The 72,089-nt window shown below is 41.2% G+C and overlaps 2 protein-coding genes and 1 long non-coding RNA gene across 3 annotated transcripts; all 3 read right to left on the minus strand.

Moving 5' to 3' along the window:
• Positions 1-2,078: 2,078 nt before the first annotated feature.
• On the minus strand, positions 2,079-8,176 carry LOC143416948 (uncharacterized). The gene is made up of 5 exons (XR_013097184.1): positions 8,120-8,176; positions 6,463-6,701; positions 5,772-5,823; positions 3,319-3,365; positions 2,079-3,152 (listed from the first exon to the last, which is right to left on the minus strand). It is a non-coding gene; the product is annotated as an uncharacterized LOC143416948 (long non-coding RNA).
• A 16,170-nt stretch (positions 8,177-24,346) lies between these two features.
• LOC143416648 (protein NLRC3-like) lies at positions 24,347-48,666 on the minus strand. The gene is made up of 9 exons (XM_076882096.1): positions 48,647-48,666; positions 48,304-48,382; positions 47,955-48,141; positions 40,809-42,627; positions 33,848-34,021; positions 32,358-32,531; positions 29,937-30,110; positions 25,049-25,095; positions 24,347-24,873 (listed from the first exon to the last, which is right to left on the minus strand). The coding sequence occupies exons 1-9, from the start codon at positions 48,664-48,666 to the stop codon at positions 24,347-24,349; spliced, it is 3,201 nt and encodes a 1,066-aa protein (XP_076738211.1).
• A 2,438-nt stretch (positions 48,667-51,104) lies between these two features.
• LOC143416649 (uncharacterized) lies at positions 51,105-59,856 on the minus strand. Its single transcript, XM_076882097.1, has 4 exons — positions 59,830-59,856; positions 53,391-53,506; positions 51,685-51,786; positions 51,105-51,297 (listed from the first exon to the last, which is right to left on the minus strand). The coding sequence occupies exons 2-4, from the start codon at positions 53,477-53,479 to the stop codon at positions 51,105-51,107; spliced, it is 384 nt and encodes a 127-aa protein (XP_076738212.1). The 5' UTR covers positions 53,480-53,506; positions 59,830-59,856.
• Positions 59,857-72,089: the final 12,233 nt, after the last annotated feature.

The following is a 72,089-nucleotide window of genomic DNA, read 5'->3' on the forward strand; positions in this document are numbered from 1 at the left end:
TCCGTCTGGATCTGGAAGTCCCACAGGATCTTAGCTCGGTCATTCTCCATCACCCTTGGGGGCATCTCCCATTTTGACCTCGGGACTTCCAGGTTATACTCGGCACAGATGTTCGTGTACACTATGCCGGCCACTTGGTTATGGCGTTCCATGTATGCCTTGCCTGCTAGCATCTTGCACCCTGCTGTTATGTGCTGGATTGTCTCAGGGGCATCTTTACACAGCCTGCACCTGGGGTCTTGCCTGGTGTGATAGACCCCAGCCTCTATGGATCTTGTACTCAGAGCTTGTTCTTGTGCTGCCATTATTAGTGCCTCTGTGCTGTCTTTCAGTCCAGCTTTGTCCACCCACTGGTAGGATTTCTGGATGTCAGCCACCTCCTCTATCTGCAGGTGGTACATACCATGCAGGGGTCTGTCCTTCCATGATGGTTCCTCGCCTTACTCCACTTTCTTGGGTTTCTGCTGCCTGAGGTATTCACTGAGCATGCTGTCAGTTGGGGCCATCTTTGTGATGTATTCATGGATGTATGTTGTCTCATCCTGGACTGTGGTGCTGACACTCACCAGTCCCCGGCCCCCTTCCTTCCGCTTAGCATACAGCCTCAGGGTGCTGGACTTGGGGTGAAACCCTCCATGCATGGTAAGGAGCTTTCTTGTCTTGATGTCAGTGGCTTTTATCTCCTCCATTGGCCAGCCTATTACCCCAGCAGGGTACCTGATCACGGGCAGGGCGTAGGTGTTGATACCCCGGATCTTGTTCTTACCGTTCAGCTGACTTCTCAGGACTTGCCTGACCCTCTGCAGGTATATAGTTCTAGGCATTCCAGTATCCAGCTGTGGGGCATTGAGTCATAGGCCTTCTTGTAATCAATCCAGGCAGTGCGCAGGTTGGTCAGTCTGGTCCTGCAGTCTCGGCTGACTGCTTGGTCTGTCAGTAGTTGGTGTTTTGTGCCTCTGGTATTCTTGCCCATCCCTTTCTGTGCCCCACTCATGTATTGACCCATGTGCCTTTTCATATTAGCTGCTATATGATGCTATATGATGCCTGACAGGAGCTTCCACGTGGTGCTGAGGCAGGTTATTGGTCAGTAGTTGGAGAGGACTGGTCCCTTCTTGGGGTCCTTGAGGATCAGGACCGTCCGGCCTTCGGTTAGCCATTCTGGGTGTCTCTCGTCAACTAGCAGCTGGTTCATTTGTGCTGCCAGGCGCTCGTGCAGTGCAGTCAGCTTCTTCAGCTAGTAGGCGTGAACCATGTCAGGGCCTGGTGCTGTCCAACTCTTCATACTGGAGACCCTTTCTTGGATATCTGCCACTGTGATGGTTACTGGACCCTGTTCAGGGAGGTCGCTATCGTCTGCCCTCAGATCCACTAGCCACTGAGCATTGCCGTTATGAGTTGCGTCCTTCTCCCATATGCTCTTCCAGTATTGCTCCGTCTCCAGACTGGGCCCGTTCAGCAGTCTGTCTCAGCTGGGTGGTCCGAGGGGCCACTAGAGCCTTCTATCTCCACTGGAGAGTCCGAGGGACTGCTCCACCTTCTGTCTCCGCTGGATGGTACGAGGGACTGCTTCAGCCTTCGTTTGCCTACGCTGCAGCCTGCTTCCACTGGAGGTCAGATGAGCCCATCCAGCACCATCCTTGCCTGGTCCAGCCTCGTCTGGTCCTGCCTTGTCTTGTCCGGCAGTTGCTACACCGCCGTTAGGTCCCGCTCGGCCTGTACCACCTCACCTTTGCCGGCCGCTCTCTAGGCCCCTAGCTGGACATTGTTACTGTGAAAGGCGGCCTCCTGAACGAGTTCGTTGCTGCGGTTGGCTTCGTGGTTGGCTTCGCGGTCGGCCTCCGGATCTGCTCTGTCACCACCACTGCTTTCCGTGTGGTTTGTTCCCGTACCTGGTTGGTCTTTTTTTCTCCGCCGCTGCATTCCGCGGTGGAGTTTATATATCTATATATATATATATAGATATATAGATATATATAGATATATATATATATATCTAAAGACATTGTGTCTTTTTGTCAAAAGACATTCAGAAAGAAGACACAAGACTAGTTTCAATTGGTAAATTCAGTCTTTCTTATTTATTAGTTGATGATGATACTCCCAGACAATCATTTTATCGTTATAACTGCATTAAAATCCATTGAGCCAATATTTGCAGCTTCTATGGCAAAAGTGTTTATAAATGATGAGCTTCCAACAATAAGTTAAACATATGATGAGTTTGGAAAAATCCCATTAAAAAAGTCCCATTAATCAAACATTTGGATTAATTTTCATGAGCTCAGACTTGTTGAAAATCCAGAGGAGCTGGAACTGTGTGAACTGAGCTTCAGAGAAACACAACATACTGATATTCACTGTGAAGCTTTGAGTGGAAAAAATATAGAAAAACAACATGTGGGCCTGGAACAATAGCAGCTTGCATCTTTAAAAGACTGAAGAGGAAGAAGTTTACAAGAAATCATTTAGAACAGTTTCAAACATCAACTGATTGAATCTATGAATCTGAAAACATGTTTCTGAGTGAAAGAGACAGACATGTACAGACTGAACTATCTTTTCAACAACTGTTACAGTGTTTCTCTAACAGGAGGGCACTCTTTACACTCAACTCAACAGAAGCACTGATGAACCATATTCAACTGCAAACCCAGGATAAAGAGTTTCAGTGAATGTGGTGTTGAAGGTGTAGATGTGGATCAGAGTGTCAGAGAAGACTCTGTAGAAGGACAGAGTGCCAGCAGGACAGTCCACATACACTGCCACTCTGTTAGAGGAAGAGGAAGAGGAGGAGGAGGAGGAAACAGAGGTTAATCTGTTATTGTGAACTACACCTTGAGTGTCATCATTAGAGCAGATCAGACACCAGGAAAGCTCATTCCCTCCAAACGTAGAGTCCATACTGATTCCTTTCCTTTTGATTCTTCCGTAACTAACTGATACATGCACCTCTCCTTTCCATTCAACCTCCCAGTAACAGCGACCAGTCAGACCATTTCTACACAGCAGTTGAGGATCACCATCAAATCTGTCTGGATGATCAGGATATGACTGAACCTCATCAAATGTACATGTCACCCTTCTGTTGTTGTCAGACAGTTTGAGGTATTTTTGTGCTGTCATTGTGTCGATTGTGAGTTGACAGGAATCTGATGAGAGAACAAACACAATCCAGCTGTAGTTATTGATCCATCATCACTTGACACTTTGATGATGACTCCTGACATCAGAGATGTGAATGAGTGATGTGACAGTTTGAAGATGGTTGAATGTGTGCTGCTTTGTTTTCACGACTCCCATTAAAAACACACTTACACTTCCTTAGACTTTGTCTGAGTGATAGGACTCCAGCAGGCTCCACCCTGAAAGGAGGAGGGGGGTCAAACCAGCACAGTCTCTTTCAGCATGCACACATGGACATTACATGGCTTTCATACACATACTGTTAGACACCGATAAAGGAACAGTCCGAGATTTTCACAAATACACTTCAATCCATATGTGGCTCAAACTGCTAATGATCTGCACTCAGTACAACACTGTATTGAATGAAATATAACTGATTCAAACTGTCACCTTCATTATTTTTATATTCCTCTTCTGTTTAGCTGGAAAGGATACCTCCCTGCCTTTGATTTTATTAATGACCTTTCATAGTTTCCTGTAGCATCCAGCGATCTGAAATGTGTTTCATGCTTTCTAACATACACTATAAACTCAAAACGTAAACTCAAAAGTTTTAGAACACCCTTTTCTACATATTTATTGCAGTTTAAGTCCTGTTAAGCACCCACACCCCAAAAATTAGGGGAAAAGGGAGGAGATCGCATTTAATCCATCATAACACGGGTTTAGAAGTATAAGTCCAAACATGTGTGGTATCCAAAGAAACAACGAAAACAAGTGATGATTAAAAGAGCAGTTATGTAAAAGTCCACTAAACAAACAACTGAACCAGAAATTCTCATGTAACCAGCTAAAGAAAGGCTAGCTAGCCTTCAGAGCTATCACAGATTCCAAATACCAATGTTCATCATGCTCAGACCATAATTCACTGAAAGAGCTGCAAAGGAAGACCACAAAATCACATAGCGGTTCAAATGCACTAAGACAGAAGTTGGCTTACCATCCTGACTTTTCTTTTTTCCATTATTTCTGCGGTAGCCAGTAGCCCTGTGATATCAGCAGCTACCATGGCTAACTGGGCACATCAGAGCCACCTCTGTCCAAAACCATCATTTTCGACCCTACTACAGACACGTCACTGGACAGACGGCGCATGCTGTAAATCTGGGCCCATGTGGGGTTTGGCTGCAACTTCTGATTGGTTGGAGTTAAGTGAACATGGCATTGTTACAGTGATTCTATTTGCTCAAACGATTAAAAACAGGTGTTAACAATGCCAAAAAGTTTCAGCCTCTCAAAGTTTAAAAGGCCAGACGCCATTTAAACTACATGTGTGTGGCAGAAAGGGCCAGTAGCCTGTGAATATGTGGTTAATTCTTCAGAAGAGTTCTCTCAGGAGATTAGAAAGAAAATTGTAGACAAGCATGTTAAAGGTAAAGGCTATAAGACCATCTCCAAGCACCTAGATATTCCTGTGACTACAGTTACACATGTCATTCAGAAATTTAAGATCCATGGGATTATAGCCAATGTCCCTGGACGTGGCCGCATGAGGAAAATTGATGACAGATCAAAGAGACTGATAATCTGAATGGTAACAAAAGAGCCCAGAAAGACTTCTAAAGAGATCCAAGCTGAACTTCAAGCTCAAGGAACATTAGTGTCAGACCATCCGTCGTAGTTTGAGCTAAAGAGGGCTACATGGGAGATGACCAAGGAGGACACCATTGTTGAAAACAAATCATACAAAGCCAGACTGGAATATGCCAAACTACATGTTGACAAGCAGCAAAGCTTCTGGGAGAATGTCCTATGGACAGATGAGACCAAAATTTAACTTTTTGCCAAGGTACATCAGCTCTATGTTCACAGACGAAAAAATGAAGCATATCAAGAAAAGAACGCTGTCCCAACTGTGAAACACGGGGGAGGCTCGGTTATGTTCTGGGGCTTCGTTGCTGCATCTGGTACAGGTTGTCTTGAATCTGTGCGGGGTACAATGAAATCTCAAGATTATCAAGGGATTCTAGAGAGAAATGTGCTGGCCAGTGTTAGAAAGCTTGGTCTCAGTCACAGGTCATGGGTCTTACAACAGGACAATGACCCAAAACACAGCTTAAAACACTCAAAAATGGCTAAAAGGAAAACACTGGACTATTTTAAAGTGGCCTTCTATGAGCCCTGACCTCCATCCTATTGAGCATCTTTGGAAACAGCTGAAACATGCAGTCTGGAAAAGGCATCCTTCAAACCGGAAACAACTGGAGCAGTTTGCTCATGAGTCGGCCAAAATACCTGCTGAGAGGTGCAGAAGTCTCCGTTACAGGAATCGTTTGAATGCAGTGATTGCCTCAAAAGGTTGTACAACAAAGTATTAAGTTGTAGGTAATATCATTTTTGTCCAGGCCTGTTTCATGCATTTATCTTTTTTTAAATAATTCAGTTGAAGCATGGTTGAAAAGTTTCATTGGTTAACATTCATAGAACTTTTATTTATTATTACTTTTGTCAGATTAAAGTTATTTCTGTGACCATTGTGAGTTTTTCTTTCATTGAATGAAGGGTACCAACAATTTTGTCCACGTCTGTATCTGAAAGGTTTATTGAGTGACAGACAAAATGGATTTTTGAACTTTACTTACAGTTTCTGGGTTACTTCACTGCCCTGAGCGAGACCACTATTCGGCACTCTTCCTTAATTTTTCAATTTAAAAAGAAAATAGAGAGGAAAACATTGAGTCAGTGGGAAACAACTCCAAAATGTACTTCAATTGAATTGCTATCTATGTACAGCACAGAGACCTGCAGTAGTAACTACCTGTTTTATAACTTTATTTAAGCTCAATAATAAAAGTAGACAAAGTAAAAACATAACATTGGGTGTAGCGTGTTTTCCACGAAAGTCAGTTCATGAAAATGAAATGAAAAGATGAAAGCAAGATGAATTGCTTAAATATCAATAAATCAAAGGTGTTAATTTCTTCATGCAATTTTTGGAGAGGTAAAGGTAAAACAGGCATAACAGGATAATCTTTTTAGAAATGTTATTATTTAATGTATTAATAGTTTGGCTGGACAATTAACAAATTAATGGCATGCTATTTATTAAGGGAGTAACTGGGAAGAAAAATAAATAAATAAAAATATTAACTAACCTGAATCGCTAAAAACAAAAAACTAACAAAAAAATATCTTTAGGATATTTCCTCTAAGTAATTTGAGGAGAAACGTGAGAAATTTAAAAACAAAGTGACACAACCTGACTCTCAACATGCTTAATAAAATAAACCTTTGTATTTATTTTGTTGTTTTCATGTCTTTTTTTTCACTTACTATTATTCATCATCATAATAATCAACGTTGCCACCTCCACTGCATGGTCTGAATAGCTCTGTATCATCACATCTACCGTTTTCAGCCTGTCTGCATTCTCCAGACGACTCTTTTTGATAGTCTGGAAATCACCTACAGGTTCATTCTGCAGGTAAAAGTGGAAACGTTTCAGCTGTTCCTCTCCCAGATCATCCAGCATTTCCAGGAGTTGCAATGGAACAGACTTCGCCATCATTGATCTGTAAAATACGAGAGGGCATTTTCATCTGAAAGAACAAGAGATTATCCATTAACTGTGGATACAGGAGGAAAGACTGAGTTTTTGTCCCAGTCACTGGACCAGCTCTTTATTCTCTCAAGGATAATTGGGTGCATGTGAGTTTCACCAACCATGAGGTCATGTGTTTTGTGGACTTTTTGCCAGCAATGTTCCCAGTGGGTGATGGACTCCATCAGTGTTGCCCTATGTCACTGATTCTCTTATTAATAGACAGAATTTCTAGGTGTAGCCAAGTGGCAGAAGGTTTCCACTGGGGTGGTCTTAGAATCAGAATCAGAATCAGAATACTTTATTGATCCCTGGGGGAAATTATTTTTTGTTACAGTGCTCCATTTTAAACCAACATTAAGACAAGACAGACAATACGCTAACTAAGAATAGTACAATATATACATATATATACATACATACATACATACATAAGTCACTTAGAATCTCATCTCTGCTTTTCACAGTTAGTGTGGTTCTGTTGGCTTCTTCAGGTGGTGGCCTTCACCTCTCATTTGCAATGGAAATGAGATTCAGCACCCGAAATGGTGAAATACCCACTTTGGGGTGAGTTACTACCCCAAGTGGAGGAATTTAAGTGTCTCAAGTCTTGTTTACGAGTGAGGCGAGGACACGGGAGATCGGCAGATGGATTGGTGCTGAGTATCTGAGTGACCCAGCCATCTGAGAGAAGAGGGAGTGAGAGGATTTTTCCACACCGTGTTGGTATTCTCAAAAAGCCTGAGAATCCTCTCAGAGAGCTCTGAGCTTAGCCTCCAAATATCAGGAAGGATAGGAAGGAAGCTTAGGAGGTTCAGGAACATGATAAGAGCTGAGTTTTTTTGACATGTTTTTAACTGTCTGACTGTCTGACTCACACCTGAAAAATGAGGCTGTGTCTCATCTGGGCCTATGAGTGTGGAGCAACTTTGTCTTTCTTTTCAGATTTTCAGAGGCTATTACTGCAGTTTGTTGTCTGATTCTTTGATGCGATTCAAACAGGAGTACAAATGGATTCTATGATCAATCAAGGAAATATGAAGTTTACAACCCGACTGCAATCAAACACATTACAACTAACATTCATGTAATTTTAATTTTAAAGGACTGACAGGAAACATTTGGACACTGATGTATGTGATTTAATGGTGAGACAATGTTTTCATTCCAAGAAATAAAAAGGCACAGTTTGTTTATGAAGTTATCAATCAAACATGAACTGTTTATAAAGCTGTTTGTTTCAACTCAATCAGTAATTTAGAATCATGTGGATTTGTCTTCAAACACAACAGTGATCAAAGTTTATCCTGAACTAAGAGCTGAACATCAGGTCCAAACATCACAGAAACAAAGAGTCAAACTGTTAAAGGAGGAAAAAAGCAAACTTACAGTTTCTTCACACATACCAACAACAAGATCCACTCCACACCTAGGCACTAAACACAGACACACAGGTGAGCTGCTTCCTGGAAGGAGGCGGGACTCCACCTGAAGAGTGTGAGAGGGCGACACCTTCATGTGCTGATTTACAAATATGTTGTCTGACTGCTCAGACTGGCTCAGAGTGAACAAACTCATCACAGCTCGTCTCTGACACTTCAAACTATAAAAGTATGGAGGGCCACAAGAGCCACGCTAAAAAAAACATATGCATACAGCTTGTGTCACTAAAGAATGCAAGCTTGATCGATGACCTTTTGACCTGGGTGGGCCATTTATATGGATACAGCGTAATAACATGGGAATGGTTGGTGATATTAAAGTCCTGTTTGTGGCACATTAGTATATGTGAGGGGCAAACTCCTCAAGATGGGCGGTGACCATGGTGGCCATTTAGAAGTCGGCCATCTTGGATACAACTTTTGTTTTTTCAATAGGAAGAGGGCCATGTGACACATCAAACTTATTGGTAATGTCACAAGAACAACAATGGTGTGCTTGGTTTCAACGACCCAACTGTGGCCTGTCATTAAAATGTAAAAACTGGTGTATACTCTCATTGAAATATGTCAATAAAAGCTCATCTCTGCTCTCAGGGAGAATATATAACAGCAAGAGGTTTCAGCTCTGACTCGGTCTGGGCTCTACTTTCTTCTACTTTTAACAGAAAATGTCAACTACTGTATTAAGTGACGTCATCCTCATTCTAACCTGCTACTCACACACTGCACCACCGTAAGGAAAATATTTATACTGTAAAAATCAAAAATCAAAAACATGCCATTAATTAATTCAAGGTGATCTCTTTCTTTTTTTTTATTCCCACTGAAGCTTCTGTTGTGAATATCTGATAAGCAACAGGAGTCCTGCAGGTTCACTGTGACCCAAACTCCAGACTCAGTGAACATCACCTCACTGTTACAGGATACAACATCCACAGCAGCAGGAAGTTTCTCCAGGGTTCAGAGGTCGCTCATCAGAGGAAGGTTCACAGGTGTGTGTGAAATGGACTATTGCGATTGGTCTAACCTGTGAAAATGTGATAAATGTTCACTTCTTATAGTGAAGGAAATCACATTTTTCAGCCTTTTTTAAAAAATATATTTTGAGTTAGTTAAAACCTTCTAGCTTTGCTGAACACTGTGTGGAACAAACCTGATGACAGGAAGTCAAAGACAACTTAAACATCAACCAAACTAAGCTGACTGAGTCCATGGAAATCTGTAACCCTGTGTGCTTATTACAGTAAACGCAGCGGTTTTTCCTCTCTGTGTTTGACTTATAAACTGATTTATTGTGATCAACACAAATGTTAACAGAGGAAGGATTTTACTGACTGATCATTACAGTCGCAGCTTTCTGTGTGTGTGAGGATTTCTTCAGAGCACCTGATGATCACAGTTATTACCAGTCTGGTTTAACTAGTCTGTCCCCTCACTGTTTCACAGAACAGCATCATCAAATGCTTCAGATGTTTCACAGTTTCACGAAGCTTCGCTCTAGGATTGAGCTAGTGTGTGTCTCGTGGTGGAACAATTCAAAAGCCTAACTGACCACAAAGCACGTTTCCACGTAACCTATGACAACAGACTGTATGTACAGTGGGGCAAAAAAGTATTTAGTCAGCCACCGATTGTGCAAGTTCCCCCACTTAAAATGATGACAGAGGTCAGTAATTTGCACCAGAGGTACACTTCAACTGTGAGAGACAGAATGTGAAAAAAAAATCCATGAAATCACATGGTAGGATTTGTAAAGAATTTATTCGTAAATCAGGGTGGAAAATAAGTATTTGGTCACCTCAAACATGGAAAATCTCTGGCTCTCACAGACCTGTAACGTCTTCTGTAAGAAGCTTTTCTGTCCCCCACTCGTTACCTGTATGAATGGCACCTGTTTGAACTCATCATCTGTATAAAAGACACCTGTCCACAGCCTCAAACAGTCAGACTCCAAACTCCGCCATGGCCAAGACCAAAGAGCTTTCGAAGGACACCAGGAAAAGTACTGTAGACCTGCACCTGACTGGGAAGAGTGAATCTACAATAGGCAAGCAGCTTGGTGTGAAAAAATCAACTGTGGGAGCAATCATCAGAAAATGGAAGACATACAAGACCACTGATAATCTCCCACGATCTGGGGCTCCACGCAAGATCTCATCCCGTGAGGTCAAAATGATCATGAGAACGGTGAGCAAAGATCCCAGAACCACATGGGGGGACCTGGTGAATGACCTGCAGAGAGCTGGGACCAAAGTAACAAAGGTCACCATCAGTAACACACTACAACGGCAGGGAATCAAATCCCGCAGTGCCAGACGTGTTCCGCTGCTGAAGCCAGTGCATGTCCAGGCCCGTCTGAAGTTTGCCAGAGAGCACATGGATGATACAGCAGAGGATTGGGAGAATGTCATGTGGTCAGATGAAACCAAAGTAGAACTTTTTGGTATAAACTCAACTCGTCGTGTTTGGAGGACGAAGAATACCGAGTTGCATCCCAAGAACACCATACCTACTGTGAAGCATGGGGGTGGAAACATCATGCTATGGGGCTGTTTTTCTGCCAAGGGGACAGGACGACTGATCCGTGTTAAGGACAGAATGAATGGGGCCATGTATCGTGAGATTTTGAGCCAAAACCTCCTTCCATCAGTGAGAACTTTGAAGATGAAACGAGGCTGGGTCTTCCAACATGACAATGATCCAAAACACACCGCCTGGGCAACAAAGGAGTGGCTCCGTAAGAAGCATTTGAAAGTCCTGGAGTGGCCTAGCCAGTCTCCAGACCTCAACCCCATAGAAAATCTGTGGCGGGAGTTGAAAGTCCGTGTTGCTCGGCGACAGCCCCAAAACATCACTGCTCTCGAGAAGATCTGCATGGAGGAATGGGCCAAAATACCAGCTACTGTGTGTGCAAACCTGGTAAAGACCTATAGTAAACGTTTGACCTCTGTTATTGCCAACAAAGGTTATGTTACAAAGTATTGAGTTGTATTTTTGTTATTGACCAAATACTTATTTTCCACCCTGATTTACGAATAAATTCTTTACAAATCCTACCATGTGAATTCATGGATTTTTTTTTCACATTCTGTCTCTCACAGTTGAAGTGTACCTCTGGTGCAAATTACTGACCTCTGTCATCATTTTAGGTGGGGGAACTTGCACAATCGGTGGCTGACTAAATACTTTTTTGCCCGACTGTATATTGTCTGCTTTAGAAAAGTGGAAGAAAATGGATGGATGGGCTATGACGTAGTCACACAAAGAACAAAGGAAAGCATGTAAGCAAACCCAACAGAATAAAAGTCATACTTTGCTGGTTTTGCTGTAGAGCAGGACCGACCACGGTCACCTCGTTCAGTTTGCTGAGCATGTGTGGAAAACTTCGACTAATGGAAGGACACAGAGTTTGTGTTCTGGTATTCTGAGCCACAGAATCGCTGGACTCCAAAACTAAATCATCATCAGTTACTCTGACCTGCCGTCAGCAATGAGACAAACACATTCAAGTGAAACACCAGCTCCTGCTTTTACTGGCTGAGCTGATGATGTTTTCTTCTCATACTGTGGTGATGAAGACTTTGAAGAGATCATTGCTCCCTCGGTCAGAGTTACACGTAAGATCTGGATCTGTCAGAGGAAGCAGGTGAGTGTCTGAGCTCTAAGAGAAAAAACTCGTGAAGGAGATTTTCTGTTTATGAGCATCATGAGGAGGATATTGTTCCATCCTTTAACATGGATGATGACACTTTCTGTTGGACGTCTTTGGGTTGCAGTGAGTATTGAGTGCAGGCTTAATACTGACAGCTCAAATTGCTCAAATGATCCATGTGTGGAAAAAAATGCATCTGCATTTTGTGAAAATATTGTTTGTGACTGAATATTTTTATTGGAAATTTGGGTTTAAATGAATTCGGTTCCTCTGCAGAGAAGCAGAAGTGTCATTTATGGATTTAGGTGGTGATACTGAAGAGCAGAGGTAATCATGAGCTTATAAGAAACACAATATGCAGTGTTCTTAACAGGTATCTGCCACCACCTCGTCAAAGATAACCTGAGTAATACAAATGTTGTTTTTAAAAGATGATAATTTTATTTAGGGAAAATGTTATCCAAACCTACCTGTGTGCAAAAGTCTGTACCTTGTGTCAACCTTGGCATCGAGAACTGCAATCAAGCATGTGTGGATTTTCGTCTTATCTTCTTTGAAGGATGGTTTGAATTCAGACACATTGGAGGTTTTTTTCAGCACGAATGGCGGTTTAAGGTCAGCGAGTTGCCCTCGTCCAACCGGAGAGCGCAAAGTTGAAGTCTGAGTCACCCACGAGGAACACAGATGTGTTTAAACAGTCAGTCTGGTGGACTTAAAGGTTTGGTTTGTAGTTATGGGAGTTGTGGAGCTAACCTGCTGACAGATGAACAAAGATTGTCTCCACACAGTGATCATAAAGGAGCTGTTATCATTATTCATGATGGACTCATGCCTTCGCAGGTTTCTGTCAAAATTCTGTTTGGGTTGAGTGCTCCGTTTATTTTTCTGCAACAAGGTCAAACACAGAAGAGTGTCAAAGGGCACACTCTGAAACTGTGTTCAGGCAGGAGAGAGTGGGTGGGAGTGGGCAGATTGTAGTGACTAAACTCTTTTAGGTACTGCAGCTGATTATCTGACAGGAAGAAGGCAACGAGGCCTGAGCTCTGCAACCCCAATAATAGATGACAACCTGGTGATGAGTGATGGTGAAGGGCGGGCTTGCTGCTGCATCACTACACAGAAAAACTCTTTGACATGTTTATTAAGATTACCTCAGAGTTTTTTAAAATTATGTTTTTATAATTGGGCATAATATCATAGCCATTTCTTATGGGAGTGGCTACATGCTTATCTAAACTCTCATTCCCACCTTGACTCTTGGTCTTCTTCACCTTCTTCTCTTTGGAGCTTAGATGTCTGTGACCAAAAAAAATTACAAACAGAGATTAAGAAGAAGCCAATTATTTATAATACAATAAGGATGAGGGAAATGTGTAAAGGTTGGGTAGAGAAGACTGCACTTCATTCGTGACTCCTTTATTGAGAAAAAAAGACTTCGTTCCAGGAATGTCTCGCAGTATGCTCGATAAGTGGCATAAAAACGGATTAAGGGTAATTGGTGACTTGTTTTACAACAACACACTGATGAACTTTGAGCACCTGCAGTCAAATTTTAATAGAGACCATTTTTTTGACTTTCTCTAGGTTTATAATTTTGTTCATTCCAAAACTCCATAGTCTCCAGAAATAGTTTTATATGATGATATGGAGACATTTCGTTTTAAGTGAAAAGCCAGAACTCATTGTATTTCTGTGTTTTATACTCTTCTGTAGACTCTCAGTAGCAGCAAACTGAGCGCTATTCATAAATGGGAGAGAGATCTTAATATTCAATATACTGAAGAGGCATGGAAAGGAGCCATTAACATAGCTAGAACCACTTTTACTTGCAAACGCTTGCAAGAAACTGTCAGTGTTTGAGACGGACTCAGGCGCAGACCAGAAATCCTTGGCAAAAGAGTGTGCGTTTATTTACAGTGAAACACCAGGTGGGAATATATATACAGTGTGGCCAAAGGAGGAGATAGAAGCCACAGACATAAAGACAAGAAAGCTCCTTACCATGCATGGAGGGTTTCACCCCAAGTCCAGCACCCTGAGGCTGTACGCTAAGCGGAAGGAAGGGGGCCGGGGACTGGTGAGTGTCAGCACCACAGTCCAGGATGAGACAACAAACATCCAAGAATACATTGGGAAGATGGCCCCAACTGACCGAGTGCTCAGTGAATACCTCAGGCAGCAGATACATATCCCACAACTTAGACATTCACATTACTCATACTCTCATAACACATACATATAAGACCTTGGGGTGGGCATGCTACACGGTGTCCAGAAGACCATCAGGGTGTACACCTCACCCCTGGCGTCGTTGCCCACCTCTCAATTTTAAATATACGTAGACATTGAGGGCTAACAGGAGGGACTATGCGCTTACCTGCTGCTCTCTGGCAGGTAGCTCCATGCCCTCCTGGGTTTTAAATGCACCTTAGAACACACATGCATCAACACTACAATGAGCGGGTGGAGGGAGGTTTGGAGTCTTCTCTCACTCCCGTTCTCTGCAGCCTGTTGGACCGGGGGGGCTAGGAGGAGGAGTTGGCCGTCCGATTGGGGTCTGGAGTGTGGGGCCTCCCTGCTGCTGCGGAATCGGGGCGGTCTGCATCTCCCCACCGCAGGGAAAAGGGTAACACCACCTGAGTCTGGGTGCAGTTTCCCCCTCCAGGGGCAAGGGTACCTAGACCCGGTTCGTAGAGTACGCTTGGGGAGTGTGATTGTGTGTACAGCGTCTCTTTATGTCTGTCTCCACGTTGGTTGAGTGTGGAGTAAGTGCATATGAGAGCATGAGGGTGGGAATGGATGTTTGTATCTGTGTGTGCCTGTATGTCTGTGTCTATATGTCAGGTTGGGTATCAGACGCCACCTCTCTGGGGACATCTCAGGCCCTCCAAGGTTTGGAGGCCTATGAGGACGCCCTCAGACATCGGTGCATTGGTAGTCCTTTGTGTCCGGGGATGGACGTCCAGGTACGCACCGACTGCTAGTCGGGGCCTGGAGCCTGGGGCTCGCTCGGGCCACTTCGGGGGTGGGGTGCCCTCGGCCTCTCGGCCTGGGGCTCGGTCACTCTGGCACAGCTGGCTGCCGGCGGAGCTCACAGACACGTCACTGCTGTAGCTCAGGTGGCAGAGCAGGTCAGCCACTAATCAGAAGGTCGGTGGTTCGATCCCAGGCTGCCTCCTGGCTGCATGCCAAATATCCTTGGGCAAGATACTAACCCCATGTTTGCCTAGTGGTGGTGGTGAGAGGGCCCGGTGGCGCCAGTGTTCGGCAGCCTCACCTGTCAGTGCGCCCCAGGGCAGCTGTGGCTATAACGTAGCTTTCCATTGCCAGTGTGTGAATGTGTGTGTGAATGGGTGAATGACTGAATGTAGTGTAAAACGCTTTGGGGTCCTTAGGGACTGAGTAAAGCGCTATACAAATGCAGGCCATTTACCATTTTATTTACCCCCTGGCTTCGGCTGCTGAGTGAGCCCTCATCTGGGACTCTCCTCAGCTCTTTCTGGGACAGTGGTGCGGCTGCCCCTCTGTGGGTCTTCCTTGGTCTCTTGTGTTCTGGGGACCTCTGGATGTCTGGAGTTTTGATCTCCTCCATACCTGCTTCATGCCCTGGAGGACGGGGCTGTGGCCCCCCCACACCCTCTAGCAGATCATTACATGAAGGAACCTTTTAAAAACAAGCGCGTCCATGCTCACAGGTGTACACACGGGTGATCACACACACAAACTACACCCTTTTTGGCTCCTACCTCAAAGCACACTGTGTTCTGTTGATCTTATGTGCTGCACAATAATGTTTAATATTTAGTATTTACTGTCATATTCCCATATATCATTGTGATGTTGTTTATTCTATTGCTCTTTTTTCGTCTTCTGCTCGTTTTCTCTTTTTTCTTTCTCAACAGGTGATCCAGGTGATTGATATATGTATTTTTTTGTCTGCTTATTTTGTTGTTTTTTGTTGTTTGCCCTTTATCACCTTTCCTCTTCCCCACTGTTTTTCTTTCCCTCTTTCTTTCTCCCCTTTCTTTGCCCCAGTCAAGTCTGTCCTGTCTTTAGCAAGTGAAAATAAAATAAAATAAACAATAAAAGGAGAATCAAATAGACCATTATGGCAAGGCTGGGATGGTCCATTTGATAAAGTAAAATCCGTTGGGCATCTTTCTTCGCCTTTAGACAATAATTCTGATGGCAAAAGAGCCAAGCGGGACAGGCGGAAAGAAAAAAAAGAAGACCCAAATGCCATGTTGCAATACTATACTGCTATGGTAGCCAACGTTTCAAATGCAGGTTTGACAGGTTTGTGAGTGTACACTTTATCCAATACCTAGTGAGGGTTATTGACATTTACCACTGGGTGGCTGTAGCTCAGGAGGTAGAGCAGGTCATCTACTGATCGGAAGGTTAGTGTTTTGATCCCTGGCTCCTCCAGTCTGCATTTCAAGAGTGTGAATGTATATGAATTGGGGTAAGTAGCACTCAGTTTAGAGAAAGTGTGTCATTTGGTGAATGTGGCTTGTTATATAGAGCACTTTGACTAATCCGTGAGAGTAGAAAAGCACTGTATAAGGATCACTCCATTCAATGTCTGAACAGAGATTTGTCATGTTACTTTTGCACTATTATGTTCGACACATTAGGCTGACATCTGCTGGCCTGCTCTGGCCCCAGGAAGACAATTGACTATGGTTGCTGGTAGTGGTGCAACAGATCACGGTTGATCCGTAATCCGAACTGATCCCACTCCACGGTTCAGCACGCACGTGATCCGAAGATTCGATAAAGAAGGAAAAAAAGTATGTGTATGGTGCGCGTGGTCAGTCTGTCAAGCGATAGTTATGGCCAGTGCTAGCGGTCCAAGTGGTGGAGCAGAGGAGTTTGCGGCATTTAAGCAGCCCTTTTCTCCCCAATACGACCGGGCTAAAGCTATTGTTAGATTTGTATTGTTGATTGTCATTTATGCAATAGAAATATCTAGTCATATATGCTTAGAGTTGTATAATCAATGTCATGTTGGTAGAGGTTTGATCCTTATAGTCTGCAAAGACTTTGTGTTCATTCCAGAGTGTTCTGGCATTCACACCTACATCCTGGGAGCATGGGAGAGGTCGTACCTTCTCTTATTGTTTTATGGTAGGATAAACGTATCTATGTCTGTTTTAGGCTAAGTGCCTTTTGTTTAGATGAACTGCTGGACTTCCAGACCAGCAGGTTTAGGGAAGTCTTTATGGGGTCACACTCTGACCACACACACACTTACACAACGCACAAGCAAGGTACTCTTTGTGTGTATGTAGACATCATATGTTAATGAACCTATGTATATTCAAAGAGAGTCAAAGTGTTATACAAAGCAATATTACTGGAGTCAAGATCATGGGTCGAGAGCACAAGATTTCCTTGTTTGCTGATGATATTTTGATTTACTTGACAAATCCAAATATTACTTTTCCCAAGCTGTTATCACTTCTGGAGACCTTTAGCTCACTATCAGGTTATAAACGAAATATATCGAAGACTCAGATATTAACTTTTAATTATAAGCCAAATCAGGAAATTAAGTCTAAAGTCAATTTGAACCGAGAGTCGGAGCAGATGAAGTATCTTGGAGTAAATATCACTAAAGATCTCTCTAAAATATATAATGCAAATTTTAATCCTTTGTGTTATAAAATAAATGAGGATATTAAAAGATGGAACTTTGCACCATTTTTAAATTTTGAATCATGTATTGATACAGTTAAAATGAATATCTTGCCCTGGATCCTTTATCTGCAAACACTCCCAGTTGAAATAACTGATAAACAATTTCTTTTTTTTATTTTACTATTATCTATTTTATTGGGACAGCTGTTGAACATAACAGTTTGCCTTTTTACATTTTCTTTGCTGTCACATTTTAACTTATAATTAAAAAATAAAGAAAACAACAAAAACAAAACAAAACAATTTCAGGAGTGGGACAAAAAAATCTCGAGGTTCATATGGCAGGGAAAAGACCACGGATTAAGTACCAAACTATCCAGTTGGCTAAAGACAAAGGGGGTTTGGGTTCCCATGTTTGAAAGATTATTATACTTCAGCTCAATTGAGGATATTAGTGTGTTGGTGTAATGTAGACTACCAAGCGAGATGGAAAGAAATAGAAACAGAAACAGTGGCCTTAAGAGATTTTCCAATTCAGACAAGTTTAGGGGATATAACACTTATTAAAAAAATTTATCAAGGAAATCAATGGATTAACTTGCCTATAAATTTTTGGTTACAATTTCTTAATAAGAATGATTGGAATGAAGAGGCCAGGATTTTAAGATTGATTTAGATTTTTTACCCAATAAGTTAGATGTAAGATATAAAAAATGGGCAGGACAAGGCTTAATGGCATATTGTATGTTTTATGATAAGGGAATTCTTAGGGACTTCCAGTCAGTAAAAGATCAATACCAGTTAAGTAAAATGTATTTTTTTAGGTTTCTTCAAATTAGGCATCACCTACATAACTTTATACCTAAGAGAACAGATCTTTTCTCTCTTCCTGTTTTGAATATATTTGTCAAGGCTTACCAGGCAGACCCTGGCCTCAAGGTGATTTCTAGATTGTTTAAGGGTATACAAGAGGTTAAGAAGCGGAATACTACCTACATTAAAAAAAATGGGAAAGGGAAACAAATACAGCAATTTCAAATGACATTTGGTATCAGCAGTGTGCTTTTCAGTGGAGAATTTCTAGTTCTAATGTTTTGGTTGGAACAGTCTCTGTAGGTTTTTTTATTACTCCTGCACAAAGTAAACATTATTCTAATAATTCTAGCTGCTGGAGAAACTGTGGGGCCCAAGGAATAAAACACTTCCGCTTGTTTTGGTCTTGCCCATTAATCAACACTTTTGGGGAATCGATTCATTCTGAGTTACAGATCATTTTTAGTATGCAACTCCCCTTTAATTGGGATGAACTTTTGTTTGGATATTTATACTCAGTAAATGTGGATAAAATGTCCAAGCTGTTGTATGGTATTCTGAGTCTGGCTGCCCGTAAGACTATTACTAAGAAATGGCTAAGTGTGAAAATCCCATCACTAAATGACTGGTATGAGATTGTTTATGGGTTGTTTAAAATGGAAAGAATTACCTTCATTAATAGACTCCAATATGACATATTTAGTGATATTTGGGATAAATGGAAACATTAAATTTTGTCAAGGAGACCCGATTTAGTTTGAATCTCTGTAATTATGTATGCCATATTTCTGAATTGTTATGTGTATATATGTATATGTCAGTATGTATGAGTGTATAGGCGAATACATATGTATGTAGGTATGTGTATGTATGTATGTGTATGTATATGGGTGTATATGTGCATATGTATGTGTGTGTGGTTATATATATATGTGTATATATATGTGTGTGTGTGTGTGTGTGTGTGTGTGTGTGTGTGTGTGTGTGTGTGTGTGTGTTTAATATATGTATATACACACTAGATGGTGTGGGATAAAAGGGGGTGTTTTATTGTTATTTTAGCATCAGCATTATTATTACATCAGAATCATATAACAAGCATTGCATTAAACATTTATTGAAGCTTTTGACATTACATTAACATTTGTATTACAGTGATTGTTATAACCTCAGGTTGATCTTCTATTTACAGGTGTCAGGATAGTCATATGATCTTTCATTGCAGGTGTAACCATGATCATTTTTAGACATATTGCAGTTTGTTGCTCATTATAGAGTTGTGCTCAAGTTAATAAGGGTTAAAAGCTACAGTCAGCGCGATGTGTGGCTGATCTATGGAGTGGAGTGACCCATAGAGGGCCGCACGCGCTTACATAACACTGATATCATGTTATTCTTTGTGATCTTTTAATCAGTTATATCTTTTGTTAAGTTTTAAGTAGTGGCAGTTGATTAAACAACATTAATTTAATATTACATACTTGATTCAGAGCATTACACACAGATCAACTTAACAATCTGCAGAACCTTGTAGCTGCAATGTTGTGTCTCCATAAGCGACAGTTGGCTACAGGAGATAAGTGGGAGTCAGTGCCTGTCCTCGAGAAGGAGAGAATGTTCCTTTGCTGTGTCAAAAGTAGTCAACATTGATTGTATTGTACCTGCCTTAGGCATGAGGGGGCGTTCTAATACCCTGATTTCATAAAACAATTGTGTGGTTTTTGAGGTGAGATCTGATGCTGTCTGCGTACGGTGTCCATCTCCCATGCGTGTATTCATTAAATCATCGTTTGACTCAACCCGGCCGGACCAGTGTTGTTATTTTGGTTTTTCCTCTTGTATCCACCCCAATATTTGAATCCGTAACAATGGTACACCCGTTTGTTTATTTTTGATTATTTGTTTATTTTGGTTTATTTGTGTTCTTATAGGTTGTTTATTAAAAAATATCAACAAAAAAAAGGAAAAAGAAAAAGCACTGCATATTCATGTAACCACAATAAAAGGAGTGCTATGGGGAACCTGGCTGAGAGTCTGACGGAGGTCAAGTGGGTGGAACGACACTTGGCTCTAGGCAAGTCTCCCTCATGCATGAGTACCATAAGGAACTTTGCCTACTTGGTGTTCAATGCTTTTGCTGTGTAGTTAAATTGTCTCGTTCCAGAGGTGGGCCTGTGCTAGACAGACCCAACAGCTATTACAAAAGCTACTGGGATGTTTAGCTGCAGACGGGAGGCTGTATTCCCTTGTGCAAAACAAAGAGTTTAAACTATAATGAATGTGCTTGAGCCACGCTATGATATCCCGTTGCACGTCCACTTCAGTGACAAGATCGTACCCAGGCATGTATGAGCAGGAAAAGTTTAAAGTTATGGGTGAACTGTCCCTGGCATCTTCTGTTGCCCAACTACAAATGGGTGGACCTCCAGGTCAACGGAAAGCTACGTGACCATGACCGCTCATTACAGCAGAGTGTTAGATACAAAGCCCTATACTGCCCTATATCGCGCCTTTATTTGTTTTTATATAATTGTGTGGAAAATGTCTTGAGTTGAATGTTTTTAATAGGCAAAAAATACTTAAATAAGTTAATAAGTAAATGTTAAATTTTTTTATTTTTTTATTTTTTGCTGATCCGAAAATTGATCTGATCCATGACTTAAAACCATGATCCGATCCGAACCGTGAGATTTTTGATCTGTTGCACCACTAGTTGCCAGTGTCTCTAGCTTCACATGTCTGAGAACAGAATCACCAATTACCAGAGTTTGACCCCCGGCGGGTGTGTCGCCGAGTGGGGAAGAAAAACGTTTAGACACATGAACAGGTTGGTGGTGTACCTGGGGTTTCTGTTTAGGACTATGCTTCCTCCTCACCGTCACCCAGCCGCCCTCTTTTCCCAGCTGCTTCTGGTCTGCCGGGGAACAGCTGCTAGTCATCCTGCTAGTGAGTTGGCTATGAGCTAAGCTAAGCTAACGAAACAGTAAAGACACAGTGAGTGAATACTTTGGCTATAAATTAGGTACCGATTACACAGAGAGTGTTCTTCGGGTGAAGCACCTTGAAGATTAGACTATGAAAAAAGGTATCTAAAAGTTTTTAATAAAATTGCTAAGCAGATAAGGTCTCAATACAGTCCTTTGACTTTTGAGCTGATTTTAAGCATGGTTCTGGCAGTTGTCCTTCCAACACAGTGTGTTTGTTTTGATTCGTGGCCTTCTAAGATGGTGCCGCAATCCCACAATGCACTGCAGCGTTACGTCAACTCCAAAGCCCTATAGTCTTATTAATTCCCAAATCGATTATTGCAACTCCCTGTTTTTTGGTCTCCCCAACAAGTCCCTCCATGAACTTAAACTTCAACTCTTAAGAATTCTGCAGCTCGGGTCATAACTCGTACTCCCTTAAGAGACCATATAACCCCAATTCTTCTTCTAGTTGCCCATAGAAGAAATTAAACTTTAAAATCTTAGTTCTCATGTTTAAGTGCATCCATAACTTTGCCCCTCCCTATCTCTGTGATGTGCTTCATATCACCAGTTTCCTGCTCTCTCAGATCTTCATCTGCCACTCATCTTGTTGTTTCTTCTGATTGTCTTGTCACTAAAGGGAACAGAGCTTTCAGTTGCTCTGCTCCTCGGCTCTGGAACTCACTTCATTCAGTCTTAAGAAATATACATTTCCTTCTCTTACTTATGTCACAGCTCAAAACCTACTTGTTTAAATTGGCTTACTCGCTTTAATACAGATCTTACTTGTTGTCAAATCTTGTGTATTTGTATTTTGTTGTCATTTGTTGTTTTTTGTATTTTAACTTTTTTTACTGATATCTTTTCTCTCTGTAAGGTGACCCTCAAATAAAATGTATTATTATTTTATATAAGTATGTTATTAAAAATATATGTAAGAGATGATTATGTAAAGATGAAAGCATAATATTACTTTTGCCCAGCCACGTCAACAAAAAACAAAATTAAGAGAATGTCAAAAACGTCAAAGAGAAATGGTCACACTGTGAATTCTTTAAAAAATGTTTGCATATTGTCATCTTCATGTAAAGTTCAATTTGACATTACTTTCTTATTGTTTTTGATGCAGTGTTTTATAAAATTCAGAGCAGAAATCATAACAATGAAACAGCATCTTAAAGTTTTACATCAAAGCAAATTGAATGTCTGTCACCAAATTCCAGCAGATTATTCACCAGGACACTTTTTGATAGTTTTCATATTTCATACAAACTAAAGTGATACACAACAAAAGCAGTGCTATACACATGTTTTTACATGTTTCTGAGTCTGATAACCAAGCTGTTACCAACAACCTGCACCATGTTCTTGTTCAAGATGGGAAAAAACACAACACAAGTTTCAAATGAGGATTGAAGCCTTTGCTGTTTACTAGATAAGCCGCATGCACTATGATCACTCAATACAATCAGATTCTGCTTAGAACTGCATTCAAAACTATTGAGCCAATATATTCAACTTATTTGGCTGAAACATTTTCAGATGATGAGCTTCCAACAATGAGTGAAACAGTAAGAGCATGGGGAGCTTGGAAACATCCCATTAAGAAAAAGAAATCAAACATTTGGATTCATTTTAATGAGCTCAGACTTGTTGAAAATGCCGAGGAGCTGGTTGTGAACTGAGCTTCAGAAAAACACAAGATACTGTGAAGCTTTGAGTGTAAAAAGACAGAAAAACAACATGTGGTCCTGGAATAATGGTAGCTTCCATCTTTAAAGGACTGAAGAGGAAGAAGTTTACAAGGAATCGTCTTGATGCTTCCTTCATCCAGGTAAATAAAACCCCAAAATTGGATTCTGTTCATCTGCCATGGGCTCCCCAGATTCACCCATTGTGGCCAATTTGTACATTGAGGAAGTGGAACAGAGGGCTTTGTTATCCAACCCTGGAACACCACCAAGTCATTGGTTCAGGTATGTTTAACACCTGGGTGAAAATCAAATCTCAGGATGTCCCACAATTCACGGATCACATAAACTCCGTAGACGACACATCAAATTCACCAGGGAGGATTTGAAAAGTGACAGGTTAGCCTTCTTAGACTGTGAGATTTCCATGAGTAATGGGGTAAAAAGCTGATGTGTCGGTATTTAATGTTTCCTCTTAAACTCTGGCTAAGAGGATGGCACAATATAGAATGATCTCACCCGAACCCTTGGCTGATTGTGACCTACACCCATTTTCACACCTTGGCTTATGTGATTAGGTAGAGGATCATTAGGGGGTCCATTGTCCCTCTCTGGGGGGAACACTCCCACAGGGCTTATATCTGGGACTCTCCACCATTTGACCCTAGAACTGAAGAAGCTTCTCAGATGAGAGGTAAAATGTCTTCAAGCAACTTAAAGAATTCCAGACGCTTTTCTTTCCAAGCTCCTTAGACCACAATACAAAAGAGCCACCTCGTCAGGTCAAGACTCCACAGTCTATTTACACCTACAGGCCAGTGGACACTCTTTCAATAATGAGGATGTACACATCCTGGACATGGAGGAACGCTGGTTTGAGTGGGGAGTTAAGAAGGCCATTTACGTTAAAAGGGAGAGACCATCTCTGAATCGAGAACGGGGCCTAAAGGTACATGTTTCGCCACCTTACAGTGCTGTGATTGTAGCCATTCCCCAACTCTCTGTGAATGGTACTCATGGTCATTGATCAGTGGTTGTTGATCAATGAGCTTTGATCAGTGGTTATTATGTGCATATTAAAGATCAAGGAACTGACATCACAGCACATTGTTCGTTCAGTGGTGCTAGTTTCAGTTAATATGCAAATGTACTGTTTATAAGATTGGGGAAACCTGTAGTCAGATGAGACTGAAGAAGTCACTTGGATGAGTGACGAAACGTTTTTCACACTAAAAACGCTACGTCCAGATGAACAAAATCAACTTTTGGGGATTTACAAAGAATCATTTAGAACAGTTTAAACATCAACTGTTTGAATCCATTAATCTGGAAATGTGTTTCTGAGTAAACTATCTGTTCAACAGTCAGATTATTTCTCTAACAGAAAGATGCTCTTTACACTCAACTCAGCACAGAGTCACTGACGAACCAGATTCCACCAAAAATCCAGGATAAAGAGTTTCATTGAAAGTGGTATTGAAGGTGTGGAGGTGGATCAGAGTGTCAGAGGAGACTCTGTAGAAGGACAGAGTGCCAGCAGGACAGTCCACATACACTGCTACTCTGTTAGAGACAGACGAAGAGGAGGAGGAGATGGGTGTTTCTCTGTCATTGTGATAGACAGAATGAGGACCGTCATCAGTGCATATCAGACTCCAGGACTGATCATTTCCTCCAAACACACAATTATCACTTCCTCCTTTCCTTCCGATATTTCTGTAACTCACTGATATACAAACGTCTCCTCTCCACTCGACCTCCCAGTAACAGCGACCAGTCAGACCATTTCTAAACAGCAGTTGACAAACATCAAATCTGTCTGGATGATCAGGATATGACTGAACCTCCTTCACATGTGTCACCTTCCTGTTGTTGTCAGACAGTTGGAGGTTTGTGTGAACTGTGTTTTTGTCGATTGTGAGTTGACAGGAATCTGATGGAGAGAACAAACACAATCCAGCTGCAGTTATTGATCCATCATCTGTTCATTGATTGACACTTTGATGATGACTCCTGACATCAGAGATGTGAATGAGTGATGTGACAGTTTGAAGATGGTTGAATGTGTGCTGCTTCATTTTTATGAATCCCATTAAAAACACACTTACACTTCCTCAGACCTGGTCTCAACCATCGGACTCCAGCAGGCTCCACCCTGAAAGGAGGAGGGGGGTCAGAGCAGCACAGTCTCTTTCAGCATGCACACATGGACATTACATGGCTCTCATTCACACAATGTTAGACACTGATAAAGGAACAGTCCAACATTTTCACAAATATACTTCAATCTATACATGGATCAAACTGCTGATGATTTGGACTGATCCTGGATCTGTCAGCACACCACTGTATTAAATGAAATATGACTGATTAAAACTTTAAAAGTTATTTTCCAATGGCTTTAGAAGACTTTAAACTTTGAGTCTTAAAATGTTTTTAACTTGAAGATAATGTTTTTTATATTTTAGTAGCGATATTCTTTTTCATTTTAAAGGTATTCAGTTTTTCTATGTATATGTAGGATTTGAAGGATTTATCAGGTGAAAGACCCCTATGAGGAAGTGCTTTGGCAACAGTGGGAAGGAAAAACTCCCTTCTAACAAGAGGAAACCCCCTGCATCACCAGATGGCCGCCCCTCCCTGAGCCTGGCTCTGCTGGAGGTTTCTTCCTGTTAAAAGGGAGTTTTTCCTTCCCACTGTCACCAAAGTGCTTGCTCATAGGGGGTCAAATGATTGTTGGATTTTTCTCTGGATCTATTATTGTACAATCTACCGTACAATATAAAGCGCCTTGAGGCGACTGTTGTTGTGATTTGGTGCTGTATAAATAAAATTGAATTGAAAAAAATTAAGATAAGATGGGTCTTGATTATTCAACACGTTGAAGCAGTATTTCAAAATGGAGAATTGATTAAGGGAAGCAAAAGGCTTTTCAGTGAGTTTATAGGACACCCTGACAATAACGAATTACAGTAGTCCTGCCTAGAAGTAATACATGCATGAACTAGTTTTTCAGCATCACTCTAAGACATAAGGTTTCTAATTTTAGAGATATTGCACAAATAGAAGCACAAATCGAAGGAAGCAGTATTACATTTTTTTTAATATGTGCTTTAAAGGACATGTTCCCACTCAAAAGTGACCAACATAGGAATTGAATGTATCCAGACTATCCATCAGACAGAAAACATCCCCTTACACACCACCCCAACTTACTCACTCACTCATTCACTCACTCGAGAATGAACAATGTCTTTTGCTTTTACACATCTCTTTTCTGTGCTTATGTGCCAATCTGCCCATGTAAACAAACTTCTTGTTACTAAAGGACAAGATCAGAGAGGCTAAGGACAATTACAGGAGGAAGCTGGAGTGGAAACTCCAGCAGAACAGCATGAGAGAGGTGTGGAGGGGCATGAAGACCATCACTGGATTCAGGCCAACCAACACCAGGGGAGCTGAGGGAGGTGAGAATAGAGCTAACAAGTTGAATCTGTTTTTCAAAAGATTCAACACTGCAGTGTCTGCTCACACCCCCACAACCTCACCTGTAGTCAGCCTGGAATCCAGAGCCACATCGCTGTGCCAGCCTCTCTCTTCAAATAGGGCTTTGGAGCGTGATGTCACAGGAGTTGGCGTGGAAAGGATTTTGGCCCGATGCGCCATTTTCCAGGTCCAAACAAAGCGCAAGCAAAAAAGGCATTGTTCGTCCTTGCTGTGTGGTCGGCTGCAACGTTTGATCGCACGACCGACACGGGAATAAGCTTAAAAAGGGTTTGTCTTTTTATTCTTTCCCAACCTTAAAGCAACATGAGGGAGCTTATATGGCGGACCTTACAAAACGAAGGCGTCTTGCCTGGATAGCAGCCGTGAGACGAGCTGATATCCAGTTCGCTTCCATCTCCTGATATCTGTTGGTGTTCTCCAGACATTTTCACTCTGGTAAGTTCTATATATGTTCATATCACTCTTTATAGCTTAATAATATTATCGTTGGGGCTCTCGGAGGTTGTAGAAATTGCCAACAAACATATAATTGAGTGACTGTGCAGACATACGTGCTATGTAACAATTCGCTAATTCTTTCGCACAACTGTAGGGAAGTCTGCCTATGAAATGGATCAAACAAATCCAGACTGGGTACCAACGTTTCACATGGGGCACTCAGAAATCCGAACGTGAGGGTTAGGGTTAACAAGATACGTGAAGATATCGGGGTAGGACAGTGGCAGTAAGTCGTCTGGGTCTTTACTCCACTGAAGTATTTCATATGGGTCCATATTTGTGATGCACTCTATTTTTTTCAAGTACTGCTGCTTTGCCTCTGGACGCAATCGGTCTCTATACCGTCCGTTTTCTTTTGAGCTGCTTTTAAGCATGTTTCTTGTCATCATCGTTCCAACACAGTGTGTTTGTTTTGATTTGTGGACCCAGAAAATGACGCCGCGCTCCCACAATACATTGCGGCGTGACATCAACTTCAAAGCCCTATAGCACTGTTGCCTCCTGTGACAGTCCTGACACCCCTCCCCCACCCATCACCTTCACTCAATACCAGGTTCGGATGCAAATGAGGAGACTCCACTTAGGCAAGTCTGCTGGACCAGATGGAGTAAATGGTAAATGGCCTGCATTTGTATAGCGCTTTTCTAGTCCATAGGACCCCAAAGCGCTTTACACTACATTCAGTCATTCACCCATTCACACACACATTCACACACTGGCGATAGCAAGCTACATTGTAGCCACAGCCACCCTGGGGCGCACTGACAGAGGCGAGGCTGCCGGAAACAGGCGCCACCGGGCCCTCTGACCACCACCAGTAGGCAAACATGGGGTTAGTATCTTGCCCAAGGATATTTGGCATGCAGCCAGGATGCAGCCTGGGATCGAACCACCGACCTTCTGATTAGTGGCTGACCTGCTCTGCCACCTGAGCTACAGCCACCCCGTGACTCCCCGCGTCCTTAAGGCCTGTGCCCCCCAGCTGTGTGGAGACTTTCATAAGCTGTTCATGCTGAGTCTGAGTCTGCAGAGGGTCCCAGTGCTGTGGAAGACATCATGCCTCGTCCCTGTACCAAAGACGCCACGTCCCAGTGGCCCCCAGGATTACAGGCCCGTGGCACTGACCTTCCACATCATGAAGACCCTGGAAAGACTCATCCTGGACCAGCTGCGACCCATAGTAAGACCACATCTGGATCCCCTTCAGTTCGCTTATCAGCCTCGTCTCGGAACTGAGGACGCCATCATCTACCTGCTCAATCGTGTCTACACCCATCTGGACCAGCTGGCGAGCACTGTGAGGGTCATGTTTTTTGACTCTTCCAGTGCTTTCAACACCATCAGGCCGACCCTCCTGGGTGATAAGTTAGCAGCGATGCAGGTGGATGCTTCTCTGGTGTCCTGGATTGTTGATTACCTGACAGGAAGACCACAATATGTACGTCTCCCACAGTGTGTGTCTGACAAGGTGATCAGCAACACAGGGGCACCACAGGGGACTGTCCTCTCCCCCTTCCTCTTCACCCTCTACACCACAGACTTCAGCCACTGCACAGAGACCTGCCATCTTCAGAAGTTTTCTGATGACTCTGCGGTGGTTGGATGCATCAGCAGGGATGATGAGACAGAGTACCGGGCTGTGGTCGACTCCTTTGTCACGTGGTGTGAGCAGAATCATCTGCAGCTCAACGTGGCAAAGACCAAGGAACTGATCGTGGACTTCAGGAAGACCAGGAAACACTTGACCCCTGTTTCAATCCAGGGGGTCAGTGTTGACATTGTGGAGGACTATAAATACCTTGGAGTACACATTGACAATAAACTGGACTGGGCTAAAAACACCACAGCACTTTACAGGAAGGGCCAGAGTCATCTCTATTTTTTGAGGTGAGGTCCTTCAACATCTGCCAGAAAATGCTCAGGATTTTCTATGATTCTGTTGTGGCCGATAACACCTCCCACCCACTCCATGACATGCTGGTCAGTCACAGGAGCTCGTTCAGTGAGAGACTGAGATTACCGAAAAGCACCACTGAACGGCACAGGAAATCTTTCCTGCCTGTGGCCATCTCCCTGTACAACTCATCCACTTAACACACTGTTTACTGCAATAGCTACACCCTTTTTGCACATGTTCTTCCTTTTTTAGCTATTTATTAATAAGTGACTTTTATGTATATATATGCATGTATATATATATATATATTGTGCTATTCTTACTTAGTTTACTGTCTTTGTTACTGTTTGTTTATACTGGAGCACTGTAACCAAAAATAATTTCAACTAGGGATCAATAAAGTATTCTGATTATGATTATGATTATAAAACCAACCAATCACAGACTTGGATGCAAAAACTTTGATTGGCATGTTACAGTCTCCAATCAGCTTGCTAGCTACGGCAATCTGGAAACAGAGTCCAGAATGTAGCTAAATGCATTTTCTGTTGGTATGTTTAATTATTTTATTTTAAATATATATATATTTTTAAGACCATTATTGTTTTTTATCTAGTTTAAAGCAGACCACTTCACTGGACTTAGCTATGTCTATATTCCAGCTGTGACCATTCCTCTTTTATACACAAGATTCCAGTCTCTCTGTTAAGATAGGTTACATAATATGTTCTTTGCCTTCAATTTACAGATATTAAAGGTTTTTTTCTTCTGTACAGTTAAACATACAATAGGTTCTCAACGTGATGACTAATTGAGGAGAATCAGACAGTTTTAATTATTGCTTCTGAAGAATTTATTCTTCTTGTCCTCCTGCAAGAATATCTCTTGATATAGTTTATGGAAAATGTTTCTGCATCTCTATTTGTTTGTTTCACATCTACATAAAACAAACAAGAAGTTCTTCTTGGAAAAAGGAAAATATTCCTCCATGTCTGATTATTCATGTCACATCTGCATGAAAAAAACCGGAAGGGAGTGAAAGACACAGGAAATGTTTCCAGCTCTTCCCCCTCTTTCAGACATTTTCTCCATACCTGAGAATCTCCAGCCTCCACTGTGGATCCTTCAGTCCAGCCAACAGCAGCTTAATCCCTGACTCTCCTGGATGATTGTAGCTCAGGTCCAGCTCTCTCAGGTGGGATGGGTTGGAGTTAAGAGCTGAGGCCAGAGATGTACAACTGTCTTCTGCAATCACACATCCTGACAGACTGCAGACACAACAAGTCCATCTGTGAACCCTTCACTGAAGGTGCATGAGAATGCACTATCTACCCTGTATCAGTCTGTTAATACAATTCAAAATACTAATAAAAACACTGTTTATCATTGTGAAGACTACCAACTACCAACATGAGACCAGCTGAAACAACAATCGCAACCAGGCTTACACAGAGAAAAAGCAGGTTTTCTGTCGAGGTTTATGAGGATTTTTAACGAGTCTTCCTGAAGCATATTGGTGAGGTTAAACCGAGGAATTCCACCCCTGAGAATTTCCACCTGGTGGAGGGGGTTGTGTGTCTGGTGGGGAAGGACTGTGTGAGGCCAGAGGTAGATATACTCTGGCTCACCTCAACACACAATGTGGGCTCTGGAACCAGACCAGCAGACCCATGGGTCCTGACTGCTATCTGCCCTTATGTGCCAAACAAGATTTCAGAGTATCCAGACTTCTTGGAGCCCCTGTGGGGGGATTCTTGAAGCCACTCCACCTGGGGACTCTTTGGTCTTACTGGGAGACTTCAATGATGATGGGGCAAAAACAATGAGACCTGGAGGGGTGTGATCAAGGCTGCCTGACCTGAATCAAAGCAGTGTTCTGTTACTGGACTTCTGTGAATACAAAAGTTTGTCCATAATGAACACCATGTTAAAAGATGGGGGTTTGTGCCTCCAGTACAACATCGGCCACAAGTCAGTGATACATTTTTTTATTGTACCATCTGATCTGTGGGTGTATGTTCTGGACATTTGGGCAAAGAGAGGGGCTGAGTCATTTTGAGTTGTTAATCACCAGCTGGTGGTGAACTGGATCAGGTGGCAGAAAATAATGCTGGACAGATCTGACACACCTAAACATAAAGTGAGGGTGATTTCATGGACCAGGGCCATTGCTAAAATTCTTAGCAATGGCCCTGGTCCATGAAATCTTCATCTCCCACCTTCAGCAGGGCTTTGGCAGCATTTTGAGGGAGACTGGGGATATTGAAGTGAATGGACCATGTTCAGCACTTTCAATGCTGAGGTTGGTGCTTGTCATGGTGGTAAACCCCAAACCAGGTGGTGGACACTGGTGAAGAAGGAGTCCTTGCAGTGTGCAGAGCATGGGTGGAGCACTTCTGACTTCAACTGAGTATAATGTCAGGTGGAGGAATGAATACTTTGAGGACCTCCTTAATCACACGGACGTGTCTGCAATAGCATAGTCTGGGGCCGACAAGGTTTACCATGAGTTCCTGAGGGGTCTGGATGTTGTAGAACTGTCTTGGTTGATATACCTGTACAATGTTACGTGGGGATCTGGGGTGGGACCACTGGATTAGCAAACTGGGGTTGTGGTTCCCATCTTCAAGAAGGGGACTGGAGGGTGTGCACCAAATACAGGTCGAGGAACACTGCATCAGCTACCCTCCCAAGGATGTTTAAGGGTACATTGGAGTTTGCCCAACCAGCCTACATTTTTTTCCTGACTTGGAGAAAGGAATCAACCATGTCCCTCAGAGTATTCTGTGTGCTTCAGAAGTATGGGCTTTCTGACCCCCTGATACAAGCCATTTGGTCTTATACAACTATTTTAAGAGCTTCATCTGCATTGCCAGCAGTAAGTTGGACTCCTTCCCAGTGGGTGTTGGACTCCGCCAGGGGTGTCTTTTGTCATTGATTCTATTCATAATTTTTTGGGAAAGAATTTCTAAGTGTAACTAAGTGGCAGAAGGCTTCCACTTGGGTGGTCTCAGCATCTCATCTCTGCTTTGTCCTGTCTTCATGTCCTAACCCCTAAAGCACTCATAGTGGATGGCTGTGTCTACTAGAGAATGGCTCTGCTGGAGGTTTCTTCCAGTTAAAAGGGAGTTTTCCACTTTTGATATTAAGCTTGCTCATAGTGGGTCATATGAATGGTGGGATTTCTCTGTCTCCTTTGTATTACTGTAAAGTCTTTACGTTACAGTATAAAGCACCTTGAGGCAACTTTTGTTGTGATTTGGCGCTATATAAATAAAACTGAATTCAATTTAATTGAATTCTACTATGGTTCAAATACCATCTGTGTGATACTTTGGGATGAAACCTAAAATATCCAGTCTAGCATATGTGAGACTAACATATATATTAACATGGCAGTTTACAGAACCATTCGAATTAGTTAAAAGGTAATTTGAGAAGTTCTACTTGAGTAAGGTGTTTATTTACTGATGTAATTCAGATTTTGAATGTTCATTAGTGGAGTCAATTCTGACCTGAGAGTTTCCAGTTTACAGAAAGGACTCTTCACTCCAGCAGACAGAAGATTCACACCTGAATCATGCAAGTCATTGTCATTCAGGCCCAGGTCTCTCAGACTAGAGGGTTGGGAGATGAGAACTGAAGACAGACATTCACAGCTTCTGTCTGAGAGGTTGCAGCCATTCAATCTGAAAGACAAAAAAAAAGACAAAACCTCTAGTGTTGAAATGTATTAATGGTGTGGTGAGGAGTTACTTGATTAGCTAATATAAAATTTTCTTTCAAGACTGGCTGGAATCCTTATTGCCTTATGCTATATGAAACTGAACTGATGAAAAACCAACCAACAAGATTAAAATCAAGTTTAAACTGGTTAAGAAGCTTGTCAATGAAAAGATGTACCTGGATATATTAAAACTTGAAGAAAAGTCTATAAATAGTAGCAAAACACATTCTCTGGTCTTATCCAGATGACGATATAGGAAATGTAATAAAGTAATGATGCACACAGGCCTTGTAGGGTCCTCTTCAATGTCCCTACAAGGCCCGTGTGCAAATTGTGCAAATTGCAGTGGTTCAGTAAGCTTTTCTACCTGCTGCAGTATTTCTTCCATATGATCTTTTCAGAGGACTTTATCACTATAGATGTTAAAGCAACAGGCCTAAATGAATTAGTGAAGTTGGGATGTAGCCAGGAGTTGAAACAAAAATCTTTCAATTAGCAGATGACATGCTCTTACTTCCTAAACAACAGCAACCAATTGCAAAATAAAGCACGCAGAATATTGTGCAACATAAAATTCAAGGTGACAAAAATAAAGCAAATACATTTTCTGTTCCGCAGGATATTAGAAGTCATTCAGGTTTTCAAGACACCACTGCTGTTTTTTTAATGGCATATGTCATCTGGATAAATGGATAAATAAAGCTGGATATCATCTGTCTTGCAAAGAAAATTTATTCTATGCGCTCCAATTATGCTGCCTAGCCAGTGCATGTATAATGTAAACAGAATTGGTCCTAGAATGGAACCCTGTGAGTCTGTCCAAGTTACATATCCTAATTCATTGATTGTAACAAGGACCACTGCAAATTTCAGTCTTTTACCTTTTCTTCATTTTCAAACATTGCTGCAAATTTCACTGTGTAAAAAAAAAGCCTAGATATGGGTTGACAGACCATTTCTGAAGAGTACACATCTTGAAAATAATTTGATATCTGATGCTAAAATGTCTGAGAAATCATTAAATATGTTCAAACTTTTTACCATAGAAAAGTGTGATGGCTGAGTAGAAGACACATGATGCTTTGAGATGGAATGACCCAATATTTAATTTTACTTCATGACTAGCTAAAATCCTTATTGCTCTTAAACGTGTCAGAAACTGAGCATTATCCTGTGGCTTAAACTGAAACAGTAAAAAGTGAAACTAAAAAAGCAAAGGTATGGAATGGAATTTGCTACAATTCTTAATAATTTTGTGAATTGATGAAAAACTGTTACCTGAGAGTTTCCAGTTTACAATGTGGATTCTCCAGTCCAATGGACAGAAGCTTCACTCCTGAATCCTGCAGGTTGTTGTTACTAAGGTTCAGTTCTCTTAAACTAGAGGACTGAGAACTGAGAACTGAGGACAGTGCTACACAGCTTCTCTCTGAAAGGTTACAGCCACTCAATCTGAAGAGATAATTAATTTATAATTAATTATTATATCAATTACATTTGATATTATATAAAAACATTTTGGTTCATCATTATGGTCAAATAAATGCCATGAAAGTTAACTCTGGAACAATAAAAAAAAGGGAGTTTAGTTCTATTTGGAGAAATCTACATTATACTTCTATGGGGGTGTTTGTCAATGTGTTTTGAAATGTTAGTTACAACCAAGTGCAGTCCCAATTGAAGACAGCATCAAGTTTACTGTTTACTATGCCTGGATGTACTCTTGCATTATTTTGTAATTTTTTCTTTTCCATCCAGCCATCCATCGTCATTCGCTCATGCGGAGCCAGGCCACAGGGGCAGGACCCTAAAAAGAGAAGCCCAGACCTCCCTCTCCCCAGTCACTTCCTCCTTCTTGTTCAGGGGAACACCAAGGCATTCCCAGACCAGCCGAGATACATAATCTCTAGACCATGTCCTGGGTTTGCCCCAAAAACAGTTATGTACAAAACGACTGAGAACACTTTTTGTCAAGTCTGTACAAAGACAGACTTGACAAAAAGGCAAAAAAAAAAAAAAAGGACGACGAAAAAAATCTAAGGAGTGAAAGGATCAGACCCATACGAGCATACAGAGTGGAGTAAGGACGTTAGCGTGCTGACCAGCTTTCATCACGGACATATTTATTATTATATGGTCCTAAGTGTGAGTGCATACACTCACAAAATGTTTAGAAACTTCAGATCCTGCAACAAGCCCAGCTCCAGTTTACTTTGGTGATTTGGACTATTCCATTTCACAGCTGTTGTTTTTTCCTTTATCTCCTGTACAGGCCAACGCAATCTATTTGTCGTTTCAGGTTGTAGTGTTACACAACATTTTCAGATCTTTTTTTTAAACTCAATTTTTATTATAATTTACAACATTGCAACTTGTACTTGTCAATGTTCACAAGTAGGACAGTTACAGGAACCGCAATGCAGAAATGTAGATTAAAATAAGAACTGCAATTAGGAAGCACGAAACAAAACTGGGAAGCAAAACAAAACCCAAGTAAGCGAATAAACAAACAGACAAAAACAAAAACAAAACATAACAAAAACAAAAACTTTATGTAATATTAAATAACATGTGACAAACTTAGCCATAAATGAAGAAAACGAAACAGACCTATGCTAAATTATTGAAACAGTAAAGCATGTATGGGTCGCCAACGCTCAGTAAACAATTCTCTCTGAATCCGCAGAGCGTATGTTATTTCCTCCATCCGGTAAATTTCTCTTGCTTTATCAAGCCACATATTATATATGAAGGTGGGTCAAGATTCAGCCATTTAACAGTAATACACTTTAGTGCTGCTGTAAGCAAGATTCTTAAGAGGTACTTCTTATTGTTTCCCGCAAAACCATTTGGTAATACTCCAAAAATGGCTAGCTGTTGGTCTTTTGTTAATGGTTGCTGGAAAACTGTATTGAGAACTTTAAATATGTCATTGCAATTTGAGCAGAGTTTTGGGCATGACCAGAATATATGTGAATGGGTTCCTAAATAAGTACCACAATTTTGCCAGCAGGTGTCAGGATTTGTGGGCTTCATTTTGGCCATTATCTCTGGGGTTCTTAAATATCTCATGACCACCTTCCATTTAAATTCTCTCCACAGCCCAGAATTAGTCACCAGATGGGCTTCACCGAACACCTCTTCCCAGGTGTCCTCTGAAATTTGAGTGCCAGTCTCAGCTTCCCACCTTGGCTTAATATCCAAAGTTGCATTTGCATTGAAACTCATAAATGCGTTATAAAAATTACTGATTAATTTTGGGGAGGAATGACTTTGAAATATTTTTAGAAATATTTCCTCAATGGGTGAGGGCTCCAAAACTTGCCTCCATTCTTTATGTTTTGTCAAAAACAGTGTTGGTCAAGTTACTTGAAAAAAGTAATCAGTAACTAATTACTGATTACTTCCCCAAAAAAGTAATCCCGTTACTTTACTGATTACTTATTTTTCAAAAGTAATTAATTACTTAGTTACTTAGTTACTTAGTTACTTTTAAAAACACGATTTACAACCTGAATAGGTGATAAAGCGATAGATCTTTCAGCCCAATTCTACTTTTTCTGCATAATCCATCATACAAAATGTAATCAAATGGAAAAGTCTCTTTTTAAAACTTGTTTTATCAGTTTTAATCTTTTAACTTTATGCATCAAGCAAAAATGTAATTATATGCAACATTCTCTGACTGGAAGAAATTTGTTTAATATTTAAACCTATTTTCTGCACATTCCAGCACATAAAATAAAATATCTTTTGTGTTTACACTCACTCTTTCAAATAGATGCAAGTAAAACACAGCAGAAAATAAATAAAGTCAAAGACTCAGTGGTCCTGTTGCTCTATTTTCACCTGTAAAGCAGGAGCTGGGCAGGCGGAGGTTTACCCTGGTGCAGGTGTGCCGCAGCAGTCAGTGGAAGGATATGGCAGCTCTGTGAGTTTCCCATTACGTCGTAGCTACTCGGTGCTTGCTTGGAAGTTTAGGGGGTTTTTTCGCTGTAAAAAGAAGTTTTCTTCCCACGCACGATGGACACTAATGTTTTTGTCACTTTTTATGGAATCAAACTCAAAGTAAGGTCAGTACTTTCACGCTTTAAACGCTGCACGCTCATACTCTCTCCCACAATCGATATATGATCCACTGTTGATCTGCACACAGCTGTTGTCACAAACGTCGCACTCGCTTACGTCACTGTCATGAGACATTCTCGCAAAAAAAATCACGGTTTTAGTAACGCAGTAACGCAGCGTTCCTACGGGAAAGTAACGGTAATCTAATTACTGTTTTTGCAATAGTAATCCCTTACTTTACTCGTTACTCGAAAAAAGTAATCGGATTACAGTAACGCGTTACAAGTAACGCGTTACTGCCCATCTCTGGTCAAAAAGCTTCTTAGCTGCAGAAATCTAAAAAAGTCAGAAGAAGGAAGCCAAAACTGACCTCTCAACTGTTCAAATGAGCTCAGGTGCCCGTTCCTCACAACATGACATAGTTTATAAAGCCCGCTATTTGACCATGATCTGAAGCCAGTCTTCCACAATAGGAGAAAAACCCTGCAGGGAGGAAAAATTGAAATTTCTTTTGGAAGACCAAATGATTGTTTGATTCTATGCCAAATCTATAGTGTGACCCTCGTCCATTCCCCCATATGCAAATTTTTAATTGAAATGTTAGAAAAAAGCAGGGATTCCAATGATCTTTCGCACATTGTCTTGTCAATGTTTAGCCACTGAGTTTCAGACAAATCCCGCACCCATTCAGTCAGGGGTCTCATCTCATCTGAAATAATATTTCAGATTTGGAACAGCCAATCCCCCCTGCAGTTTTGACAGTTTTAATGTTTGGAACTTGATCCTTGGGCGCTTGCCTTGCCATGTAAATTTGGAAAAAAGTTTATCTAAATCATCAAATGTAGAGTTGGGAATGTTAATAGGCAGCATTTGAAAAAGGTATAGAAGTCTTGGCAATACATTGATACGTATACTCTTGATCCGACCCAAGAAAGACAGACAAACTGAAACACTCCAAGTTGGTGACTTTTGGAGATTTATTTCCCTGGATGATTGAGAATGCATCAAGACGAACACAAAAGGAAGTTCACAGCTTTTAGCAGCTCCCCCACCTCCTCATTCACACACCCCCACTCCCCTCCCTCCAGAATTCCCAGGTAACAACCTAATTTACATATGAATGACTAGCCAATTTAGCTTCCACTTGGCTGAAGCTAAAGCCTAGCTAAAAGCCATTTGGCTGGTAGGAGGGTTTTAAAGGTAGAAAAGCCAACTGGCTGCTCTCCGGGGTTGAAAGTGGTGGGTGGGTTCTTTTACATTTTGAGAGAAACCAATTGAGTCTAATAACAGATTAAATGCCATGTTGAGGCTGTCATTTTTAGCATCTACATGGATGTTAAAATCACCCACAATAATTATTTTATCTGAGCTCAGAACTAAATTAGATATAAAGTCTGAGAAATCAGACAGAAACTCTGTGTAAGGCCCAGGTGGACGATAGATGATAACAAGTAAGACTGGTTTCTGAGTTTTACAGCTGGGGTGGACAATGTTAAGCATCAGGCTTTCAAATGAATTAAAAGTCTGTCTTGGTCTTTCATTAATTAATAGGCTGGTGTGAAAAATTGCTGCCACACCGCCCCCTCGGCCTGTGCTTCGAGATTTCTGGTAGTTAGAATGACTCGGAGGTGTTGATTCATTTAAACTAACATAATCATCCTGCTGCAACCAGGTTTCTGTAAGGCAGAGTAAATCAATTTGTTGATCAATTATTAAGTCATGTACTAACAGAGACTTGGAGGAGAGAGACCTAATATTTAATAATCCACATTTCACTGTTTTACTCTTTGGTTCAGATGTGGATACTGTATTGTTCTTTCTTTGTGATTTTTTATGTTTAAGTTGTTTGTTGCTGGTTTTTAGTTTGTTTTTTGTCTTTTTGGAAGCTGACACAGTCTCTATGGAGATGGGTTTTTTGGGGGGTAGCAGGAGGAGAGAAGCTGCAGAGAGGCGTGTAAGACTGCAACTCTGCTTCCTGGTCCCAACTCTGGATAGTCATATTTTGGGGGGTTTAATAAATTTGTCCATATTTCTAGAAATGAGAGCTGCTCCATCCAAAGTGGGATGGATGCCGTCTCTCCTAACAAGATCAGGTTTCCTCCAGAAGGTTTGCCAATTATCTATGAAGCCCACATCGTTTCTGGGACACCACTCAGACAGCCAGCAATTTAAGGAGAACATGCTGCTAAACATGTCACTCCTGGTCTGATTGGGGAGGGGACCAGAGAAAACTACAGAGTCCGACATTGTTTTAGCAAAGTTGCACACCGATTCAATATTGATTTTAGTGACCTCCGATTGGCGTAACCGGGTGTCATTACTGCCGACGTGAATTATGATTTTACTGAATTTACGTTTACCCTTAGCCAGCAGTTTTAAATTTCCTTCAATGTCGCCTGCTCTGGCCCCTGGGAGACAATTGACTATGGTTGCCGGTGTCTCTAGCTTCACATGTCTGAGAACAGAATCACCAATTACCAGAGTTTGACCCCCGGCGGGTGTGTTGCCGAGTGGGGAAAAACGGTTAGACACGTGAACGGGTTGGTGGTGTACCTGGGGCTTCTGTTTAGGACTATGCTTCCTCCTCACCGTCACCCAGCCGCCCTCTTTCCCCAGCTGCTTGGGGTCTGCCGGGGAACAGCTAGCGGGGCCTACGCTATCTTCGGCTGCACCAGCTACAGGGGCCTGGCTAGCTACGGGTGAATGAAGGGTGCGAAGCCGAGTCTCCAATTCAGTAATCCTGGCCTCCAGAGCTGCAAATATGCTACATTTGTTACAGATATCATTACTGCTAAAGGAGGCCGAGGAATAACTAAACATCTGACACAATGAGCAAGAAAGTGCAGGAGGGACAGGTGAAGTAGCCATGGTGCTAACGAGTCGGCTACAAGCTAGGCTAAGCTAGCGAAACAGTACAGAGACAGTGAGTGAATACTTTGGCTATAAATTAGGTAGTGAGTACACAGAAAGTGTGCCTCGGATGAAGCACGTGAAGATTATACTATGAAAGAAGAATGTATTTAAAAGTTGTTAATTAAATTGCTAAGCAAATAAGCTACTCAGAAACACCACTGTGTTTGAGCAGGAACAGGAAGTGATACTCTACCACAGAGCAACCGAACACGAAGTGACAGCGCCACCACCTCTCTTCTCTACCTCTCTTTCTGTCTCCCAGTCATGTCTGTCCCATGTTTAGCAAGTGAAAATAAAATAAACAATAAAAAGAATGGTGAATCAAACACACCAATACGGCATGGTCCATTTGGTAAAGTAAATACATTGGGCATCTTTCTTTGTCTTTAGACAATAATTCTGATGGCAAAAGAACTAAACTGGACTGGGGGGAAAAAAAGAAAAGAAAAGAAAAAAAGAGTGTGGCTGATCGCTCCTCCGTGCTGGATTATTGCGTGAGACTCCACGTCAGTCTTCTAGCCTAGTTAAAGTTTGCGTGTGTATGCCTACTGGAATTAAGTGTCTTCATGGCTGCCTCTGTTATTTCCCCTCAGGAGGAGTGTGGAACACTGGAGGGCAGCAAGCATGGGGTGTGCGGACACACAGGAATGGAGAACACGGAGCACAGACTTTTGAGAAGACACGGCACGGGAGTCAGCGGACTCAGATTTATTTGTCATTTTGCTGCACTGTAAATAAATGCACTGTTTTGCCTTGAAGACTCCTGCGTTTTGGGTCCTCCTTTTTCCTCTTCCCCACAGCTTGCCCTGGCAAACCATGACATGGATGTTTTATGGTGCTTTCTTTTTGCTTTACAGTAGATCTTTGAGGTTTAATCAGTGGCTACAACTGGAGTAGAAGCAATCCCATGCTATTGGTATTTTGCTGTGCACAAGTTCAGAGCAGGAGGTTGGTTGCTGCATTTAATTTTTGTTTTTTAAAACTTAATTTAACATAGAAAAATGTTTTTGTTTCTTTTTTTTTTTTTACAAATTTTTTTTAGTTCATTACAAAATGATATAAATTATTTCTGGCATATATTTAATACAATTATCTGGGGATATTTCAAGTTGCACTGTAAAATTGTCAGCCATAGTTTTAATCAAAACTAAAAAACCTTCTAAACTGTCTTCCAAGCTGAGTTTAATTCACATACTTTGGGTAAATGACGGAATTGTGATTAAACATATAACTTTGATTTGTATCCATCTTTACTTACTCAGCTTTGTTGGAGGCTTTCACCACTGGCAGCAGCCTCAGAAGAGCCTCCTCTGAAGCAGAGTATTTCTTCAGGTCAAACACATCCAGATCTTTTTCTGATGACAGTAAGATGAAGACCAGAGCTGACCACTGAGCAGGAGACAGTTTATCTGTGGAGAAACTTCCTGATCTCAGGGACTGTTGGATCTCCTCCACTAGAGAACGATCATTCAGTTCATTCAGACAGTGGAGCAGACTGATACTTTTCTCCGCAGACAGATTCTCACTGAGCTTCTCTTTGATGTATTGGACAGTTTCCTGATTGGCCGGTGAACTACTTCCTGTCTGTGTCAGCAGGCCTCGTAGGAGAGTCTGATTGGTCACCAGTGAAAGACCCAGGAGGAAGCGGAGGAACAAGTCCAGGTGTCCATTTTGATTCTGTAAGGCCTTGTCCACAGCACTCTGGTAGAAGTTTTTCTCTGTAAGTTCTGTTTGTCTCGATTCTTTTTTTCTAAATAATTTAAACATGGAAGGTGGCTGTTTCTCTTGCAGCAGATTGACTCTGGAGTTGATAAAGGTCAGATGGACATGGAGAGCAGCCAGAAACTCCTGAACACTCAGATGGATGAAGCAGAACACCTTGTCCTGGTACAGTCCTCTCTCCTCTTTAAAGATCTGTGTGAACACTCCTGAGTACACTGAGGCTGCTATGATATCGATGCCACACTCTGACAGGTCTGATTCATAGAAGATCAGGTTTCCTTTCTGCAGCTGATCAAAAGCCAGTTTTCCCAGAGACTCAATCATCTTCCTGCTCTCTGGACTCCAGTGTGGATCTGTCTCAGCTCCTCCATCATATTTGACCTTCTTCACCTTGGCCTGAACCACCAGGAAGTGGATGTACATCTCAGTCAGGGTCTTGGGCAGCTCTCCTCCCTCTCTGGTTTCCAGCACATCCTCCAGAACTGTAGCAGTGATCCAGCAGAAGACTGGGATGTGGCACATGATGTGGAGGCTTCGTGATGTCTTGATGTGGGAGATGATGCTGCTGGCCTGCTCCTCATCTCTGAATCTCTTCCTGAAGTACTCCTCCTTCTGTGGGTCAGTGAACCCTCTGACCTCTGTCACCATGTCAACACAGTCAGGAGGGATCTGATTGGCTGCTGCAGGTCGTGTGGTTATCCAGAGGCGAGCAGAGGGAAGCAGTTTCCCCCTGATGAGGTTTATCAGCAGCACATCCACTGAGGTGGACTTTCTAGGGTCAGTTAGGATTGTAGTTTTGTGGAAGTCCAGAGGAAGTCGACACTCATCCAGACCATCAAAGATGAACACAACCTGGAAGCCTTCAAAGCTGCAGATTTCTGCTTCTTTGGTTTCAGTAAAGAAGTGATGAACAAGTCCCACCAAGCTGAACTTTTCCTCTTTCAGCACATTCAGCTCTCTGAAAGTGAATGGAAATATGAACTGGATGTGCTGGTTGGCTTTGTCTTCAGCCCAGTCCAGGGTGTATTTCTGTGTTAAGACTGTTTTCCCAATGCCAGCCACTCCCTTTGTCAGCACTGTTCTGATTGGTTCATCTCTTCCAGGTGAGGCTTTAAAGATGTCTTCTTGTCTGATTGTACACTCTAGACTGTCTGGTTTCCTGGATGCTGTTTCAATCTGTCTGACCTCATGTTCATCATTGACCTCTGCAGTCCCTCCCTCTGTGATGTAGAGCTCTGTGTAGATCTGATTCAGAAGGGTTGGGTTTCCTGCTTTAGCGATGCCCTCAAACACACACTGGAACTTCCTCTTCAGATTAGATTTAAATTCACGTTGACAAACTGCAGCAAACATTTCTAATTAAAAAAAAAACAATAGTAAACGATTTTACTTCCTGTTCAATAATGCATACATATTTACTTTGTATTATTTTAGGGTCTTTACCTTACAACATAAAGCACTGTGAGAATTCAATTCAATTCAATTTTATTTATATAGCGCCAAATCACAACAAAAGTCGCCTCAAGGCGCTTCATAGATACAGAGAAAAACCCAACAATCATATGACCCCCTATGAGCAAGCACTTTGGCGACAGTGGGAAGGAAAAACTCAATGCATCATGGGAATCCCCCGGCAGCCTATGTCTATTGCAGCATAACTAAGGGAGGATGCAGGGTCACCTTGTCCAGCCCTAACTATATGCTTTACCAAAAAGGAAAGTTTTAAGCCTAATCTTAAAAGTAGAGATAGTGTCTGTCTCCCGAATCCAAACTGGAAGCTGGTTCCACAGAAGAGGGGCCTGAAAACTGAAGGCTCTGCCTCCCATTCTACTTTTAAATACTCTAGGAACAACAAGTAGGCCTGCAGAGCGAGAGCGAAGTGCTCTAATAGGGTGATATGGTACTACAAGGTCCTTAAGATAAGATGGGGCCTGATTATTTAAGACCTTGTATGTGAGGAGCAGGATTTTGAATTCAATTCTGAACTTAACAGGAAGCCAATGAAGGGAAGCCAAAACAGGAGAAATCTGCTCTCTCTTTCTAGTCCCTGTCAGGACTCTTGCTGCAGCATTTTGGATTAGTTGAAGGCTTTTCAGCGAGTTTTTTGGACATCCTGATAATAATGAATTACAGTAGTCCAGCCTGGAAGTAATAAATGCATGAACTAGTTTTTCAGCATCACTCTGAGACAGGATATTTCTAATTTTAGAGATGTTGCGCAAATGGAAGAAAGCAGTCTTACATATTTGTTTAATATGAGCGTTGAAGGACATGTCCTGGTCAAAAATGACTCCAAGGTTCCTCACAGCGTTACTGGAGGCCAAGGTAATGCCATCCAGAGTAAGAATCTGCTTAGATACCATATTTCTAAGATTTTCAGAGCCGAGTACAATAACCTCAGTTTTATCTGAATTAAGAAGCAGAAAGTTAGCGGCCATCCAGGTCTTTATGTCTTTAAGACATTCCTGCAGTTTAACTCATTGGTGTGTGTTATCTGGCTTCATGGACAGATAGAGCTGGGAGTCATCAGCATAGCAGTGAAAATGTATGCTATGTCTTCTAATGATACTGCCTAAGGGAAGCATGTATAATGTAAACAGAATTGGTCCTAGCACTGAACCCTGTGGAACTCCATAATTAACCTCAGTGTGTGAAGAGGACTCTCCATTTACATGCACAAACTGGAGTCTATTAGATAGATATGATACAAACCACTGCAGCGCAGTACCTGTAATACCTACAGCATGTTCTAATCGCTCTAATAGGATATTATGGTCAACAGTATCGAATGCTGCACTGAGGTCTAGCAGGACAAGCACAGAGATGAGTCCACTGTCAGAGGCCATAAGAAGATCATTTGTAACCTTCACTAAAGCTGTTTCTGTGCTGTGATGAGCTCTGAAACCTGACTGAAACTCTTCAAATAAACCATTCCTCTGCAGATGATCTGTTAGCTGTTTGACAACTACTCTTTCAAGGATGTTTGATATGAAAGGAAGGTTGGAGATTGGCCTATTATTAGCTAAGACTGCTGGGTCTAGAGATGGCTTTTTGAGTAAAGGTTTAACTACAGCCAGCTTGAAGGCCTGTGGTACATAGCCGATTATTAGAGATAGGTTGATCATATTTAAGATCGAAGAATTAATTAATGGCAGGACTTCTTTGAGCAGTTTTGTAGGAATGGGGTCTAAAAGACACGTTGATGGTTTGGAGGAAGTAATTATTGAAGTTAACTCAGAAAGATCAATTGGAGAAAAGGAGTCTAACATAACATCAATGGTACTAAGAGTAGCTGTAGATAATATTACATCTGTGGGATGATTATTGGTAATTTTTTCTCTAATGATAAAAATGTTATTTGTGAAGAAGTTCATGAAGTCATTACTAGTTAACGTTAAAGGGATGGTTGGCTCAAAAGAGCTCTGACTGTTTGTCAGCCTGGCTACAGTGCTGAAGAGAAACCTGGGGTTGTTCTTATTTTCTTCAATCAGTGATGAATAGTAAGATGTTCTGGCTTTGCGGAGGGCTTTCTTATAAAGCAGCAAACAATTTCTCCAGGCTAAATGATGATCCTCTAGATTTGTGACACGCCATTTCCTCTCCAGATTACGAGTCATCTGCTTTAGGGTACGTGTTTGAGAATTATACCACGCAGTCAGGTACTTCTGATTTGAGGCCTTAGTATTCACAGGAGCTACAGTATCCAGAGTCGTACGTAGTGAGGAGGTGAAATTATTAACAAGATAATCGACCTCTGTTGGGGTAGCGTTCAGATAGCTGCTCTGCTCTGTGTTGGTACAGGGCATTGAAGATGATAACAGTGGGTGGATTATATTCTTAAACTTAGCTACAGCGCTTTCAGAAAGACATCTACTGTGATAAAGTCTACTCTTCACCGCTGTGTAATCAATTATTGTAAATGTAAATGTTATCAGGAAATGATCAGACAGGAGAGGGTTTTCAGGAAACACTGTTAAATGTTCAGTTTCTATGTCATATGTTAAAACAAGATCTAGAGTGTGATTAAAGTGGTGGGTGGGTTCTTTTACATTTTGAGAGAAACCAATTGAGTCTAATAACAGATTAAATGCCATGTTGAGGCTGTCATTTTTAGCATCTACATGGATGTTAAAATCACCCACAATAATTATTTTATCTGAGCTCAGAACTGAATTAGATATAAAGTCTGAGAAATCAGACAGAAACACTGTGTAAGGCCCAGGTGGACGATAGATGATAACAAGTAAGACTGGTTTCTGAGTTTCACAGCTGGGGTGGACGAGGCTAAGCATCAGGCTTTCAAATGAATTAAAAGTCTGTCTTGGTCTTTCATTAATTAATAGGCTGGTGTGAAAAATTGCTGCCACACCGCCCCCTCGGCCTGTGCTTCGAGATTTCTGGTAGTTAGAATGACTCGGAGGTGTTGATTCATTTAAACTAACATAATCATCCTGCTGCAACCAGGTTTCTGTAAGGCAGAGTAAATCAATTTGTTGATCAATTATTAAGTCATGTACTAACAGAGACTTGGAGGAGAGAGACCTAATATTTAATAATCCACATTTCACTGTTTTACTCTTTGGTTCAGATGTGGATACTGTATTGTTCTTTCTTTGTAATTGTTTATGTTTAAGTTGTTTGTTGCTGGTTTTTAGTTTGTTTTTTGTCTTTTTGGAAGCTGACACAGTCTCTATGGAGATGGGTTTTTGGGGGGGTAGCAGGAGGAGAGAAGCTGCAGAGAGGCGTGTAAGACTGCAACTCTGCTTCCTGGTCCCAACTCTGGATAGTCATATTTTGGGGGGTTTAATAAATTTGTCCATATTTCTAGAAATGAGAGCTGCTCCATCCAAAGTGGGATGGATGCCGTCTCTCCTAACAAGACCAGGTTTCCTCCAGAAGGTTTGCCAATTATCTATGAAGCCCACATCGTTTCTGGGACACCACTCAGACAGCCAGCAATTTAAGGAGAACATGCGGCTAAACATGTCACTCCTGGTCTGATTGGGGAGGGGACCAGAGAAAACTACAGAGTCCCACATTGTTTTGGCAAAGTTGCACACCGATTCAATATTGATTTTAGTGACCTCCGATTGGCGTAACCAGGTGTCATTACTGCCGACGTGAATTATGATTTTACTGAATTTACGTTTACCCTTAGCCAGCAGTTTTAAATTTCCTTCAATGTCGCCTGCTCTGGCCCCTGGAAGACAATTGACTATGGTTGCCGGTGTCTCTAGCTTCACATGTCTGAGAACAGAATCACCAATTACCAGAGTTTGACCCCCGGCGGGTGTGTCGCCGAGTGGGGAAAAACTGTTAGACACATTGTCAATGGAAAATTGTATTTAGTAGTCAGTATAATCTTTTAGTGATATAAGTTTGCTTATGGTAGGATGCTGTTTGTAGTTATTTGTATTAGGAAATGTTTAACCATGTATACTTAGAGGCATATAATCAATTGTGTAGTGACAAGATGTGTGATCTCTAGCAGGCTGCAGGCTTGGTTCACCCCCACACCCTGGGAGCACGGGAGATTTCGCACCTTGTTTTATGGTAGGATTAACGTAGCTACGTCTGTTCTAGTCTAAGTGCTTTAACTGCTGGACTTCCTCACCGTGCCATCTAGGGTGGGGGAGACTACCCTCTTTATGACCATGGATGTACCTTTTGTGTTTTTATGTTATATGACCCTTTGATCAGCAGTGACACACACACACACACACACACACACACACACACACACACACACACACACACACACACAATGGAGTATAAATAAAGACCGGGGCAGTTCTCTCACTGGAGTCTCTTAGAGTGGAGGCTGCCCTTGCTAGCAAGAAGTTCTGTGTGTTTCTCTTCTCTGAGTCTTTACTGAAGAAGTGTTTTAGAACATTTTCCCTAACACACATGAACATGGTGGTGTACCTGGGGCTTCTGTTTAGGACTATGCTTCCTCCTCACCGTCACCCAGCCGCCCTCTTTCCCCAGCTGCTTGGGATCTGCCGGGGAACAGCTAGCGGGGCCTACACTATCTTCGGCTGCACCAGCTACAGGGGCCTGGCTAGCTACGGGTGAATGAAGGGTGCGAAGCCGAGTCTCCAATTCAGTAATCCTGGCCTCCAGAGCTGCAAATATGCTACATTTGTCACAGATATCATTACTGCTAAAGGAGGCCGAGGAGTAACTAAACATCTGACACAATGAGCAGGAAAGTGTAGGAGGGACAGGTGAAGTAGCCATGGTGCTAACGAGTCGGCTACGAGCTAGGCTAAGCTAGCGAAACAGTACAGAGACAGTGAGTGAATACTTTGGCTATAAATTAGGTAGTGAGTACACAGAAAGTGTGCTTCGGATGAAGCACGTGAAGATTATACTATGAAAGAACAATGTATTTAAAAGTTGTTAATTAAATTGCTAAGCAAATAAGCTACTCAGAAACACCACTGTGTTTGAGCAGGAACAGGAAGTGATACTCTACCACAGAGCGAGCGAACACCAAGTGACAGCGCCACCAAGGCAAGAAGACTCTTGTTGTTGTGTTATATAAATTAAATTGAATTGAATGATTATCTCATCTCCCATAAAGAATGCATGTTTGAATACATGTTGGTACATCTCTTGAGACATTCGTATATGTTTCATTCATCCAGCAGCTTAAATATTTATACAAAAATCCTCTTACTGCTCTGCAGATGATCAGCCAGCTCCTCCTGCTTCATTCTCCTCAGGAAGTCCACTGTGATCTTCACAAATGCCTCTCTGGTGCTGCTCCTGTGGCTCTCTAAGCATTCTGGGTAATCTGGACTCAGAACCTTCTGGATCTTCTTCAGCTCGTTCTTGACAAAATCAATGATGTTGTCCTCCAGCAGCTGGAACAGAAAACTTTATAAATGACCCAATTAGAATGAAATCATGGAGCCAAACATCAGATCCATGTTGGACACACTGACAATCCACTGGTCTACAAAGAGCAGCATGGAGATGACTGTGAACAGAATAGATGTAAAAGTAGTTGTTGTACATGTACAGACCATAAATATGGAGTCCAGCTGTGTTTGATGCTGCTGGGCAGACTGACCACTGGGAACCTCTGAGCTCTCCTGATCCACCCTGTGGAGGAATTGGGAAAACTGACTTCCTCAACAGGACACAGGTCCAGTAAGTGACTGCAGCCAACCAACTGTAAACCTTCTTCAAGTGTCACAAAATCAAAAATGTTGATGTTATTAACGACAATTTCATCTATTTAAAATTTGAACATTAGCATCATGTGATATATTGATTGATTGATTGATTGATTGATTGATTGATCGTACTTTATTCATCCAGAGGGAAATTGGGTTAAGGCTGCCAGCCGTGCCAGTGCCGTCTTACCCTTCCGACCATACATACATTACACAAACATCACATGGGGAAGACAGGTCAGAGAGGTATAACATGGAAAAAGCACAACATGAGGAAAGATAAGGAGAAAAAAATAACAACCCCCAGACTGAGCTGCAACAGGGAGATCAGTTTGAGAACAGAAAAAAACACCTCTGCACATAGCACATGAAAAAACTCTTAAAAAACACGAGACTAGACAAAGACACAAGAGGCTAAGCAGAGAAGCTAAGGGAGAGGAGGAGGAGGAGAAAAGTGCGACCGCCTTCGCCGAGAACAAGAGAAGAAATGGGCAAGAGACGAGAATATAATATCACACAGAATGTCCAAGGACATCCAAGGAGAAATGGATGAATTAAATGACTGTTTCTGCAGCAGCTACAAAAGTGTGTAAACTGATGATGTAAACCTAGCTTTAACAGTGAGAGATGCAGTTTACAGTTTGGCAAGAGAAATTATTCTTGTTATAATGTTTGAAGCTGACTCAGGGTCATTATGAAAATGGTAGATATATTTTATTATAATACAAAATATGTGAGAGATCCTACTTAATTATTATGTTTAATATAGAATAATTACTTCAGTGGATTTAATGTAGTATTTTTTTCTTTCTGTCTTATATATTGAAAAATGCCACCTCAATCATCATGTATGTTGTCTCTTAAGAAGATTTCTTAAGAGAGGATGTTTTTTGTTTTGTTTTGTTGACACCACACAACAAGAAATGCAAAAAATGCTGTCACAAAACAGTTCCACCTTACACATGTTCCTATTCATGTTTATATATTGTGTTCTTTGGAAATAGGCTTTCCTAGGCCTATCCACATTGACAGTGAAAGAAGGTTGGAAATCTGCAACCACCAAGTCCTGAGCAGTCAGCTGAATTGTAAGAACAAGATCCAGGCTATCAACACCTACGCCCTCCCCGTGATTAGGTACGCTGATGTGATAATAGGCTGGCTAAAGGAGGAAATAGAAGCCACAGTTACTTTTCTCGAAATTCTGAGTTATTTTCTCAAAGTTTCGAGAAAAGTAACTCAAAATTTTGAGAAATAATTGATACACTCATTTAAATTACCCCCCCCCCCCCCCCAAAAAAAAAAAAAAAAAAAAAAAAGAAAACTATCAAAATGAGCCTGCTAGGCTTTAACACCTCCCTCTGCAATTGGATCCTGTACTTTCTGATGGAGAGTCTGACAGTCCGGATTGGTGACCGAGTCTCCAACACCACCGCACTGAGCACTGGAGCACCTCCAGGCTGTGTGTTCAGCACACTGCTGGTTACTCTGCTGACTCACGACTGTGGAGCCATGGACAGTTCGAACCACATCATCACGTTTGCCGGTGACAGGACTGTGGTGGGTGTCATCAGCAAGAACAATGAGTCAGCATACAGAGAGGAGGTGCAACAGCTAACGGACTGGTGTAGAGTAAACAACCTGTCTCTAAATGTGGAAGAAACAAAAGAGATGATTGTTGACTTCAGGACAGGAGAGCATGAAGAGATCACTGTCGATTCAACATCGATGGATGTTCTGTGGAGGTCATCAAGAGCACCAAATTCCTTGGTGTCCACCTGGCGGAGAACCTCTACTGGTCCCTACAACACCAGCTTCATGACTAAGAAGGTTTAAAAGCATCTCTGCTTCCTGTGGAAGCTGAGGAAAGCCCATCTCCCTCCATCCATTCTCACCACCTACTACAAAGGAACTATCAAGAGCATCCTGAGCAGCTATCTGTCTGGTATGGTAACTGCACTGTATCGGATTGCAATACCCTACAACAGATAGTGAGAGGAGATGAGATGATCACTGGAGCCTCTCTTCCCTCCATCACAGACACTTATCGCACAATCTACATCCGCAAAGCCACCAGCAGCATGGAGGACTCCACACACCCCTCACATACACTTTTCACCCTGCTGCCTTCTGGAGATAGGAAGCGGAGTTGGACTTTCACTTGCAGTTTTCTTCCCCCAATCCGTCAGACACTAAACACTCAGTGACAGAACTGAAAAACACATAAAGTACTTATGTGCACATTCTCTCTCTCTCTCTCTCTCTCTCTCTCTCTCTCTCTCTCTCTCTCTCTCTCTCACACACACACACACACACACACACACACACACACACACACACACACGCGCACACACACACACACACACACACACCAGTGTAATTGTTGCACATTGTTGCACATTGTTGCACATTGTTGCACATTTCTATTGCACTGTCTGATGTTGCACATTTTTTGTCATTTTTTTTTTCTTTTTGCAATTTTCCACAATTGCAGTTTATGTAATCCCGTGTTGATTGTGTGTCAAATGTAGCACCATGGTCTTGGAGGAATGGTGTCTCATTTCACTTACGTACTGTACCACTGCATATTGTTGAAATGACAATAAAGGCGTTTGATTTTGATTTTCACTTGGGTCTGTGTTCTTAAAAGCTCACCTCTCCAAAGCAGATGTATACTGGTTGTTAAATTTAAGGGGCGGCTCTTTAGACGAGTCACTCTTTAAGGACAGGCAGCTGGTTTCAGGTTCAAATTTAGCTTCTGCTGCACATCCAGCTCCAGAACCAGGTAAATATTCTACTCCAGCTTTAGCTCCAGGTCCAGGTCCAGCAGGACTCCCACCAATCCTGTTAGACGAGAAAAAGGTGTTTTTCATTTAGAGCCACAGAGGATGATGAAGACATAGAATACCATCATCATCCCAAAGAGAAACTGGTTTGTAGGCTGAACATGAGCAGAAGGAAACTCCAAACTAGTGATGGCAGGTAGACAAAATCATTTACAGGACTATTGTGCAGGACTATTGATGGTCGTACTGTGAGCTGCAGGAGTCTAAATGTTGGACATGTATTACAGAATAAACAATATAATAATAATAATAATAATAATAAAGGAATTCCTCGCTGAGTGACTTCCTTTGAGACACAGTTTCTAAACCAGGAAACAACATAAAGGAGTTCATTTAAATCAGACACCAAACTGACATCAAAGAGTTCACGTTACTAACAGCTAACCTCTCTGCAGGTGAGCCTTGTTGTCCTTCACAATCAGTGGAACCAGTTTCAGCCCCAACACTCTTACAGGACACAGAGCTGGGTGGAGGTCCAGGCTGGTTCCTGTGAATAATGATGGAGCAGTGATGTGAGTGCTGAGCTGTGACATGGAGAAGAGTCATGGACAGTTAGAGATGGTCATCTCACCTCTCTGCAGATGATGCATGGTGGACTTTACAATCAGAGGAACCACTGTCAGGCCCATCATTCTTTAGCAACAAACAGATGGGTTCAGGAGCAGATTTACCTCCAGCTCCATCTCTCACTCCAGATTCAGGTCCGAGTTCAGATTCAGGTCCAGCAGGTATCTCATGGATCCTGTCAGAGAAGAAAAAATAATTTTTCATTTACAGCCACAGCAGCTGATGAAGATGTAGACTACCTTCACCATCCCAAAGAAAAACTGGTTTGTAGGCTGATCGTGAACAGAAGGAAAATCCAGACTAGTGTTGGCAGTGTAAGAACAGAGCGCCACCCAGATGTAAACACTCATTTACACTGTGCAGGACTACTGACGGTCCTACTGTGAGCAGCAGGAGTTTAAATGCTGGACATGTTTTATAGAATAAAGGAACTCCTCGATCAGTGACGTCCTTTGAGATGCAGTTAAAAAAAAAAAAAACCAGAAAACAACATCAATAAGTTCATTTAAATCATGTTTTGAGGAATGCACAAACATCCAGGTAAGTAAATCCCAAAAGGTTGATCAATTGATCAATTGTGATGGCATTTGCAAAAGATATTTACATATCAAGGAACTGACCTCAAAGCCCATTGTTACTTCAGTGGTGCTAGTTTCAGTCAAATGTACAAATGTACTGTTTATAAGGCTGGGAAAATCTACAGTCAGCTGAGACTGAAGAAATTACTTGGATGATGATGAAAGGTTTCTCCCACTGAAAATGCTACGTCCAGATGAACAGAATCAGTATTTACTTAAATCAGTTCATTTTACTAACAGCTCACCTCTCTGCAGCAGAGTCTTGTTGTCCTTTAAAATCAGTGGAGACACGTTTACACCAGTCACTTTTCAAGGGTATAGAGCCCTGTTGAGTTCCAGGCCCTGTTTCAAGTGCAGGTTCAGGTTTGAATCTCTGATGGATCCTAAAAGCAAGCTCAATTATAAGTTAAAGTTTCATTGCATATACCAATGGGATGCCATTTTAGATATTTTAATACTGACGTTCACTTACTTCTTTTCTGCGTTTATTTGTTCAAATTTATTAATGGCATCTTTCACCTTGTCTTTGTTCAAAAGCAGATACCTAGGGGGGTCAGACTTAGGCCTGAATTCCTGATTTAACCTAAAAAATGCTTATATGTTAAATCAAAGCTTCACTTCAGATATTAAACATTTTAAACATTTTAAAGCTGATCTTAACATACTTATTTAGAACTGGTTGTCTTTCTCCAAATTTACTATTTTTGCTGTCATAGGACACAAGGTTGGGTCCAGGTCCAGCAGGTCTGATCCTGTCAGAGAAGAAAAATTTGTTTTTCATTTAGAGCCACAGAAGCTGATGAAGATGTAGAATACCTTCATCAGCCCAAAGAGAAACTGGTTTGCAGGCTGAGCATGAGCAGAAGGAATAATGATGGAGCAGTGACGTGAGTGCTGAGCTGTGACATGGAGAAGAGTCATGGACAGTTAGAGATGGTCATCTCACCTCTGAGCTTTGGTCTGGCTCTCATGTTCCCCACACAGAGTGCTTTTAGAGGGAGGGACTCCCTCCTCTCTGTCCTCACACTGATCCATGCTGCTCAGCTCACACACACTTTCTACCTGCAGAGGAAACACAAATCATTCATGTGCACATCAACTGAAACCCTCCTTTCCATCGTGTTGTCCAAATATCAGCTGCTTCTTTCCTGCTTCATTTCAGTGTCAGCTGAACACAGCAAGTCACTGACAGTTGCCTCAAGGAGCTTAGTTAGTCAGTTATTTTATAGATTATTTTTCTATCAAATATCAGGTAAATATAAGTCTATACATTGCTTAGAAGTGATTTTGAAGCATTGTTTTCATCCGCATTCGTCTTTGATTCTGTAAAATCCAGGACACTGATGTAGAATCATCATCTATGTGAAACAAGCTATGTGAATTCTCCCTTTAAGTTCACCTTCTCTGTAATCCAGCCATATTCTAAATAAGACATGTCTTATTTTATGTCTGCAGATCATTTGTGTGTGTGTTTCATTTGACAAATGTGTTTGTAGGTTCTCAGTGATCCAGGTCATTGTAGTCTAAGGAGGTTAGAAAGAAAGTGACTGCATTCTTTCAGTTTCTGGAAGATATTTCATCCAAGAAGCTTCTTCAGTTCAAAAACCAAATGGTGGAGAGTGTCAGATATTTAAATGACATTGGTTTTAGCAACCATAAGTCAGTCTCTTTTAATATATCTCTCAACTCAGTCTCTTCCCCAAGGTTTTATTAGGCACAAACACTTTATTGATGACTATTGTTTTCTTCTCTTTTTAATTTTAAAGCTTACTCTGATGATTTTGAGCTCCCTGTTAACTCTTGTAAATAACACTGTCTTGCCATTGTCAATCAGGTTGCTCTTTTCAAAACTAGGCATTGCTCTGTTAGTTCCTGCACACTCTGGTAAAATCGAACTCGTGGTCTTTGACGCTCCTGTCAAAAAGCAGGGCATTTGTGGAACTCCACTGGTCTGTTTGTCCATTGTGAATTCTTTAAAGAACGTTTTCACTTATACAATAAGTCAGTGAAAGAGACTAGATTTTAATAATCTTATAAAGAATACGAATAACCCAAGAATTATATTTGATACCATTTCTCCTACAACTCTGCATGCTGTGTTACTTTCTGATGAAGATTGTAATACGTTTCTCAATCACTTTCTCAAAAATAAATATATCGAAAATCTTAAAGGTATAAATACTATAGCGATCCATGAGCACAGTCAGGTCAGAAGTGGTTCCAGAGCTTAAAGACAGTTTTAGCTCTCTGCCCTGCCTTTTATCATAATATAAGAGAGAAAAAGAGGTATTTTTAATGATGTTGGGTGTACTCACTTTTTCATGAAAGTTTCCATCAGCAAACTAGAAAAACTACAAACTGCATGGGGCATAGTTTCAGTTGGCAGCACAATGATCTTTGTGAAGCACCAACGGTAACAATACCTTATTTAACAGACCTGTATAAAGACTAACACATATCAGGAGGTTGAATTACACATTAATTCAGATCATAAATCAGATTTATTTTATGTAAAGTGAATAAATGTCTCACTTCCTGTTCTGCTCCATAAGCTTAATCAGTGTATGTGATGCCTGAATCATCAGCTGTCAGAAGAGGAATGTTTAACTGAACACTTCCTCATGTCTGAGTGTGTCACGCTATGTGTTTGCGAACATTAAGCAGGTTTTTAAAACTTTAAGGAGTCTCCAGCTAATGCAGAAAAAATGTCCCTCCCAATAAACAAACTCCCAATAAATCAACTAAGAGCTTTTCACTAATTTAAATGCATCTTTTTACTGTCTGTGTACAAACTGAGCTTTGACTCTCACTTCACACTAGATTTAACTGTGTGTTGGTGAGGATGTAGAGCACACAGTGTGTAGATGACACTCAGAGTTTTAATGAAGCCACTCAGGAGTGACAAAATGATCAGTTGTCATTAACTAATGGTCTTTGATCAGCAGTTGATGATCAACGGTCATGACCATTTGCGTATTAATGATCAAGGAACTGACCTCACAACCCATTGTTCATTCAGAGCTGCTAGTTTCAGTCATTATGCAAATGTACTGTTCATAAATATGGGGAAACCTGCAGTCAGATGAGACTGAAGAAGCCACTTGGATGAGTGACAAAACATTTCTCCCACTGAAAACTCTACATCCAGATGAACAGAATAAACTTTTGTGATTTACTTACCTGGATGATTGAGCATGCAACAAGACATTTGAACTAACTGTGAAGCAGTTTGATGAACAAACACATCATTTTTTCACACACACACTCTCTGAATCACACCTGAACAATGAGGCTGTGCAGCATTGTTGTGTCATACCTACCCTGGAGATAAACTCCTCATAAAAATATGCCGTCTGACTGCTCAGACTGAGTCTAAGTCAGAGTAAAGTTCACATGTTGACGTGTGAAGACATGAAACATTGCTGTATTTGCTAGTGTGAACACGCTAATCACATCTCAGCTCTGACAAAGCCACACTATTAGCTTTATATGGAATATGGACATTTCTACTGCAAAGCTTCAAATGTTCACCAATCTCATTTTCTAGATACAGTCTACTAGATCTAGTCACACTACCTATCTTTGCCTGTACAGTAAAGACTGAAAGCAGAGCTGACTTCAACCACCCAATCAATGAGCAGCATAAACACCTAAACTTTGAGAGAGATTCAAAGTCCCCTTCCTCAGTACAGGCTGAGGAGGGGGAGAGGCAGCAATCTTCCAATTCAATTTATTTATCAACCACAGGCTCAGAGAGAGTTTTAACTCATTTGAAAGCTTGATTATTTGCTTTCTCTACCGTTGCTGGAAAACCTCAGCTTGATAATGATATAATGCATGGCATTTAATCTATTATTTGACTCAACTGCCCTTATTCAAAATTCAAAAGAAGCCACCCACCACAATCCAGTGTGTTAATGTAAATGGACAGTCTTCTTCATACACTAAGGTCGATTATGGTGTTCCACAGGGTTCAGTGCTAGGACCAATTCTGTTTACATTATACATGCTTCCCTTAGGCCGCATCATTAGAAGACATAGCATAAATTTTCACTGCTATGCAGATGACAGCCAGCTCTATCTGTCCATGAAGCCAGATAACACACACCAATTAGTTAAACTGCGGGAATTTACACCATTTCATAACCATTTCATGCATAGTGGTCACTACAGTGAACAGCTACTCAAAGGCTGTTTTCTTGTGTTTGTGTCAGTGTTGATGGTAAACTGATGTGTCACTTCATACGGTCATGGACAATATATATATATTTTTTGTTCTATTGAAAGAAATTTAATGATGCATAGAGGAGAGGGGCTGAGAGTCATGAATAAGTTTCAACTTTTTTTCAATGCAATAGAGAGCAACAGAAGTTGTATTATCACATTAGTTTATGAAAAAAATTACATTTTTTTTTTATTTTCACACAGTGTGTATTATTTATTCATTTTTCAAATTCATAAGTCAAAAGGTATGTTGTCCACCTAAGTGGACATGTAAAAAACACTTTGAAAAGTACATGGTAAATGAAATGAAGTTCAAAAATCTTTTTTTCATGCCTAAAGATGTAAAATAATACTTGAGAAAAAGAACCCTGGTTGAAGTTGTCACAATTCATGCATGAAAGGGTTAACGACATAAAGACCTGGATGGCCTCTAATTTTCTGCTGTTAAATTCAGATCAAACTGAGGTTATTGTACTCGGCCCTGAAAATCTTAGAAATATGGTCTCTAAGCAGATTCTTACTCTGGATGGCATTACCTTGGCCTCCAGTAACACTGTGAGGAACCTTGGAGTCATTTTTGACCAGGACATGTCCTTCAACGCTCATATTAAACAAATATGTAAGACTGCTTTCTTCCATTTGCGCAACATCTCTAAAGTTAGAAATATCCTGTCTCAGAGTGACGCTGAAAAACTAGTTCATGCATTTATTACTTCCAGGCTGGACGACTGTAATTCATTATTATCAGAATGTCCAAAAAACTCGCTGAAAAGCCTTCAGCTAATCCAAAATGCTGCAGCAAGAGTCCTGACAGGGACTAGAAAGAGAGAGCAGATTTCTCCTGTTTTGGCTTCCCTTCATTGGCTTCCTGTTAAATCCAGAATGGATTTTGCTCATAGGGAGTTCTATGACTGTTTTAAGGTATTTGTCTTTAATTTAGTTTTATATAATGAATTATAAGTGCACATCTCATACTGACACCATGTATTTTAAAAAGTACGTTTTTGTGCCTGAAGTTCAAGTTGTGTAGTTTTCTGATTATAACCTAACAAATAAATAAATACATTTATGTGTATGACATGAAAAACCCAAAAAAGTATCTGATGATCTGAAACATGTAGGTGCGACAATTAGAATCCAGGAAGGACGAAATACCTTTTCACATAACTGCATGACTGCATGATGAACAATCTGCATGTCTAAACCAGAAAATCAAGTCCAGTGTTTCTAGGGCTTGGATTTAAAGTTCTCAGTTCTGCCGATCTTTAGGAGACGATGTAGCTACAAACTTTAAAAAAAATTAATCTCGAGTTCATAATAATTCTATAATACAAAATAATTCTTTCCAACAGTACCTGCTTCTAAAACACAAACACACTCACATTACAGCCTGAAGTGTGCAAAGAAAGTATACACCAACAACCCCTACAGTTCACACAGATTATCTTATAACACACTAATGTGCATCAAAATACAGTTCTTCCTTATGATTAGAAACATTTGGATCATCATGTACACATATATGTATTATGTTGGGGAGTAACGGAATACCGCCTTTACATATTTAAAATACAAAATATGAGTATGTATTCCGTTACAGTTACCACTGAAAAAGGTAGTATTCAGAATACAGTTACTTTGTTGAAATAAAGGGATTAGGCAGCTGTCTTTTCCTGTTTCACATGTTAAGTGTTGCCCTCTCTATTTTTGGTTTTCCACGCAGGTGAAAACCCAAACAAAACACCCATTAAGAGGCTCTAATGCCTGTGTCTCAATCTTGCATCTCATAATGATGTGAAGAAATAATTTTAAAAATGATTTAATAAGAAGGCAATAGGCAGAGTGTTACAGGCATCGCCCTAAAGAATGTAGCCTCATGGGCAGTGTAGTCCGTGCAGGGAGAATGGCCTGCCATACCCGTTATGTGTCTGTGAGCGAGGAGGGAGAAAAAGAAGAGTGGAAAAGTCGAGTTATCACCGAGCAGAAACGGGAGCTGGAAGCATGTAAATATAATAATAACCACTGCAGCCAAAAAGAATTCCTGACGAGCCCAGCTGTAAGTAAGCTGTTAGAATCAGAATCAGAAAGGGTTTTATTGCCAAATGTTGAGCAGGTTTACAACATTAGGAAATTGCTGCGGTGCTTCAGTGCAAACATACTAAGACCCGGCTGTACACTTTTTTTGTGTTTTCCTCCGAAACAATAAGTTCCATTGGAGCAGCCTTTCAATGCCTCTCTCTGTCTCTCGCAAGCAAAGTTGACCCAGACAACAAAGTAAAGCTAGTTTTTGGCTACGAGCCCGACACGGAACCAGGCGCATTAGCCAGAGGTCCCTTTGGAGCCACAGACCTGTTTTATATGCGTGCGGAATAGTTTTCTATACGAGATCGCTGCAAAAAGTGCAGCCTTACCTAATGTCCACCTACTGTTACTTATATATCTTTTATATCAACCTCCTAAGACCTGAACTCTTCCACGGCATGCATTTTTCATTTCTTTTTGATATTTGGGCTGATTGGGGCCTAATGAATGTAAAAACAAAGAATTACTAGATTTTCTTTTACCTTATTTTTGTTTTTAAGAAAAATAAGAGCCACATATGAGGATATTCATTTAAAATTTTGATAGAACAGTAGCAGTATAATGTCCTTGTAAGTGGATATCAGGCCCTTGTAGAGCAAAATTAGGTATTTTGGTCTAAATAACCCAAAATGTGATTTTCACACATGTGGACGCCAGGTCCTAACAGGTTAAGATTTAAAAATCTAGTTGGTATTGGAGAGTAACCTTCAGTAACAGTAATAAATCACACAGCAATAGTACATTCATGTAGTTGTAAAAAGAATGATAATATATTAAGTAATCCAAAGTATTCAGAATACGTTACTGTCATTGAGTAACGTAACGGAATCCGTTACAAAATACATTTTGGGGCATGTATTCTGTAATCTGTAGTGGAATACGTTTTAAAAGTAACCTTCCCAACACTGATTGTAACATATTACATCATCAACCAAAGATCAGAGCTGATGCCAAACTGTGTGAGAGCAACAACAGGACATTTAATGTGAGATAATTGTGCAGTAAAAAGGAGAAAAGAGGAGAAAATGTTTGCTCCCTTTATAACAGAAACACTTTACTGAATGATCAGTGAGACTTACAGCAGTGACGCTGAGTCCTGGTTCTCCTCACAGATCCAAGAATTCGCAGAGTGGAGCTAAAGACTTCACCTGACTTCACTTCACCTGCAAACACTGACACATCGACTGCCAGGACTTCCTGTCCAGCAAAGCAGGCTCCACCTCACATTTTAAAACCTGAATGTTGACTTCTTGGAACAAACTGGTTTGATCTGCTTGATCTGTTTTCCTGCAATGTGAAACCTATAAAGTTAACTTGTGGTCGCACATTGTGAACCCAATATGATAACCTTATTAAGTCATGATGTGAAGGTCCAGCTTTTCGGATCCAATTAAAATCAAATCACTCAAGATCCTCTGGAAAACAGCAGGATTCTTGGAACAGAGTTTAATACACAGAATCATGAATCATGAAGAGCAAAATCGTACATTTTACAGCAAAATAATTATAAAAAGCAAAATCGTAGAGCCTTTAAGCACAAACAGCCCAGACACACAAAATGACAGACAGGGAAAAAAGCAGCACTGGATGGCTTCACATTGACTGTGGAACCTGCAGTAGTTTCTAGAACTGCTGGATGATTCATGACTGGGCGTGGCTGCCTGGAGCCGTCAGTTTCACTTTGATGTCACCTTGCTCCCATGATCAGATTTCCGCCAACTACACCAGATCCTCTGCATCTCCGTCTGCTACCCAGATGCTGTCTCTACCTGCAGAAAAATCCTTGCAGACTGCATTAGTTGTGTTGACAGCTCCCACTGCGCCTGTACAGGCCGTTTATGAGCACTGATCTATGGATCCCTGTGAGTATCCCATGCAGCGTTAGTTCTTTAGTTCTGTTAGTTTGTGACTGCATGTACTTTAGTGCCAAAGTTAATAATATTTGTACCCAGTTGACCTGTTCACCACTCTCCTTAGCAACATCACCAATTATTTCAGTTTGGGAAGCACAGTACAAATGTTGTCCTCATGCTGTTAGAGAGAGAAAGCTTTACTCATCTTTACATAGCTATCAATTTAGGGAGTATCTAATAAAGCTGACACAAGCATACCTAGAATAGCTCACTCAGCTAGCTCATCTACCAGGCTGTTTCATTTAACTCTTAAGGTGTCTGTTTTCTGATGACCAAGATTTAATCACAGCCACAGCATAGGGAGCTTTAGGGCAACGACTAGCTGAGACACTGCCTCTCAAAAAAACATCTCTTGACCCAGCTATCTTAGCCAATTATAGGTCAACTCTGACTTTCCTGTTATCTCAGAAATCCCAAATATAGGAGTTGCAAGACAGCCACCTAAACGCCTGCAAAGGAATGCCGTATTTAAAGAGTTTCAGTCAAGTTTCAGAGCTTATCACAGCATAGAAACAGCTTCGGTAAAAGTTAAAAATGATCTTCTTACAGCCTCTGATAGTGGATTCATCTTAATTTCGATACCGTTAACTATAATATGTTATTAGACTGATCAGAGCATGGTGCAGGCATTACAGGTACTGCCCTGCAGTGGTTTGAATCATATTTGTCCAACAGACTCCAGTTTGTTAATGCGAACACAGAATCCCCTTGGACATATATGGTATTCTAACCAGATATTTACCCAGGATGGTGTGACCTTGGCTTCCAGTAAGCCAGGCAGTGGTGGTGCAGGCGAAACAGGTCCGGAGGCGCAGAGGGCAGTGGTGACGACCTGCATGGATCATCGACTGTGGAAACCTTGCAAGTGGATTGTAAAGGTTGGTACAGAGTCTTTCATGTATACATTTTCCATTAATAATTATTTAATTTTAGGAATCATCTAGTTTGCTTACACTGATTACGTTGGCACTTTGTTAGCGTTACAACAATGGTCATACTCCCGAGGTATCTAAACTTTAGTAAGGAATGTGTGCACTTTTAACACCTCTGGTTAGCATTTAGTGGTCAGTTTCACACGTATTTGATTTTTGCTTCTTATGAACAAATTCACTTCACTACTTTTCACTGTCAGTAACATCAATGCACATTGTTCCATTTACTGCATATTGCACTTTATTCATGTCTCTCATTCCACCTGCATCAACATTGTAACGTTTGTCAAGAAGAGATTTATAAATACTAATATTCTCCATTCTGTTCTGCTTTTTTATTGCCCAGATGTTAGTTAGCCTTTGTTCAATTGTCTGTTATATGTCAATAGATACGTATGTCACAAATAAAAGTGTCTTTAACTTTTTATTTTAAAGAATTGTCTCCCAAATCTCTTACATGCTAACTGTATCGTGTTATTTCTGCTAAATCCTGAACTTAAATGTGTATATGGTGTTTATCTGTTTCTCTCTGTTTTAGATGCACATATCAATTTGGAATTCTGTCTCCAAGCCAGAATTGCAGGAGTGCACCACGTGTTGGCTGTTTCACTGCCCTCTGTGCCCCACTCTCAGCCCTACTGTCAGGGCAAAGATTGAGGAGCAAATAAATGGACACATTAAAAATGCTTTGCCTTCAAAGGTATGTTGGTATTAAATATCATAGGTAAAGTTATAAATACGCACTTCTTTTCAGCACCTCTGCAGTCTCTTTGTTGACTTAAAAGTTGCTTTTCACATTTTACAGTTCAGTGCATTCATCAGCGAGAGAAAGAAAAGCGTTTTTTCATAATTTTTTTTTTCCTGTTCACCACATTTCTTGACAGCTCTTGTGATCCACACCATTTTGCTTTAATCTTTGAAGATGGCTTCGATATTTTTGTTAATATGTACAATCTGTTGTTTTTTTCTGTTAATATGTACAATCTGATTGTTAGATAAACTGATTGCATTCTATACAACTACATTTAGATTACATGTGGGGGTTTTTCCACTCTTACAGACAAAATGATATGCCAGTGCTGGCTGCCATGTAGGATGACAGGACACTTTCACTGCCTTGTCTGTAATATGACAATCATACGGCATGGGGATATGGCAAGGCATTTATTGTCATGTCAGCATTCTTCAATGTCAAGTCAGCCACCACAATCAGGACTGCTCCCCTCTTCACTCTCAATGTCTTGTCTCCAGCATCTAAACCATTTTCTGAATCTTCAGTAGAACATTCATGTGCTCCTCCCTCTGTGCTAAATGAAACTGCGGTTTATAGAAAGTCCATGAAAATGAAATGCCCTCACTGTCGTCTTAGTCTTCTTTAAAAAAACGTAAAGGCTCACATGAGGAGGCATTCAAACAGGTCAATAGATGTTTGCCTGGCCTGTCATCTGCAGTGTTTTTGTGTAGAGGGACTTCTTCCTCTTTGTTTTTCAGTTTGCAGAGGACATGGACCTCTTTTTAAAAGCATGTGCTGATGAGCATGGACTATGGGTCAATGCGAGGTTTGACAATTAATGAACAGATGAAGACACTGGCTGTTTGATTGTGTTTTTTTATGTGTTGTTGGGTTTTTTTTTCCCCCATTGTACATAATTCCAATTAAACTTATTACAAAATGTTGTTAACTTGTTTCTATGTCCATACTTATAGTAAAAACTTTAAGTGTAAATGTAACAGCATTGTTTATACTTGTAACTTCAAAATAAAAAGCTTACAATTGCTCATAACATTAAAGTACACTATAAAAACGATAACTAGTAATTGTTGATTTCATTAAAGTTTTTAAATTAAACTGACTTGGAAAAAAAACTTTCCATTTACAACCTAAAAAAGCTTGTCTACCCATTGTTGTCCTAACTAAGATTTTCTAGACAGCATAACAAAGATTATCAACTTTTGAGCAGAGTTTTTGAGTCAAGTTGGGAACCAGTGGAAAACCCCATTGATGACTGGCACATGTGGTCTGAACAAGTTTGAACTAAACCAAACGGACTTTCAACTGAGCCTGAGCAGACCTGAGCTGTGTGATAGTGGTTTACCATGTGTTCTAGACTAAAAACCTCCTAAGAAAATTTGAACCATCGTGGCTAGATTTGGATGTAAATTGCAATTTTTCGACCATTGAGGATTTTCACTTCTGCAGTTGGAGTGTATAATTTTTTTGGACAAGTGCGGGAGCTGCCGACCATTTACCCTAGCAGGTAAGCTAACTACATGTGTTATTAAGATTTTCTACAAGCGCCTAGGCTGCATCCTCCTGAGGACCCGGGAGGATGGAACTAGTAAAACACTGAAAAAGCCCAACAATAGCATTTTTAAGTTATCTAAGTGACTTAATTGAAACCCCCCACCCCACCCAGCTAGCTATTGAGCTGGTGGGTAGTAGACGTCTCCGAAAACGTCGGAGCACTTTTGCAAATATGTGTTGTCTTAATAAACTGAACAGATATTAGAAATTTACACAGCTACATTATTGCCTGAAAATATCTTAAAAGTTTATTTTGTGACCCAGAAAGAGTAATATTAAAACTAATTCCACAGGTAGACCCGATCTGTACGGTCCAACTTTGCACATGCGCAATAAGGATCGGGGAGCCCGATCGGTAACTTTTTTTCTCCCTTTTTTTTTTTTCTATATTATATTGAAATGTTACAATATTGCAAACATTTTAAGAGATGCTTATTATAAGGAGGACGTATTTCTCGGACGCATTTAGAGGAGTCTACTATGAATTTGGGCAGCCTTCGTCGCGCCGCTGTGTCGTAATCGGGCTACAAGCAGCCTCTGAATTTGTCATGGTCCGTGGTCCTGTGTGTGGAATGTAGCCACACCCCCAGTCTGGGCCATCACCGGCACACCTGCTCTCCATCGGGGTGATTACCTGAAGAGCTACTTAACCCGGTGCTGACTGATGCTCCACGCCAGTCCGTTAATCAACTCTCTGTGGTAACGAGACTCCCACGAAAGTGTTGCATTAATATCTTGTTGGAGCTGCGTTAAATCTGCCTACTTGTGTCTAGGTTTCGATCCGGAGTTCAGCGTCTGCCACCTGCCTGTCCTCCTGCTCAATTGGATCACCCGGTGCATCATCTGGCCCATCCACTACCTCCACTATCTTTGCATGAAAACATTATGTTAACATTGACCAACAAACTGGGCCAAGCACGCGTTGTCATGGAGACGCTTTCATGGGTCAGTGTAGGATATGTGCACCAATTATATGACAGTGATATAAGTAACTTGCATATTGTCTAATATTGTTTTTTCACTTTTTCAATGGTCACCGTTTATCCGGTGCAGCAACTTTAAAGTAATGTTTAAAGCTGACTTGACAGTTTGTCAGCTGGTGTAAGATGTAATGGTTTATGTTTATGGAGCCTCATTTCTTCAAAGGAATAGAAAAGGTGATAGAGAGAAGTAAGATGAAAGGGACAAGATAAAAAACTATTAAGAGGTTAACGTAAATACTTCACTACCAACCAGAATAAGGCTCTGCATTACAAAAATTTAAGAGCATTTTCCCTCTTAAACACCTGTAAAAGCATCAAATGTTGAATGGTATATTTGACATGGTAATGTGGCCCTAACCCATTTGACTCAACACGGTTTTAATAGACAGTTTTAACAGACCTCTCTGCATTGAATCATATCTGTTATTAACCTCTGTCTCTCTTCCACAGCATGTCTTTATCCTGTCTTCCTTCTCTCACCCCAACCAATCACAGCAGATGGCCCCGCCCCTCCCTGAGCCTGGTTCTGCTTTCTTCCTGTTAAAAGGGAGTTTTTCCTTCCCGCTGTCGCCAAAGTGCTGCTCATAGGGGGTCATATGATTGTTGGTTTTTCTCTGTATCTGTGAAGCGCCTTGAGGCGACTTTTGTTGTGATTTGGCGCTATATAAATAAAATTGAATTGAATATTACAGTATCTGAATTAAGCAAATAATTCAGATAAAATGGGTGTATTTTCCATCCATCCATTCCATCCACTTTTTAAAAATAAATTCGTCTTTTTCCATCAGTGATTTTTTTTCTAGTTTCTTCATAAAGAGCAAAATATCGAGAGTGCATTTCATCATTTGCTCAGTAGGTTGTGCTATTGCTTTTTGGTTGCTCTAATGTTGCCTGGATTTAGGGGGAACGTCATGAAAAGGAACAAAAATTCTTGTTATTCCTCACATACCGTTGGACAAACGTTATGTTAATGTTCTCTCATTAACAGATGTCTGAGCTGTCACTTTTTATGAAAATGGAAAGAATCTGGGTTCAAGCCATGAAAGATTTGTCATATTGTCCCCATAAACAACATTTTTTTATAGAAATCATTGTGACACAGAGATATATATTTTTTCACAAGAGCATGAATTCAAAATCTTTTGAGTTTCATGTTTATAAAATATGAAAAAGAAGACTTTTATTACAATGTATGATCTACACCTCTTGTTAAAAAAAAAAAGCTGATTGGATGCATTTAACCCTTTAAGACCTACCATAGAACCAAGTCCGCCAGAGCTTATATTATATTTTTACATGCTGTGGAGCCATTTTTGGGAGTATTTCAAGTTGCTATACATCAATACAACAATTATAGCCCAGATTTTAATAATATGTCTGCATTAAGTGCATAGTAATTACATAAATTGCAAAAAAGTGCAATAAACTACAAAAAAATTTTAAATCGTTTTTGCTTTTTTAACATATATTTCTAGTTAGAGAAATTTAAGAGGCTTATCCTTCAAAACTGTAAGTACAAAAAAGTTGCACAAAATAGTTTCCCACCACAGGAAATTTATTTTGAGTGTCTTCATGGTTTTATTTTTGAAATACACCAATTTTTATACACTGCAGGAAAAACTAAAATAAATATTATTGTGCAAATTTGCAAAAAAGCAGCATATGCATCAAAATAAACTATTTCCAGCAGTGCAATATGAGTCCTAAGCATCCCAGAAACGACACAGAAAGTCATAAACTCAAACATAACTTTTAAAAACACCAGTATAGGCTCATGAGGCCCTGATAGGTTTTCACCTACGACTGCACAGCCACTAACAACTCCAACATCATTGTGAAGTTTGCGAATGACACTACAGTGGTGGGTCTTATCACCAATGGTGATGAGACGGCTTACAGGGAGGAGGTCAGCGCCCTGACCCACTGGTGTCAAGACAACCATCTCACCCTCAACGTCACAAAGACAAAGGAGTTGATAGTGGACTTCTGGAGGTGCAGAGAAGTACACACCCCCATCACCATCAACGGCGCTGCTGTGGAGAGAGTGAGCAGCTTCCGGTTCCTTGGTGTACATCTGGCTGAGGATCTTACGTGGTCAGTACACACAAACAAAACAGTGAAGAAGGTGCAGCAGCGCCTCTTCTTTCTCAGGAGACTGAAAAGATTCGGCATGAGCCCCCGCATCCTCAGGACCTTCTATCACTGTGCCATTGAGAGCATCCTCACTGGATGCATCACCACCTGGTACGGCAACAGCACCGCTTACAACCGCAAAGCTCTCCAGCGAGTAGTGCGGTGCTCTGAACGGATAATTGGAGGTGAGCTTCCCTCCCTCCAAGACATCTACAGGAAGCGCTGCCTGAGGAAAGCGGGGAGGATCATCAAGGACTCCAGTCACCCCAGCCATAAACTGTTCAGACTGCTTCCATCAGGAAGGAGGTTCTGCAGCATCCGGTCCCGTACCAGCAGACTGAGAGACAGCTTCTTCCATCAGGCCATCAGACTGCTGAACACGTCATAGACACCTCAGCTTCACTACTGGAACTTCAACATTATGCACTACACACTGTACAGTAATGCCACTGTTTTGCACATATTCAACTCTGTATATTTTATATATTTATTATTGTTTACTCTATTTAATTTGTAAAATATGTGTACACACACACACACACACACGTAGGAAAATATTTAGTATACACATCCAGAAATGCATACACTATTATATATTGTACATATATTTATTAGTTTCAGATGTAGCCATTCTTGTATTTTGCTTGTTTACATTACTGTATTTTGCACAACTCTGTTGCTTGTGAAGCTCGCACACAAGAATTTCACTCACATGTGCTGTACCAATGTACCTGCACATGTGATGTGACAATAAAAGTGATTTGATTTGATTTGATTTGATTGTAAAAAAAAAAACTACATTTCCGTGAAAATTACGTCACTTCCGGTTTCGGGCAGGTAATCGCGGACATGCAAAAGTTCGCGCTGACGTCTATTCCAACGTAGGAAGTGTTACGAACAGCTGATCGGCAAAGCGTGTTTCTGGAATATTATGTTTTTGTTGTTGCAAGTGCTTTTTATGCAGTTTTTGCAAAGTTATATGTGGAAGGAAACCGTGACCGAGGACAAGCTGATGGCATAAGATGTAAGTACAACTCCTCTGGTTTCATATGCAAAAAAAATTATTGCCCTAGCTCACGAAGTTGCAGTGCTACCAGGATTTAAAAATAATTACGCAAAACAGAGCGTGCCGCTCCGACCGGCTTTAAAGGGTTAAAAAGGCTCCTGTCGAGACATTCCTTCTGCGAGCATGCACGCACACACACACGTGTAACCAGTGTGTTTCTGCGTTGTGTCTGACAAAGAGTAAAAGTAAAAGTAAAAGTATGAAAGACATCCAAGTAAATAACTTGCTTGCTCTACACAAACAGTGGGGGAGAGGGTTAGCTCAACCCACCACAACTCCCAAGCTAGCCAGAATTATATATTCATGCTAGCGTTAATGGCACCTAAAACACATTTGTGGCACACACATACTACACATTTATAGCATCTAATAAAAACTGGCACAATGATGACAATAACTGAACTAAAGACACACATTCAGAAATATCAGGGTGACTAAATATACATTATATTTGTGTTTTACAGTGTCTGGAAAGAAATGACACCAACCTCTCCCACAGGGGAATTGTAGAAAAGGGGCAAGGCCAAAGGGGTACACTGTATTTATAGGGTTGCACCAATATAACAATATGTAATTTATGACTGGGTTATACACACACACACACACACACACACACGCGCGCACACACACACACACACACGCACACACACACACACACACACACGCACACACACACACACACACGACACCAACTCTCTGCCATCTATAATCCAGTTTTGAGATCCCTTCCCAGACGCCTTAACGCCCACTCACATCCTGGGCCATCTGACCTCAGGAATTCGCATGATAAGGTGGGGCCAGGTTTCACAATGAACCCACCCGAAAATCTGTCTGATTGGGACCCACACCCAGTTTCACACCTTGGCTCAGGTGATTAGAGGATCATCAGGGGGTCCTTTTGTCCCTCTGTGGGGGGTTACTCCCACTAGATTTATATCTGGGACTCTCCACCATTTGACCTTAGAACTGAAGAAGCTTCTCGGATGAGAGGTGAAACGTCTTCAAGTAACTTAAAGAAGTCCAGATGCTTTTCTTTGCAAGCTCCTTTGACTACGATGACCTGGATGACTGAGAACCTTCACAGACACACACACACATCTTTGTTGGATTTTATATGAACAGTCACATCAAATTTATTCCAGATTTTTGCCTTTGCTTCAATTAAGATGCATCTTTACATCTACAATACCGTTCTCAACTAACTCAACGATGGACGATAACCTGATGATGGGTGAATTTGGAGGGAGAGCTTGAACAGGATTGACTGCTGCGTCAGTACATGCAAAAAGTCTTTGATAGGTTTATAAGATCATGTCAGCGTCAGAGCGATCCAGCAATATTGATCAGTACAGGCAGCGTTATGTTTATATTTTCGAAAATCAACAGACTCATATTCATGTTTCTGTCACAGAGTGGTGACCTGTTCAGGTGTACCTCTGCTGTCACGTTTGGATATTAGAAACTTCCTCTTTCTGCTTGTTGGACAGTTCAGTGTTTCTTCTTTCCATAGCAATATGTAAATGAGTCTGTATATAACTCATATTAACAGTGTGTTTTTGAGTCAGGGGTAAAAACTGTATGTTCATATTGAAATACTGAGTACAAAGACAGTGTGTCTTAGTACAGATGGTTATTTACTGAACAGCTGTCTGCATGAACACCAGAGAAGAATCAGATGTAAGTTTCAAACCTGCAGGCTCATTTCATGTCTGTGTACAGAGGTGCTGTGTGGACCACATTTGAACTGTTGCTTTTTTCTTCTTGGACAATTTTAAACAGATGATCATTTATTAAGAACAATCATATATTTCTTACAGCAGTGTGTGACAAACTAGATATCTGTGTTTAATATAAAGTGCTGCGTGTCCATCAAACACTGAAGAGCTGCTGGATTCATTGTTTCCTCCAAATGAAAGAAAAGTCATTTTCATGTGACAGAGCGACGATGCAGTGGAGTCTGTTTCTGCTTCTTCTGATGGGTGAGTGATCATTTTACCAGGACTCCTGATTGTTTCCACCTGAAATCCTTTAGTTTGATCAGGACTCATTAAACAAATGAACCCTTACTGAGAAAATCAAGGATTGACCTGTAAACTGGACAGTTTGATGGGAACATGAGTTTCCTGCTTGTATCAGCAGATATTCAACAGTATTTCTTCTGTTTCAGGTCAGTGTGTCCTCATCACATGTCAGCTGTATGAGTACCACTTTATTAAAGAAGAGATGAGCTGGGATGAAGCACGGGCATACTGCAGAGAGAAGTACACAGACCTGGCCAAAGTGTTTGACCTGACAGACATGAGAAGACTTCAAGACTCTGCACAGAATCAAACACAAGCCTGGATTGGACTGTACAGCGAGCCAGGAAGAGACAACAGGACGTGGCACTGGTCTCTGCCGGGGGAGGAATACACTGAAAATAAGACCTGTTGGAGAGCTGGAGAGCCAAATGATGTAAAATACCCTGAGAACTGTGTGAGGACAAGAGACAAGTGGGCAGATGTTCCATGAACACCATGATGGAAACCTTTACTTTGTGTAATGTAAGAAGCACTCAGATAACCCTCAGAGGCTCTAGACTTTTACATAGAGAGATTATTCCCTCTGCGAATTGCTACCTTATCGTGCTGGAGGCATTTGTGTGAACCCCCATGGTAAATTGATCCTGGGTGAGGGACCAGACAAAGAGCGATTCAGAAGACCCTTGTGGGAATATCACAGAGGGAACAGTCTACCCTGCCCGGGGTAGGGTGCCCCAGGGCGAGCGTCCGGTGGCCGGACCTTAGTCCATGGGGCCCGGCCGGGCACAGTCCGAAAAGGGGACGTGGGCCCATCCTCCTGCAGGCCCAACACCCACAGGAGGTGTCGTAGGGGTCGGGTGCATTGTTTCCCTGGTGGCGGCAGCAGCAAAGGCCCTGGAGGACTGAACCCCAGCTACCAAGACTGGTGATTGGGATATGGAATGTCACCTCTCTGGTGGGGAAGGAGCCGAGATAGTGCATGAGGTTGAGAGGTACCAGCTAGATATAGTCGGGCTCACCTCAACGTATGGCTTGGGCTCTGGAACCAGTCTCCTGGAGAGGGGCTGGACTCTGTCTCAGTCTGGAGTTGCCCCTGGTGAGAGGCGGTGGTCTGGGTTGGGTTTTCTAATATTCAAATTCAAATTTTTATTTGTCACGTACACAGTCATACACAGTACGATATGTAGTGAAATGCTTGGACAACTGCTCGTGACCTAAATATATCTATATATATATATATATATATATATATATATATATATATATATATATATATATATATATAGATACCTAATATCCCCTCGGCTTGCTGCCTGTACGTTGGAGTTCTTCCCGGTAATGAGAGGGTTTGTTCCCTGTGGTAAATACAGTTATATAGAGAGAGGTGGGAAGGTTAGTTGCAATATAGTATAATAAATATAATACCACTTTACTCTCCACAGAAAGAAGCTTAAATTACTGATTGATTATGTTTCATTTAGCTCAGCAAAAGCGATTGTTGTCTTTACTTTTTTGTCATCTGTTTTTAATTACACAGAATTAAAGTAGAAGGCAGGTAAACTAACTACAGTGATCAATCTGTCTATATACAGCCATAAGTGCTTTGACTGGAGCTTCTGATACATCACTGATCTGCTGTATTACCCAGAACTTCCTGCAACATCACCTCAGGTATGCCTTGCTGTTACTTACCTGCATATTAGCAAACATCTCCTCTTCAGAGTTTTAACAAGCTGATTTCATTATCGCTCTTTTTCATTTGTATCAGTGGGTTTTTTAGTGATGCAAGCAGTCAAATGTGTCTGTATGTTGTGCTTCACTTAATTAGCAGCCCAGGTCTAGAGCTTTTTTTTTTCTTTTGTACCTCAGGCATCATCACAAACCTGCCTTTCATTCATTTATTATGCACAGCTAAGATGCACAGAGATTGTACTTCATCAGTCTGAGAGGAGAGGCCATGTCCTGGTCACGCGCCTGGCACACTTC

This window comes from Maylandia zebra, linkage group LG3 (genome assembly GCF_041146795.1).
Source record: "Maylandia zebra isolate NMK-2024a linkage group LG3, Mzebra_GT3a, whole genome shotgun sequence".
In the NCBI taxonomy this organism is placed as follows: domain Eukaryota; kingdom Metazoa; phylum Chordata; class Actinopteri; order Cichliformes; family Cichlidae; genus Maylandia; species Maylandia zebra.

Bases quoted from the DNA above. Each gene is read 5' to 3' on its own strand.
- LOC143416648 (XM_076882096.1), bottom strand. From the start codon at position 48,666: ATGTATGTATGGTCGGAAGG. The intron at 48,142-48,303 runs GTCTGTACATGT...TTTCTGTTCCAG, and splicing joins AGCTGGACTCCATATTTATG to CTGCTGGAGGACAACATCAT. The intron at 24,874-25,048 runs GTAAGTGTGTTT...TCTCTCCATCAG, and splicing joins GAGACCAGGTCTGAGGAAGT to ATTCCTGTCAACTCACAATC.
- LOC143416649 (XM_076882097.1), bottom strand. From the start codon at position 53,479: ATGGATCAGTGTGAGGACAGAGAGGAGGGAGTCCCTCCCTCTAAAAGC. The intron at 51,787-53,390 runs GTGAGATGACCA...CATTATTCACAG, and splicing joins AGCCAGACCAAAGCTCAGAG to GAACCAGCCTGGACCTCCAC. The intron at 51,298-51,684 runs GTTAGCTGTTAG...CTCGTCTAACAG, and splicing joins CAAGGCTCACCTGCAGAGAG to GATTGGTGGGAGTCCTGCTG.